Below are 72,089 nucleotides of genomic sequence, written 5' to 3' on the forward strand. Positions count from 1 at the left end.
TCGTATGCTCTGTCAAGGTAGACAGAAACATTTTCTTTGTTGAATGCAAGAAGCACACTGTTAATCATAGCCCAGCTATAATCTGTCTCAACCTGCGCTATTGTTTTTTTTGTTTTGTTTGATATTTGTCTTTTAAATTCCAAAAGCCAGTGTGATATGGCAGGAACTGAATGGCTGTTTGACACAAGTTCTGTGACAGGTTAGGGTTAGGGTTAGCATAATACAGAACTTTCTTGTTTTGATCTGGTATTTTCTGGACAACACTACCTGTAGCATCAAGGTAGAGAGTGACAGGTGATGGTTTTTTTAGGTGCTCAGTCAGAATGTTAAGTCCAACCTCTGTGTACAAATGTAGAGCAAATGGATCAATTTGTAGGTGCTGAAGGTAACCTTCAAATGATGCATGACTGCTGCTCTCTCGGATTACTTTTTGAGTGAGCATTAGTTCGAGCAATACATCATTGTGAAGCCTTGAAGTCTGCCTCACTTCAGAGGATATTTTCTTTAAAACATCCTTCATCACACTTCGAGTTATGTTGCCAGCTGTTATTTCGTCAATCGGTGTATTTTTCAGCATGGCGTAATGAAAATTGCTGACGCCTTTAGTGATAGCTTTGGCTATTTTCCCTCTTCGCAGGTATTTTGCGGGGGAAGTGCATTTAGCTTTTGCACTGAAATAGTGGCATTTCGTTTTGTGACTATGACGTTTTTTAACATGCTGATATTTAAATGCAAGTGTGCAACATGGGTTCTCTTTCAAAAACTCATGGTACAAGACGTCAGTCCATGGAGATCTGAGTTTATTCATGTTAGGTTTTGGTTTTATTTTGTCCCTTTTTTAAAAAAATAAAGATAAAAATCTTGAACTTTTTTCGTCCTGGTTTGCAATGCCTGTTGGTAATCTGTTCATCCTTTGCACCTTCATCCTCTGTACTGTCACCTTTTTCTGCTGTTGTGTCTCCACTGAATCTCTCCTCTTCATCCTTCTTACCATCTGTCTTTCCCTGGCTTTTCTGTGCCTGTTTTTGTGTCTCATCTACAATGAAAAAACATTTTTTTTCTTATAATAAAACATTACATCTCAGCATAAAAAGCCTTTACATCTACAAAGAGTTTCACATTAAGTAGTTTTCTACTGGAATTGACCTTTTAAAGTGCAAGAAGTTTGGCATTAAGTTATATTTTATCCGTATAACTGTCCGTGGTGCTGAACACCTTGACAAGAGTAAACAATTGAGACACAGCATATGTCCATAGTAGGCTATATAGGCCATGAGTGAAAAAAAAAAAGACTGTATGGATGTGTTTTACACAATACTATATTGATCATCAATATAGTATTGTGTAAAACACATCCACTGGGTAGCCTGTGACAGGCTACCCAGTGACCATCTTTATCTACTTTTTCCACACATAACCTTACCAGGACATCTATTAAAGCATATTGCAGTTCCAGCCGAACGATTCGTCCCATGGCTAAAGAGGATTTTATCCCCCCATTGTTGTGTCCAGAATATAACATTGGATGAGTCAGAATGAGTTTCCTGAAGAAAAGTGCAGTGTGCTTGTTGCCCTTTGCAAAATAAAAGAACAGCTTTTCGTTTAACAGAGTCTTTGAGTCCCCATAAAATACTGCATGTGAAACATTCCTTAATGATATATGGGATAACTGTAATCACCACACATGAGGATGAACAAATCATTTAAACAGCTACAAGAACAAACAAACAAACAAATAAATGAAGGAGTGAAAGAATAAATAAATAAGTAAATGCTTAAGACAGAGAGAAAGGGGGGCAGGTGCCACGGAATGCATTTCATTCTAGCAGAGGCACGTCCAAACTATTCCCAAAAAGGGCCGTGTGGCTGCAGGTTTTTTCCTCGGACCGATCAAGAGCACGCAGTCTGACCAATCAGCTGTCTGAAGACTGGGATCAGCTGATGAAATGAGTAAAGTCTGTTGTGCTGCTGCTCGGCTCGAAAGAAAACCTTCGGCCACTCGGCCCTTTGTGGAATAGAAAAAAAAAAAAAAGAAAAAAAAGAAACTTTACTTCTGCTAACAATAGTTGTTGGGTTCCATTGATTGCATTGATTGCATTTCCATTTGATTTGAGGTCAAAATCACTGCTTTTTAATGGTTTGTAAGTGTAGGACTAATGGTCGTTGTTACTTCCTAAGGTGGGTACAATTACTAGTTTTGTCCACTAGATGGAGACAAGTGACTACGGACACAACAGTTTATCTGTGTTGAAGTCTCGGACCCACTGCTGAAGAACTCCTTTAACACCTCGAGCTTTGACCTTTGTCCCTGTCTGTCTGTCTGTCTGTCTGTCTGTCTGTCTGTCCATGTCAGTGTGATCCATTAGTCCTGTGCTTTTTTCATTGCAGCATATTTGAGTAGAGCAGCCTATGAAACACTAATGCTGGACAGAGCAGAGTAGGTGTTGGATACATTCTATATGTAACCGGCAGGTTAGGTCTGCCCCACCACCGCTGTATTCTAACAGTAACGTCCCCGCTTCTTCCGGTCGCGCACCTGCAGCGAGGCTCCTAATCAGCACCATTAGCGGCACATAAATGCGTGTAGCGGCGCGCGAGCCGATCTCTCTCTCTCTCTCTCTCTCTCTCTCTCTCTCTCTCTCTCTCTCTCTCTCTCTCTCTCTCTCTCTCTCTCTCTCCTGCTGCTCCTTCCGTGTGGTGCTGTTACGCTTCGAAAAAGACAACGATGACGCTGTTCGTGTTTCTGTTCAACTTGAGCGTTGATCTGGGGCCCGTTGCACAAAACTAGGATAAGGGATTACGCCGGGATATGTTGGTTATCCTGCCTCAACTTATCCGTGATCCGGTTGCACAAAAGCAGGATAGTGGAAAGTGGGATATGTTATGGGATAAGTTACCATGGAGATTTATTCTGTGGAGCTCGCCTGCTCCAGACCAGGCTAAATTCCATCTAATCTCATCCCTTATCTCAGTCAGCAGTCATCACAAACGTAAACCAAAAGTTATTCCACTGCGCACTACACATTGTTATCACATTCAACTAGATCCACTGTCATTATTTTAACATTAACACAAAACATAAGAATCTGTTAGAAAGCCCACACAGTTATTATGTTGTGAACTTGTTTATTGAATTAAGTTTCCATTCATTATTAGTTGTTTTTCGGTAAATTTTCTTGTGTATTACGTTCTTGAACGCAACATTGTTGTTCCGATGCCATTGAATGCATCACCTGTGTGCGAATGCCGTGCTGAAAGTTTTCTCTCGTTAATACGATGGTGTTTCTTTATTGTCATTACCGTTATTCACCTCTACCCAGTTATTGCTGTGAGTAAATGCCAGAAGACCACAGCCAAATAAATCATCAATAAGCAGGACATCAGTATTCGTGCTCTCTAATAGGAACACCACACTCCTTCACCTTGCCACTCTAAACCAGCAAAATTCCTGGAGACGCCCTCTCTCCTTTTTAGAATCATTAATTTCAATTTTACTCTACAAGATAGAAATCACAGAATCAAAGCATATTATACAACACAAGAATAAATACACATTCAAAGGTCTGTATATAATACACCCCACATGTCTGCACACTGAAATAAATGCAGGACAAATCCGTACACAACAAATGAACAGAGAAATGAATGGATGCAGTATCCACCCTGCAAGCTTGTATACACACAGTATACAGCACAAACATAAGAGGCCAAATCAATCTAAATTAAAAAAAACAAAACAAAACAAAACAAAACAAATTCCTCTGCCAATGCTGGACATATTGAACTGAAATTTAAAGCATGCATGCAACTAAAATAATTTAACACATGTTGGTCCCTGACCAGCCGACCACTGTCGTCATCAGTGAAGATGGCAGGATTGTCCCAGTCCATGTGTGATGGCACTCTGGGGGCCCTCTCCTTCCTCAGGCAGGCCACATTGTGGAGGACAGCACAGGCCACAGTGATGTCACATGCCCTCAAAGGGCTGACCCGTAAGTCATGAAGACAATGAAAGCATGCCTTCAGGAGGCCAAAGGTCATTTCAATCCTGGCCCTCGTCCTGGCATGGACATGATTGTTGGCCTGCTGTGCTTCCTGGGGGTCTGTGGACGGTGTCAGGAGAAAAGGCTGGCAGGCATACCCCCTGTCCCCCAGCAAGACACCAGAGAATTCACCTGTCAATACAAAATCTCATCATCACAACCTCATGAATAGAGTGACATTCTTGACACAGCTATGATGTAAAAAGTGGTTATTGTGCATTCTTAAGTATTAGTCAGGACACTTACCATTCTGCAAGATGTTCTTGTATTTAATCTTGACTTGTTGCCATGTCCCAGTCATGTTCATACACACACACACACACACACACACACACACACACACACACACACACACTCAAATGCTAAAACAACATACATGAGATAAGATCAACTTTATTTATTCCAAAGGGAAATTATCAAGGAGTTATACAGTCTGATGGAGTTACATTTACACAATTTCACTCACATCTGCAGCCAATTTCTTGTGTGTATGTATTTATATTGTTATATTTTGTACTTGTTTTTAGTAGATGTGTCACACACCAACCTCACCACAACAAATTCCTTGTATGTGTAAAATCGTACTTGGCAATAAAGCTTTTTCTGATTCTGATTCTTCTTCTGATTTCAATTTCACTTACAATTTCAACTGATTCATAATCATGTTAATTAACTATTTGGATTGTAATTGTGATGGTTTCAGCGGAGCAGTAAGTGTGTATTTGTGTGCTGCTTACACATTCAGGCGGTCTGCAATACTTTGCCACGCTTCCTCTCGTTGTTTTATAACTGTGGTGGTGTTGCCTTTCTTTTTAATTTGGTCCTTCACCTCCTCGTAAGCCTCCATGAGGATTTCTGCCACCGACGGGGAAAAGTTTGCCGCTCTAGTTGCCATGGTGAATCGGTGAATCTGTGATCGACGACGGGGTCTATTTGAGGAAGCCGCGTGCACATACTTATCCAGGATAGGTTTCAGCTGGCTTGATGGATCCGTGTCTGCTCATCCTGGCTTGGTCTTTGTGCAACCGATGAAGCCTGGACGCTCATGTTTTGGATTGGTTGAACTCAGCTCAGTCACTTATGGATGGATGGATGTCTTAATCCTACTTTTGTGCAACGGGCCCCTGCTGGCAGAAGCTGAGATTTGTTGTTGTCATCTGGATTATGGGATGGAAAAGCACGAGCAGCTGAGATTTTCCTCAGATGTGATGAAGTTCTTTTCAAAATGTCAGATTGACAAACTGATCAGAGGCTCATGTTGAAGTCGTCGATTGTACGACCAGATGTGAAACACAGGAGCAGCAGGAACAAAGCAGCGACACTCATCCAGTGAAACTTAAAGCCATGAGTGTGTTTGTCGTGGTGCATGCTGGGAAGCGTCCCTGACAATGTCCACTCACAAAAACTCCAGTTTATCGTCTCATATGTACTTCTGCATTTTTTTGTTTCCAGACTGCAGTAAAAATCAGTGATTTTAGTCTCTTCAGAACTAAAAAATGTTCATTGAATTATTGGATTGTTTGACTTTTTCAGTTTTGTTTGATAAAACCAGAGAATAACTTGATTTGATCTCAGTAACTAACACTCAGTTAAAGTGATCTCAGGTTTTAAAGCTCACTAAAGACACTTCGTGCAGCCCAGATGAACACGTCCTCAGCTGGCAGCGATCTGAGGTCAACATGTATTTTATCTTTATTTGCTCAATAAAACATGAACTTGATGATAACTGATGTCAGTGTCAGTCAGATGTGATTAAAGTTTAACTCTCTCAGGCCTCTCTGGCTGTTTGGACTTTACTTTCATTCTCTCTGGACGTTGTGGAACAGATTGTTTTCTCCGTCTCAGCCTCCAGCTGAAGGTAAAGAATCAACTCTGAAATGTTTTGCTCGTTAGCACAAGCTGTCGTTAGCTTAGCTTCAGCACAAACGGCATCGATCTGCAGCTCCGTCCATCGTTTCTCCAAACTCTGAGTTTAACTGTGAACTCTGGACGAAGGAGCTGAAAGCAGCTCCGTTAAAATCATCGGCCATGTTGTGTGGATGTTTGTGAGTGTAAACGCTGGAATAAGAGCAGAAGCAGAGCGAGTTGATCCTCAATAGTTGATGTGGAGACAGCAGGAAGGAGCATTCAGAGGGCTGTGAGGAGCTGAAACCTTTTATTTCTCAATTCAATCTGTAACTGTGTCACTAAATGAGCTGTCAGAGCTCTGAACTCTCCTCCAACAGCAACGAGTGTCGCTTCTTTTTCTCACTTTGTGCTTCAATGTGATCAAGAATCAAATCAAAGATTCCTCTTTTAATATGACCTGAGAGGGCTTGATTGAGACAGGCTTTTATTTTGAAAGGATCTCTCAGTGGTGGAAAGAAACTAATTTACTCAAGTACTGCAGTTAAGTACAGTCTAGAAGTATTTGTATTTTGTTTGATTATTTCTACTCCATAAATATTTGACTTTTACTTCATTTTGTGACTTTTCAAATTAAGACTTTAAATCAAAACAAATGATCAGTTCGTTTAACTTCCTAAATGTCGTTAAAACAGTTAAAAGTTGCTCCACATCGACCGACTCCAACATTAAAGTACTCGTTACCCATCAGTGATACAATAATCCAGTAATCTAACTGTTCAAGGAGCCATTCTGATGGACTTTGTTCTCACAGGTGAAATCTAATATTTGTTGCTGCCACATTAGTTTGTGTGAAGTGAAGCTTCATTTTTGATCTCAGTTTAATCATCGCGCTGCCTCTGTGGACTTTGGCTCCTTATCAAGGTTCAGCGTTCAGCTTTATTATCTTTATAACAGGATTGACCAATGAAATGCAGTTACAGCTCCTCCAAGATTTGACATGAGAATAAAACACTGAAACAGAGCAAAGTTTCGAACAATATCACAAAAGAAATAAAAAGGAAAACTAAATTAGATTTACAGGAAGATACAGTACATATATATACATACACATGTACACAGATAATCATGTACTGTGTGCAGTATGAGTGTAATATACAAGCTATACTGCAAAACCTGAGACAGTGGGAATGAGGGCAGTGCAAAGGTGATGGTGGTTTTGTGCAAAAGAAGAACAACAGAGCAGAAAAATTCAATGTAAAATCCACAAATGCAGTAAAATGAATGTGAAACCTGTCGAACGTGTCGAGCTGAGGTTCATCACAATCATCTGGAGACGCTTTGTCACAGTGGGTCCACTTTTACGTCAAGACCACTTTGTTAATATCGAGGATCGTTCAGGCGTAAAGAAACTTTCAGTCATGTTGAATTTACTGAATATTCCACAAACTGAAGCTTCCTGTCAGATTCAGTCAGTGTGTGTCAGTGGATGTCAACGGTCGTCCAGGCATCAAGTGTGTGTTCACTTCACTGCAGCTTCACGGCGCCATCTAGTGGACTGATAGAAGTACAGCAGCTCGGCCTCACACTGCTGTCTGACTGCATTCAGCTGACAGTGATATGAAAGACGAGATAACAGCCAATCAGAGGAGGAGCAGCTGATAATTGGACAGAGAAACCATGAAAGGATGATTTCAGCTGATGTGCACATGAATGATTTGTGTTTCCTCTCCAGATCAAAGTGTGTGTGAGCTGACGTGAGTTCAGCAGCATGAATCGGTGTGAGGACAGAGAGGAGGGAGTCCGTCCCTCTAAAACCAGTCTGTGTGAGGACGATGACGGCCAGACCGAAGCTCAGAGGTGAGACCAGGATCTCTGACTGTCCAGGACTCGTCTCCATGTCAGAGCACTCGAATCTCTCCACCATCATTATTCACACTCAAAGCTCTGTGTGTGTTGTGTTGAAGGCCAGAGCAGCAGGACCCACCAGACTCTGCTGGACCTGGACCTGGACCTGGACCTGGACCCAGCTGTGTGTCCTTCAGGAGTGATCAGTCAGTGGATCGCCTCATTGACTTTAAACAGCAACATGTCTCTGACAGACAGTAAGTTGTTCTCAGTGTTAAACTCGTGTTGAACAATTTGACCTGAAATGTCCACATGTCCTCCTCATGTTGTCCACTGCTGATGTTTGTCCTCATTAAATCCAGTCTGACCAGTTGTCCTTCTAATGTTCAAGTTGTCCTAGAATGATGATGAAGGTTAGAGCTAGATTAGTGTTAAAGGACATTTGTCCAGTCTGTCCCTAAACAGCACTGACATGTCCACATGTGGACACTGAAAGCTGAGGATAATATGAGGCTTCAGCACAAATCCAGTGGGGACCTTCCAAAGTCTCTTTACCATCAAACTTCCTCTTTGAATGTTGGACTAAAATGCTTCACTGACCATCGTCTCTAAATAACAGTCAGGATATTTGTGCTGAGTCTCGTGATGCAAACGTTAGAAAACAGACCAACAGAGTCGGTGCTGATGGACTCCACAGTTTAGTTTGCTGTCTGTCAATCACAGTAAAATCTGCTCAGAAATCAGTCCGTTGAGTCCTGCTTTGGTCCAAGATTTGATGGACAAATGAAGCGATGATCCACAGACTGAAATCATTCAGCTTCATGTTTGATTGAACTTTGGTGTGTTGATCCTTTTCTTGTTGATAGCTGCTAGTTTCTCCAGCAGCTTCTGAGTCTGAAGAAGAAAAAGTCCATTTCCATCCCTGGTGGTCTTCCTCTGTGTCTGACAGGATCTATGGGAGACCAGCTTCTGCTGGACCTGGAACGGGACCTGAACCCAGCTGTGTGTCCTTGAAGAGTGAACGGTCGATTGATCGCCTCCTTGACTTTAAAGGAGATCGACCGTCTGCTGCAAAGAGGTAAACTGTTAATAAAATTAAAATCTTACAGATTCTTGTTTGAACTGTTATTTATCCAGAGAAGTTTTTTAAACCTGTTTGTTTATTTTCATCATCGTTCTTCTTCTCATTCGTTTGTATTCTCACATGTGGAAGCTGCCCAGTATAACCAGTCTTCAACTCTTGACTCCAGTTGAACATTTCCTCCACACACACCTTCTGACTGATGACTGCATGAGTATAAAACAGTGACTTGATTGAGGCTAACAGATGCTAACGAAGGCTAACCCTGATTCCACTGAGTTCCTCCATCAAATCAACATGTTGTGGTTTTCAGTCATGTGACAACACAAACACAAACATGTCAGTGATAACAGCTGGACTGAGATCAGCTGCTGTGAAACACAGAATGAAGCAACACAGAGAGTCTGAGGAAACACACAGTCTGTTTGTGATTGATGCTGCTGATGGATTCACAAAGTCAAGAACGACACTGACGGCGGCATCATGGCGCCTCACATCAGGCTGGAGTTGTGCCTCTGTGAAGACGTCTGATGCAGAGAAGGGTGTTATGGGTAACTAAAGGCTGCAGGAGCTCAGAGAGGAGACAAAGCTCAAATATGTGTTGTGTGTCAAACAAGTGGACAAGAACAAATACATGTTGTCCCAGAATAAAAGAAAGAGCCAGAACAACTTCTATGAGCAACAGCTGCACCTGTTTCCTTCATGTAGTCCAGAGAAGAACGTTCCAGCTTTCATTTGAAACACAGCTGGATGTGAAATCACCCTCAGCTTTGCTTTGATCCAGTATTCTCTGCTTCTCTCTTTGCTTTTCTCATGTTTCACTCACTTTATTGTGACTCACTGCCAATTTGTGCTGGACAGGTAGCATCCAGTTAGCTTGTGTGAGCTGTGTGATGCTGTCCACAGTATTATAGGGGTCAATGAGAACTGGAGGGACTCAACCAGACAAGCTGGTCATCCAACACAGTAAAGTGAAAGCTGCACAGAAATGCAGACTGGACTGTTGATTCACGGTGGGATCAGCAGTACGAGCAACACTTTAATGTCAGTGGAAACCATCTGATTCAATGTTGGAATCAACGCTTCAGCTCAAAGGACCTTCAGCTGGTGTTTGTCTCTGTGTGGACGGACATGATGTGAGCTAATTCTTCATAATTTCTCCACAGAGTCCACCAGGAGAGCTCAGAGGGTCCCAGTGGTCAGTCTGCCCAGCAGCATCAAACTCACCTGGACTCCATATTTATGGTCTGTACATGTACAACAGCTGCTTTCACATCTGTTCTGTTCACAATAATCTCCACGCTGCACTTTTTAGACCAGTGGACCGTCAGTATGCCGCCCATTGATTGCAGGAAGACTCCGGTTCCTTTCACTGATGTTTATTATTTTAACACCGTAGAACTAAATGTTCAAATATACACAATAAAGACAACGTCAGTCAAATAACGTGAATTAGCATCGTAGCTCATATCCACAAAACATATCAAACACTGACCACTTTAGCCTGCTCCTCAATCAACGGCAGAGTCATTCTCAGTGGCAGTCTTCACAGTCGAAATATGTTCTTTAACAGGAACTTCTTAAAAACTTTATGCATAGTTTGAAAACTTGGAGTGCTGAACAAAAGGCAGAGAGACAGACTTGCGGACATCACCGCTAGAGGTGCTCCTCGGTCTCTGGCTATAGCGAAGCTTTTTTCGCTAACAGACGCTACTTCCTGTTTTTCTAATTTCAAAATAAAAGCATGTATTTCAAAAGCATTTCAAAATAAACTCAAAAACGACTGCATTTACAGTCAGTCTGTCCAACGTGGATCTGATGTTTGCTTCCATGTGTAGGGGAATTACCTCTAAATTAATATTACATTCGTTAATATTTGCCGGGCACCAACCTTCGTCAGCTAAGAAGGATTTTGTATATTATATCTGGTAATGCTGATGTAGTGAAAACGAATGAACCAACAGTAGATCAGTCTGATAATCTAAGGCGTAAACTCTCAGTACAGGGATTGCTTATATCCAGCTCAAAAGAACACCATCTGACAACGACTTGTATGCAAAAGATTATTTATTAAACACAATAATGAAATGAATATGAATCATGGATAATGCAATAGATTATATGGATGAGGTAGATTAACACAAACACTGCACAGAGGAACTTATGGCAAGAGAATGGTAAAATGAGTTTGGCGATAGTGAGAAGTAGGTTTTTAAGGGAAATGGGGACGCGAATATAAAGTTAATTTGTTGAATGAACAATTTAGAGAATTTAAACAAATTGACAATATCTCAACCTCACGGACCAACTCTTATTCAAAACCGCTTAAGTATGCCTACTTTGTCAGCGACGCTCCTGTAGAGGTCTGCTCCGAACTAACACGAAGAGGCTCCGCGTCGTAGTCAGTCACTCTGGCCCGTACAGCAGTCTGCAGGACGAATCAAGCGAACCACTGATGAGAGCTGGTGCTGGACAGGGATGTCAGTGTCAGCAGCAGGCTACAGGTCTTCGGGGCGGTCAGTTAGTTGTTGGCCGTTTGGCAAGGCTTTTGATTACTAATAATAAGATTGAGAAACTCTTCGATGGCCGGTCGAAAATGTCTTCAAAATTATTATTACGTGACTAGACTTTAACAACAAAAATAGGAATTATGCGGCTTGGCGTGGCGAGCAAAAATGAAAGTTTCACGAAGATTAGAAAAGTGCGTTTTCTGCAGAATTAAATCAGGCCACTCTGTGTCGTTGTGAGCAGCAGCAAAAAGACTGAGAAAACGACGGAGCGGAAAAATGCTTGAAAACTAAAGACAAAGAACTTAACACAAACCAAGACAAAACTAAAACGAGACTAGAAGAAAGACAAAACTCAACTTAACTGGCGTGCGTTGCGCGCGGCTAACTTTTTCATCGCTCCAGGGCGTGTCTAATGGATAGGACGTCACGCATGTGGGATGGTTCGCAGACGCGCAACGTGATTTCATTTCACAGAGCGAGAATTAATTAATGATTCATACGAGGGCTCATCTGCTTCTCACTATGGTCAATCGAATATATTTTAAATGATCAATTTTCAATGGCACTACAACAACAACATGCGCGTTCACTACATGCGTTAGACAATTCTTGTGAATAACGACAACATTAAACAATGGACATGGTAACATTTTCTAATACTAATCCTAATAAACATGATGACTAAGGGTATAACTACTTTAATATGATGAAGGAATAAAGAAGGGCAGACTATATTTGCCGAAATGATTATCGCTATTATGGTTACTTATTAATAAATGTATCCGCTAAGCACATCCAACCTAACCGCTATGAACCTCTAGATGGCGGTATGGTTACATGGTAGAAACTCAGAGAAAACCTTTGAAATATTTAAATTCACAGTTTCGTCATCCTGTAAGTTAGAAAAACCAGGAAAGCATTGTTATTGTACAGATCACGACCTTAGCAATGTAATAACATCTATAGTTAAATCAAACATTGAGATTTGGTTAATTTGGTAGGTTAAGCAAAAAGGCACACAGACATACAGAACAGTTTGCCTCAGGAATGTTCAATTTACAACCCATCAGCATTATCTGGTTTGTAGATTCCTTTGAGACATGGCATTCGTCCATCCAGGCAGTTTTGTTGTCCTTCACTCCCTTAATGGGCTATCAAGAAAGAGTTAGCACCTCCATGAGAACGTCTTGACCAGATGTAAATTAGAAGTAAAAGTGTTATCAGTGACTCTTGTTGCCCTGAGAGGGTGTGAGAAGATGTCTCTAAACCAGACATCCTGTCTCTGCCTGGGTTCACACCTTCCTGTGAACCTTCCAGATGGTCAATAACTCTTAAAAGTCTGATTGTTTTATCACTCCACTTCTCCTGAGGAATGCAAAGAGGTGAGGAGAGGGTCAGCTACAGACCAGTTCTACTACACATGATTTCACTTTGTGTCATACATATCATCTTCTGTTTCAGCTGCTGGAGGAGAACATTGTCTCTTTTGTGAGGAACGAGCTGAAGAAGATCAAGACGGTTCTGAGTCCAGATGACTCAGAATGCTTAGAGAGTCAGGGCGAGGATGAGGATGACGATGCAGAGCAGAGGAGGAGCAGCAGAGAGGCTTTTCTGAAGATCACACAGCACTTCCTGAGGAGAATGAAGGAGGAGGAGCTGGCTGAGCGTCTGCAGAGCAGTAAGAGGATTTTCTCTAAAGGTTGAACTGCTGGATCAGTGGAATATTCACTGATGTCTCAACAGATGGACCAAAATATGTTCAGACAAGGACATTAAAATGTCATCTGAACTTTATCAATCACTTATTGATTTATTTGTTGTGTCTTCATTCAGAACATCTTTCTGCAGTTTCTCGGCGTCAACTTAAATGTAACCTGAAGGAGACGTTCCAGTGTGTGTTTGAGGGGATCGCTAAAGCAGGACACCGGACCCTCCTGAATCAGATCTACACAGAGCTCTTCATCACAGAGGGAGGGACTGGACAGGTCAATGATGAACATGAGGTCAGACAGATTGAAACAGCATCCAGGAAACCACATGGACCAGAAACCACAATCAGATGTGAAGACATCTTTAAACCACCTGGACGAGATGAACCAATCAGAACAGTGATGACAAAGGGAGTGGCTGGCATTGGGAAGACGGTCTTGACACAGAAGTTCACTCTGGACTGGGCTGAAGACAAAGCCCACCAGGACATACAGTTCATGTTTCCATTCACTTTCAGAGAGCTGAATGTGCTGAGAGAGAAAAAGTTCAGCTTGGTGGAACTTGTTCATCACTTCTTTCCTGAAACCAAAGAAGCAGGAATCTGCAGGTTTGAAGAGTTCAGGGTTTTGTTCATCCTTGACGGTCTGGATGAGTGTCGACTTCCTCTGGACTTCCACAACAATGAGATCCTGACTGATGTCACAAAGTCCACCTCAGTGGATGTGCTGCTGACAAACCTCATCAGGAGGAACCTGCTTCCCTCTGCTCGCCTCTGGATAACCACACGACCTGCAGCAGCCAATCAGATCCCTCTTGAGTGTGTTGACATGGTGACAGAGGTCAGAGGGTTCACTGATGAACAGAAGGAGGAGTACTTCAGGAAGAGGTTCAGAGACAAGGAGCAGGCCAGCAGAATCATCTTCCATGTCAAGACATCACAAAGCCTCCACATCATGTGCCACATCCCGGTCTTCTGCTGGATCACTGCTACAGTTCTGGAGGATGTGATGAAGACCAGAGAGGCAGGAGAGCTGCCCAAGACCCTGACTCAGATGTACATCCACTTCCTGGTGGTTCAGTCCAAAGTGAAGAACATGAAGTATGATGGAGGAGCTGAGTCAGATCCTCAGTGGACTCCAAGGAGCAGAAAGATGATTGAGTCTCTGGGAAAACTGGCTTTTGAGCAGCTGCAGAAAGGAAACCTGATCTTCTATGAATCAGACCTGACAGAGTGTGGCATCGATATCAGAGCAGCCTCAGTGTACTCAGGAGTGTTCACACAGATCTTCAAAGAGGAGAGAGGACTGTACCAGGACAAGGTGTTTTGCTTCATCCATCTGAGCGTTCAAGAGTTTCTGGCTGCTCTTCATGTCCATCTGACCTTCATCAAGTCTGGAGTCAATCTGCTGTCAGAAGAACAAAGAACCTACCACCATGAACGTGCAGTGTCTAAACTTGTTGTCCAGTTGACAAAAGTCTTCAAAGACAGAGAACCTGAACTAACACATCTCCACCAGAGTGCTGTGGACAAGGCCTTACAGAGTCCAAATGGACACCTGGACTTGTTCCTCCGATTCCTCCTGGGTCTTTCCCTGCAGACCAATCAGACTCTCCTTCAAGGCCTGCTGACACAGACAGGAAGTGGCTCAAAAAACAATCAGGAAACAGTCGAGTACATCAACAAGAAGATTGAAGAGACACCTTCTGCAGAGAAAAGCATCAATCTGTTCCACTGTCTGAATGAACTGAATGATCGTTCTCTGGTGGATCAGATCCAACAGTCCTTGAGTTCAGGAAGTCTCTCCACAGACGAACTGTCTCCTGCTCAGTGGTCAGCTCTGGTCTTCATCTTACTGTCATCAGAAAAAGATCTGGATGTGTTTGACCTGAAGAAATTCTCTGCTTCAGAGGAGGCTCTTCTGAGGCTGCTGCCAGTGGTCAAAGCCTCCAACAAAGCTCTGTAAGTACTGAGATAGTGAAGTTTATTCATCAATAAATACTCTGATATCTAACTTACTGTTTGCTTCCTTCCTGTGTCTCTTCAGACTGAGTGGCTGTAACCTGTCAGAGAGAAGCTGTGAAGTTCTGTCCTCAGTCCTCAGATCCCAGTCCTCCAGTCTGAGAGAGCTGGACCTGAGTTACAACAACCTGCAGGATTCAGGAGTGAAGCTGCTGTCTGCTGGACTGGAGAGTCCACAATGTGCACTGGAAACTCTCAGGTCAGATCAACTTACTGTTTGTGTTGACAGATTTAAGTTAGTTCTGTACATTTAGAGATTCATTTAATTTAAAGTCTCTCTCATGTCAGGATTTGAATCTTTTCGTCTACTTTGTTTATTTTCAGTTCTCTGACAGATTGATGATTTTGAGTTTGTGAAATGATGATCAGAAATAATTTCCCAGTCTGCAGTTGTAGATCATCTTTTCTGTGCATGTCAGAAAAATGTGTGCACGTGTCTGAATGTGAGAATTAAGAAAGAAAACCTCTCAAATTCAAGTTTGTGGATGTGTCATAAAGTTTTGTAGCTGTAGAAATATTTTGTGTATCTGTAATTAAAATGTGTGCAGGAATATTTTCTACAGTGAGGTTTCACAAAGTGCAGCATGGGTCATTAAACCTGATGAATTGACTATTGATCAGAGTGCTGAGTCATGGGAAACATGAATTCTGAAAGACTATGAGTCAGCAGTTTGAGTCCAGCACAGAGGCTGTCTCATGTGAAGCTCAGTGGGATGAAGGACAAAACAAATTGGACCAAGCCAGGCTTCCTCTGTGTGAGCTGCCTCAACTAAACATGAACTCCAGGCAGAGATAACGGCATCACGACGGTGGTTATCAGCTTCCTTTGTTAACTCAGGTTTCCTTCATCAGGCTCTGTGCACGTTCCCATAAAAAGAGATGTTTGCTTCATCATTTCACTCTTTGCCACCACAAAAAGGACCAATCATGTCCCCCCTCCTTTAGTCCAGAGGAACAGGTTGTTATAATGGAGAGCTTTGGAGAATGTACAAAATAAAAGAGGAAAATCAAGACCGTTGCTGCACATAAGACGAGAGAGGAATGCTGGCAGAAAACTGCTGATCCTTTAAATCATTCACTTCATATATTTGTTTCAGCACTCAGTCACTCTCAGAGCCTCCAGTTTATTTCTAACTACACATTCAAGAGTCTGAAACTTTAAACTTCATCCAGCAGGTTTAAGCATGAGACTCAGGAACTGGATTCAGGTCTGACAATGTCCCCTCATGGTGGACACATGACTGTGTTCTTACAGACGTGAAGACAATGAATCAACATCTACAACATGTTTATGATGGAACAGCAAAGATTTGAACACACGCTGAGAAGAGACTCATTTTAAAATAAATGTTCTTTTTCTTCTTGTTCTTCAGACTGAGTGGCTGTAACCTCTCAAAGAAAAGCTGTGGAGTTCTGTCCTCAGTCCTCAGATCCCAGTCCTCCAGTCTGAGAGAGCTGGACCTGAGTGACAGCAACCTGCGGGATTCAGGAGTGAAGCTGCTGTCTGCTGGAATGGAGAGTCCACACTGTGCACTGGAAACTCTCAGGTCAGATCAAGTTACTGTTTGTTGTGAAAACGTTGACATCTTTCTTTAACCTCAGAAGTCCACACGTTTGACGCGTTTTTTTCACTCAATGTTCCTTTCATTAATGAAGTCTGGCTGAGATGGAAATCCTTATCTCTGTGTTGTTGTCATGTGATTTTGATTAGTGGACATCGCTTTATTTCTGATTCAGTCATGATTAATTACCACAAAGGTGTCGCTGAGGACCTTCAGGAAGTGAAGTGTCGAGTGTGAAGTCGTTGATCTCAAACACAGAAACTGTTGAGAATTATTATGTGTTGTAAATCCTCCCACGTGATGCTGCTCAGCCTATCAGATCTCTGCATTTTGAGAGTAATGATTTGACGGACACAGCAGGACCCTCAGATGATCTTCCATGTGTGTTGTTCTGTGTGTTTGCAGGCTGTCAGGCTGTCTGATCACAGAGGAAGGCTGTGCTTCTCTGGCCTCAGCTCTGAGATCCAACCCCTTCCATCTGAGAGAGCTGGACCTGAGCTACAATCATCCAGGAGACTCAGGAGTGAAGCTGCTGTCTGCTGGACTGGAGGATCCTCACTGCAGACTGGACACTCTCAGGTATGAAGAGGCTGCTGCAGCCACAGTCAGTCAGTGTGAAAGAGGAGGAAGAGCTGGAAACATGTTGTCTGTCTTTTTGGTTGATGGTGGATGTGAGTGAGACATGAACAATCACACATGTAGGAAACCTTTGTCCTTTGATCACAACAACATAAACACTGGTTGAACATGAAAAGGACATATTTGTGTTGGAGGTCTCAAGGAGAACATCTCCAGGAACAAACATGATAATGACCTGTTGGTCATAATTGATGCAGTTTGGACAGATCTCTGCATGGTAAAAGAACTGTCTGTCAGTTTGACAAGTGTCCTTTTTGTCCTCAAAAGACATAAAACAAGCTTCCAATAAGTCCAAAGCAGTTCTATTTAGTTCAAACTGCTGGAACCTGACAACCACAGGACAGAGCAGGACTTTTGAGATGCTTCATTCAAGTGTTTTTCTCAAAATGTTGGATTGTTCCTTCATCAGTGGAGAACAATTGGACTGAACATGGTCTTCACAACAAACATGGCTTGTAAATATTTCCATGTGCAGACATCAAGTGGCTCTTCTTGCTCTGGTGAACTTCAGGAAGTTTGACAAGAAAAGATTTCCACACAACAGAGTCATGGTGACTTGTCTCAAATATTGAATTTATTGACAGCAGGGCTGGACTCGGACAAAAAATCGGCCCGGGCATTTCGAGTCTGGACTGGCTAACCAGGTATTGATGGGAAAAAAATTAAGCCAACTTTCTTAACTGGTATCTTTACTCTAAACAAAGTGGTAAAAATAGTTGTCGTATATTACTGTATATATACAGTACTGACTTCAAGGAACACAAAAGGCTGCTATGTAGAACTATGAACAATGCATGATGAAATCCATATCAATAAAAATTACCCAAGACCTCAGCAGCAACAACACTCAGAGAACAGATCAGAGTATTTCCTCAAACATGGCAACAGCAAAACACAGTCCTCAACAGTATTCAAAAAATGAGTGGCAACATCCTTCAGTTCAAATTCGGCGGTAGCCACGGGTCTCTCCTCCTCCTGCCTCCCCCTCTTCTCATCCAGCTGACGACCACGTCCGCCGTCATCACCTGCTGGGGCCGAAGTAGAAGCTCCTGCTTCAGCTCCTCCAGGTCCAGCAAACATCTGTGTTAATTTAACATATTTGGCTGCCTCGGCTTGAAGGGCTTGCCTTTTTTTATCACGTAATTTCTCCGCGCCTCCTTTCCGCTTTCCTTTGCTCTCCATGTTCATTCGCCTCGCTCTTTCTCACTGTATGATCATGGATTGACAGCTGCGGCATGAGAGGGGGGGCGGGCATCAACCCAAGGCTGTAGGCTAATTGGTCCAGCCAAGAATCAATCATGACTGTGGACCCATTACCAGTTTTGTTTACCACAAGACGATGGCCTATGTCGGGATGTTGGCCCGTCGGCCCACCGGGCAAATGCCCGGTATACCCGATGGCCAGTCCACCCCTGATTGACAGTATTCACACTTCTAATGAACACATGAAGCATGGTCACATATGGGACACGACGAGGAGAACCGTGTCCAATAATCAATGATTAAAGCTCTATTGGTTTGTTCAGTGAAGACAAAGTCAGACTGATTATTGATCATCACAGGTGGGAGAGCGAGAGAGCGATCAATGAGTGAAGCAGCTTAGAATAGAAGTCAGCAACAGATTGAAATGAGGAAATGAGCTGATGAAGGCAGATTTAATGATGAGAGAGAATCAGTGTCGCTGTCAGTGTCTGAGCAGAGCTGAAGAGGTTTAGGGGCAGCAGGGAGAAGCAGGCCGGATCAACATGTTGTGTTTGTGTGTATGAGAGTGATGTAACGTCCATGTTTGCATGCTGAAAGAGGACGTGCTGCTCTGACCCCCCTCCTCCTTTCAGGGTGGAGCCTGCTGGAGTCCGATGGTTGAGACCAGGTCTGAGGAAGTGTAAGTGTGTCTTTAATTTGACTGATGAAAACAAAGCAGAGCACATTCAGCCATCTTCAAACTGTGACATCACTCATTCACATCTCTGATGTCATCATCAAACTGTCCATCAATCAACAGATGATGGATCAATAACTGCAGCTGTTTTCTTCTTCTTCTCTCCATCAGATTCCTGTGAACTCAAACTGGACACAAACACAGTGAACAGAGAGATCAAACTGTCTGACAACAACAGGACAATGACGTATGTGGAGGAGGATCAGTCATATCCTGATCATCCAGACAGGTTTGACTGGTGGCCTCAGCTGCTGTGTGGAACTGGTCTGACTGGTCGCTGTTACTGGGAGGTCGAGTGGACAGGAGAGGTTGATATATCAGTGAGTTACAGAAGAATCAGAAGGAAAGGAAACAGTGAAGAGTGTGTGTTTGGAGAGAATGATCAGTCCTGGAGACTTTACTGCTCTGATGGTCGTTTCTCTGTCTGTCACAATAACAGAATAACATTCATCCCCTCCTCCTCCTCCTCCTCTGTCTCTCACAGAGTAGGAGTGTATGTGGACTGTCCTGCTGGCACTCTGTCCTTCTACAGAGTCTTCTCTGACTCACTGATCCACCTCCACACCTTCAACACCACATTCACTGAACCTCTTTATCCTGGCTTTGGGTTCTGGTCCAGGTCTGGTTCCTCAGTGTCTCTGTGTCCTCTGTAGGAGGGAGAGTCTCCTCCTGTTAGAGAAACACTGCTGAACAGATCAGTTGAGTCTGTGCAGGATCTCAGTCACATCAGTCTTTCAGGTTATTGGAATAAATTGATCAATGAACTTTGTTGGAAATGATTGAAAAGATTCCTCATTTACTTTGTGAACTTCTTCCACTTCCAGTCCTTTAAAGATGGAAGCTGTGATCATTAAACTGTGGAAACGCTGTTGACTTGAACCTTCAGCTGTGCGTTGATTTCAATTCTGGATCTTGTTCCAATCAAAGCTGAATGTTGCTGTGAGTGTTTGTTGTGTCTCTCAGATCAGGACTAGAGGTCCACCGATACAGTTTTTTCAGGGAAATCAAGGAGACCGATAACTGTTAAAATATCAGATATCACCTTGATTGTTTCACTTCATGTTGTGTTTTCATGGTTCATTTTACTCAACAACATTGAGCTGAACCAAGAATCAAGTGAGCACAAACTAATTCCTGATGGCTGATAACACTTGAACTGTTTGTTGACGTATTAAGACATGAGGAAGGAGACAGCAACCTTCAAAATCCAAGACAAGTGACCACAGCGAGAGCAGCACAGGTTTCCCTCAACACCAGAGACAACCTGAGGGACGTGGACCTCGTTAGCAGACGTCCACTTCATTCAAACAACTTTATTACCACCAACAAGTCTTCAGTTTGACCAGCAGAGGTTTTGGTGTCTGATAACATGTCGTGATACTGTTTGTGACTCAAACTTTGATTTGGAAAACAAGAAAAACAAGTTTGGAAATTATTGTTAAACAAATCTGTCAAAGACTTTTAGAAAAATCTTCAAACTTCAACAGTACATGAGAAACAACTGAAAAAAAGGAAAGGTTTTTTTTTTTTAATACTTTATTGTGTCAGTACAGTATACGACATTCCTATATTTGCTGAACATCACTGCTGTTCTAAAATATTTGATACATTTGTCCAGTTATATTTTTCAAATTATGCTTTTGATTGGCCTTTATCATATGTCTCAGAATGGGATGGAGATCTCCAAGAGATGTAATTTGGACTTTTTCCTTCAAATAGTTTCTCACTTGCAAATATCTGTAAAAGTGATTCTTGTTTAAACCATATCTATTTACTGTATTTTCAAAAGAATCCATTGCTTCTTCCTTGTACATTTGATAGAATCTTGTGAGGCCCTTACTCTCCCATTTTTTAAAAACATCATCAATACTATTTGGAATAAAATCTGGATCCCAGGCTATCTCTCTTAAACAAGTGATTTCCTGTTCCTTAACTTTGGTTAATTTACATATTCTTCTCCAGATTTTAAATGTGTTATGTACAGAATAACTTTGTGTTTTAATCTGTGCTTTTTTCCAAACTGACAAAATCAAAGTACTGAGTGATTCAGCCAAATTAAACTCAGTGAGTTTCCATTTGGGTCTCATCTCATTATTCATCCATATTAAATTTGGTTTCACCTCTGCTGAGTAATAGTAGTGTAATGGGAATTCTTATTATTCATCTTCTCTGTACTTAATCGTAAGTATTCAAAGTCTTAAAGACAAATGAACAACCATATCATATGATTAGGTGCGTCCGTGTGTCATAATCTGCTGACCATGTTATTATGCACTGATTAAGTGAACCTTGTGTCCTGATTGTACAACACATTATGACGTGTAGTCATCCTGTCTACAAAGATAATATATTGTATATAATCTATCAACTTCTTCTGCTCCGGGCTCTTTCTTGTCATCTCACACTCGAGACAACAAGAAGGGAGTCCGTCTGCAGGCGTCAGAATAAACTCACAGAAAGACAACGAAAATTGGCAGAACAGTAGTTTTCTCTCCGTGGCTTTCGGTAGGGCGTCCTTAGCCTGTTTGTGGATTTCAAAAAGCACAGAGGACAGGTTTGCACAATAACGTAACATTTCATCTTCGCACTGGCTGGTATGAGGGAGTTGCCTCTTAACCGGTCCAATCCCTGTATTCACTGGCCGTGCAAAGAGGATTTCAAATGGGCTGAGGCCGTTTCTGCCTCTGACCCTAGCTCTCATGTGCATCAAAACAATCGGTAGTGCTTTTGTCCAAGTTAAACCAGTTTCATCACAGCATTTAGCTAACTTGCCTTTCAATGTACCATTCTCTCTTTCAACAGCCCCCCCGCTTGCCGGGTGATAGGCACAATGTTGCCTCATGTCAATACCAAAATACTCACCCACGCTCTTCAGGGCTGTGCTCACGAAAGGTGTACCATTGTCAGACGAGATCTTACCTGGAATTCCCCATCTGGGAATTATTTCTCTGATTAAAGCTTTTGCTACTGCTGCTGAATCCTGTTTAGAAGTGGGAAAAGCTTCCACCCACTTGGACAACATGTCAACAAAAACCAAACAGTATTTCTTTCCCTCGCTAGGTGTTAGCTCAATGAAGTCCATTTGTAAGTGATCAAAAGGTTTTTGTGGTGGTGGATGAGCACTCTGTTGTATCTGGATGCCTCTGCCTGCATTGTTAGTAGCACAGATCACACAACTTTGACAAAATTTTTGGGAGAAGTTAGAGAAACCCTTTGTGAACCAATATCTCTGTATTTCACTCATCATACCCCCTTTTGACACATGATCTCTTCCATGTGTCTGTAGCAGCATAGAAATATTGTCTATTTATCTATGCACTGCTGCACGTAATGAGCCGGGCGACGGCCAATCAGGGAAACGAGCGGCGTATAAAAGCGACAGCTCGTTCCCCGGGTCCGTCCTCTCTGCACTTCACCTGACGCGTCATTTCCGGGTCAGAGCTGTCGGTCTTCAACAGGTATGGCTGCTCACTGCTCCTTTTTGCTGGCTGGTAGGCTATTCCGATTGCTCACCATGCTCACGGTAATGGTGTGCTCCGTAGATTGCTGTGCGCCGCTTCGTGCCCCCCTGAGTTTACTCCTGTGCGTGGCCTTTGTGTGGTAAGTATCCTCTCTCTCTGCGCTGGCGTTATGGTGCTTGCTATAACGTGGCTAATGCCAGTATGGTCGCAGGTTGAGAGCTCTGGTGACTGTCTGCAGCCCTCTCGCTTCCCTTGTGTGTGTGTGCGCGTATGTCCATCTTCAACAGGTGAGCATTTAATCTTATCCGTAGCCGCATCATCATCAGTTCCTTGGCTTAGCAATGCTAACGCTGTTTTGAACAGGTTAAACGGCGATCAGGCCGCAATAATCAGCTGACTGGGGCCACTGCTGTTTTGTCTCCACAAGAAGTTTCCTCCGCGTTGTTCTGGCGGAGCGAGTGGTCTTGCCACGGCGGCTCGGCCCGCGAGTCTAATAAAACTTTTTAACCGGGGTTGCGTCCTTCTTAACCGGATGCGTGTGTGTTTCCTACTCTCCCTACCCCTGTGTTATTTACATTAGATTTATTTGGTTGTATTTTGTTTATTTTGATTTTGTATTCTTTCTTTCATCCCATTTATTTAGTTATTTGACTTAGTTTGATTTCAATTGTCTCCTCTGTTTCTTATGTTTGCTGGGTTAATTTGAGGGGTTTGTCCCTTGGTATCGTTTGTTATAAGTTCTAATTTAAATGATTTATTTTTGTATATTTTTGGTTAAGAGTTTAACTTTGTTTGAACTTTGGTTTGATTCTGAATGATTTTGTTGGTTTCTCTTCTGTTGTTGTCCCAGTCCCGTTAATTTGTTTTCCCCCTTTTCAGCTGCTGGAGGCCGGTGGTGGTGACGGTGCCGGTGGAAGGTGGTGGTGTCCTCCGGTTTGTGTGCTGTGCTCCCCTGGGATTTGGTCACTTCACTGTCCATCACGTGTGTGTGTGTGGGTGTTTTAAGTTGGTACTACTTTTTCATATTTGTTTGGCTCACTCCCCCCTTCACTAGCACTCGCCCACCCCGATGCCTCAGCTCCTGATCAGGTCCCCCTTTTTCCTCCCTGTGTGAATGGTTTGCTTTTAAAAATACAATTTAATAAACTTGTCCTTTTTAAACTTTGGAACCACGTCTCTGCCCATCAGTAGAAACGGACCTGTGTGTCGATTTCCCTGGGTGAAATTCCCGGGGTGGCGTTGTCGTGCAACCGTTAGTGTGTACAAGCATACATATAGTACTCCGATTAATCACTTCCTCCTACTCCTCCCTCGCCACATGTCAACTTAGCATAATGAGGAAACAAATATTTAGGCAAACATGGTTTATCATTTGGCCCGTACCACACTTTGTTAGAAAAAGATTAGCCTGCTTTTTTCCAAGCCAGCCTCTCTTCATGGCCGGCTCTGGCCTGCAGGTCCTGCAAATCAGCTGTGGGTGTCAATGGTGAGTCAACAATGGCAAGACATTGCATGTTGTTTTTAGTGTTATCTAGCTGTGCTGCTGCCTTAGCTGCAGCATCCGCTCTGGCGTTCCCCTGTGAAACAAAATCATCATTGTTTGTGTGCGCTTGGCATTTGCAGATAGCGACCTGTTTTGGAAGGAGGACAGCATCGAGAAGTGCAGCAGCCATGGTGTGATAGGCAATCGGTTTGCCCGTGGAAGTTAAAAAATCCCTGTTGGCCCAAAGACGGCCAAAATCATGTACCACTCCCCATGCATATCTGCTGTCAGTATATATGTTAACTGTTTTATCAGAAGCAAGTTTGCATGCTTCTGTCAGTGCAACCAATTCTGCGGCTTGTGCAGAATAATTTGAGGGGAGTGGCTGCGCAACAATTGTGTCATGTAGTGTTGTAATAGCAAAGCCTGCTTGGTTTTTACCGATTGTTGAGTTTCTCGAGGCTGAACCGTCCACAAACAGTTCTAGGTCTGCATTCTGTAAAGGTGTGTCCTCTGGGAGAACAGGTTTCATTCATGACTGCCACGCAGTCGTGTGGTTGTCCATCATCTGGTGTAGGGAGAAAAGTTGCAGGGTTAAGAACATTGCATCTTTTAACAGTGATGTTAGGCATGTCAAGCAGAATTGTGTTATATCTGAGCCACCTTGCTGTTGACAGTTGAGAAGTTTTCTGTTCAAGCAAAATCATTGAAACAGCATGTGGTACCAGTAGAGTGAGATCAGCATAGCCTACAATGTCACGTGATGCTATCACAGCTTTTTCAGCAGCTGCCACAACTCTAAGGCATGTAAGAAGGACCATCGCTCAGTGGTCCCAAATCCTCTTTTCAGATGAAAGTACATTTTGTATTTCATTTGGAAATCGAGGTCCCAGAGTCTGGAGGAAGAGTGGAGAGGCACAGAATCCAAGTGGCCTGAAGTCCAGTGTGAAATAAATCAACATACTTTTCACAAGTTGGACTTTTTTTGTTATAAATCCTTTTTTTGGATTGATCTCATGAAATATTCTAATATGTTGGGATGCTGGATTTTTGATTTTCATGAGTTGTAAGCCATAATTATCCAAATTAAAACAAGACAGGCTATAAATATTTCAGTCTATGTGTAATAAATCTAAAATATGTGAGGTTTTCACTGAATTAAATGACAGGAAAACATGAACTTTTCCATGATATTTAAATTTTTGAGATCCAGGTTCTGTGCAGTGACATTGCGAGTGTTCTGAAAATTAATGGAGGTCTGAGTGCCCCTTTTAGTGTTCAGAGGGGGTTCAGACAGGGCTGCTCTTTGTCCGGCGTGCTCTACTCATTAGCCATCGAGCCTCTGCTTCAGACGCTGAGACGTGATCTGAGTGGTGTTCGTTTAGCTGACTGTGACGTCTCTTTAAACTGTTAGCATTCGCAGACGATGTCATCATCCTGGTCAACACGCAGAGAGACATCGATACGTGAATACAGTCAATCTGTTCACTTCCGTATCATCAGCCAAAGCAAACTGGGGGAAGAGTGAGACGGTCATGGTGGGGGACAGGCTGGGAGATCGGCTCAGGCTACCTGGAGGATTAGTCTGGGAGAAAGGGGGGCTAAAGTATCTGGGAGTGTTTCTGGGAAGCAACATGTTTTTACAGAAAAACTGGGACGATGTTTTAGAAAAGGTCAAAGGTCGGCTCATGAAGTGGAAGTGGATTTTACCCAAAATGTCTTAAAGAGGCCATGTTCTGGTAATTAACAATCTGGTTTCTTCTGCTCTGTGGCATCAGTTGGCCTGTGTTGATCCTCCAGCTTCTCTTTTATCACAAATTCAGAGAATTTTAGTAGATTTCTTTTGGGACAGGTTGCACTGGGTCCCTCAGAGTGTCCTGTTCCTTCCTAAGGAGGAAGGTGGACAGGGTTTAGTCCATCTGGCCAGCAGGGGAGCTGCTTTTCGACTCCAGTACATCCAGAGACTGCTCACTGGGCCTATGGACCTGGTGTGGAGAGCAGCATCCTGTTGCATCCTGAAGCAGTGTGGTGGTCTGGGACTGGGCCTGCCTCTGTTTCTGATGGACTCCAGCAAGCTGAACACCTCACCTCTGCCAGCCTTCTACAGAAGTGTTTTTACAGCGTGGTCTCTACCGAGAAAGCAGAGGCAGGAGCAGGCCGACTCTCTGTGCTGGCTCCTGCAAGAACTTGTGCTGCATTGAGGACGATTGAACAGTCCCAGCAGGGGTGGACCAACTCTGCACAGAGCACTTCACACTGCAGGAGATTCCACTCTGAGCCAGGTGGTGGAGGTGACCTGACCTGGGTTGGACGACTGCACTGGCGTCAGACTGTTCACTGGTTTTAAAAACTGTTCTGGTCCTCTACTCGACCCTGTTGACCCTGCAGGTGTTGCTCTGGAGGACGCCTCAGGGCAGTCACGATACAAACTGCCGGTAAAGTCCTTGAACCAGAGCAGACGGGCGCAGTGACGCCCCGTGGAGGACGTACTGCAGTTTAAACCCTGACTTTAAACCTGCATAAAGGTCTTTATACAAACCTCCTTTAACAAGGAAACAGGCAGACTTGCAGTGGAGGATCCTTCATGGCGTCGTGGCAGTGAACTCCTTCATGTCTGTGGTCAACGCTGCCGTAGAGGACACATGTCCCCTCTGCAGCCACAGAGAGATGGTGTTTTCACTGCTTCTCAGAGTGCACTCATCTTAGGGCTCTGTTTGTGCTGCTGGAGGCCGTTTTTAGCAGATGTGGAGAAGTTTTTATGCAGCAGGCTTTTATCTTTGGTTTTAAGTACACTCGCCAAAGAAAGAACAAATGTCAGTTACTGAACTTTGTCTGAGGACAAGCTAAGATGGCGGTGTGTGTGAGCTGGAGGAGGAAGGTGGAGGAAGCCTTGAATGTAGATGTGGTTCCTGTGTTTGTGAGAATGGTGAAGTCCAGACTGCTGAGTTCAGCTTTTACAGAGCTGCTCAGGACCTGGACAGTGTCCAGGCAGTGTGGGGTTATGGGGGGACAGAGGGACAAATCATCTTTGATCATGTGACTGTAACACCTCTGGGAAGAAGCATGATGGTGTGAATGTCACGAATAAAGACTTTATACAGAGAACAAAAAGATCTCTGTCTCTCTCTTAATGAACTTAAACAGCGGCTGCCGCGCGTGGTGTCTCCGGTTTGGAGAAACTCTCTCCACCTTTTGGTGTGTCGGTGGAGGACTGCGGCCTGGCTGTGGGTGAAGTTGTGGGTTGTGGAAGCGTTAAATCAGCTTGAACAGCGCTGTGGTGATTTTCCTGGACAGCACTGAAAAAGCCAGTCAGCTGGTAGAGAGCGGGGTGGTGATTCAGGGGACGTTAACGCCGGTCTTTTCCCTTGTTAGTCCGGTAAAGAAGGTCATTGTGTCTAACGTGCCCCCTTTTCTAAAAAACGAGCTGTTAGAAAACGAGCTAGCTCGACAAGGTCAGATCGTGTCCCCCATGAAGCTGATTCCTCTCGGCTGTAAGTCTCCGCTGCTCAAACACGTCGTGTCGTTCAGGAGACAGGTATCCATGGTCCGAAATGGAAACAAGGATGAGCTAAATATAGCTCTCCGTTTAACTTCGACTACACTGTTCATGTTACCACTGACACTGTCAAATGTTTTGGATGCGGAGCAGAGGGTCACCTGATCCGTTCATGCCCCGACAGAGCGGGAGAAAAGCAGCCAGCAGAGCCGCCTGTCAGAGCTGACAGCCGGCCTGCGGCTCAGGGCGAAGCGCGGAGCGAAGCACCGAGCGAAGCGCAGCGCGAAACACAGCGCGAGGCGCAAAGCGAACTGCAACGCAAAGCGCGGAGCGAAGAGAAGGGCGCACAGAGCAGCACAGACTACACACCCACAGACACACACACAACTGCAGACAGTGAGGAGCAGGTGAACGGTCAGACAGAGGAAGAGGTCACCTCTCAGACTGAACAGGCAGAGCCCAGAGTTCAGACTCTGGTGAAGGAGCTGGCTGGACAGACTGCCACCAGGGTGGCTGAGTCAGCGTTGGATGAGGTAGAGGACGGTGTGATGGTGGAGGACAGGGTGATGGTAGAGGACAGGGTGATGGAGGCGGACAGGGTGATGGAGGAGGATTTTTTAAAAGTAGCAACAAAAAGGAAAACTCCAGAAACCAAAGCCACCAGTGAAAAGGTACCAAAAGTGTCAAAGAAAGACCCACAGTGCTCCTCCTGTCAGTCAGAGGAACACACACGGACACACACAGCTCACACACGGACACACAGGACACACAACGCACACACAGCTCACAGGTGAACACAGAGGACAGTGAATCTGACACAGAGAACATGCAGGCAGAAACACACACCGGTTATTCTTTCTCAAGAATTCGAGCCTTTCTGAGGAACACGAAGGGGCTGAGAGCTGTGAAGGTGGAGGAACACTTTCCAGACCTTCAGTTATTCCATGAATCCATCAGGTTCTTCTTGAGGAAGTCAGGAGGGCTCGGGCAGCCTTCCTTCACTGACCCAGAGACTTACCGGCTGAAAAAACTGTTGGTTAAAGTGCGAACACAGATAGAGAAAGATGACTAAGATGAAGATGTTCTCCCTCTTCTTCTATTTGTTGTCCTTTGTCTTGTTGTTGTTAACATGCAGCCTAATCATGTGTGAGATGAAGATTGGCTCTTTAAACATTAACGGTGCGAGAGATGACACAAAGAGAGCTGCTCTCTTCTCTCTTCTTCAGTCTAAAGGACTAAATGTGGTTCTCCTTCAGGAGACCCACAGCACTCCTGATAAGGAGGCGGACTGGAGGAGGGAGTGGAGGGGGGAGCTCATCCTCAGCCACAAGACTAGTAACAGTGGAGGTGTTGGGATCCTCTTTTCTAGAGACTTTCTACCTGTTTCCTGCTCTGTGGAAGAGATCGTTCCCGGCCGGATGCTAAAAGTCTGTGCTGTCTTCGAGAGTGTGAGGATGGTTTTTATAAATGTCTACGCTCCAACCGTTGGCTTAGACAGACTGTTTTTTTTTTTAGATGTTTTAAAGACTGTTCTTACCAACTGCAGCAGTGAGGAGTACCTGTTCCTGGGAGGTGATTTTAACTGCATGGAGAACCCTCAGCTAGACAGGAACCATCGAGAACCTCACGCTGCTTCCAGACGGGCTAAAACATGCAGGGCAGGGGTCCCAGAGGACTTAAGAAACACTGCTCATGCACCTTCCTATCAAAAGTTATTCACAAATGAAATCTTGATCCAGGGGGTCATTGGTGTGCAAAGTGCTATCACTGTGATACATGGGCTGGCCCGTGCCTGCCCTCCTGTGGCCACTGAGGGGATCTGTCGCTTCGTGCTGCAGCATATGTGATCAGATGGCGCACGTGATGCACCGAAGGCCCACCGAAGATCTCAAAACGTGTGAGTCAGTGTATGTCCAATTAAGAAGAGAGATTAAATCTGCGGACCCAATTTACTGTATATAAAGAGAAATTCAACCTCACTTGCGTTGCATTGCAACCTGAACCCTGTCTCCTGTGAAATAGAACAACATCTTCAACAGATATTGAGGTGGCACTACAAGTACTGGATGCGGTGGTGTGTTCCAACTGCCTGCCCTCAGACTCTCTCACTGTCTTCATCATCACACTGAACCGTCAGCGTCATGGAGTTTTGTGAATCCTGCTGGAAGTTGATGAGGAAGGTGTTGGGGACTCACCTCGGCCACAGTGCCGTTTACACTATGTGCCGCATAATGGAAGAGAGGGTGTACATGGAGGATGCACCATTGCTGAGAGGAGCTGTGTTCTTTGTTGGAATGGCACTATAGAGCGCCTGCTGCAGCCGATCCAGACAACAGGCAGTGCGGCCTAGACAGGAGACGTGTGGAAATCGGGGAGAGCGTGCGTTGGCCTGATGGTTTTTGGCCAAGGTCACGCCCACACATCGTCTTTGACCTCACTCAGGATTTGGCTGTGAAAATGCGCTACGCCTGATAGTTCAGCTGGAGCGAGAGGAACGAGAAAAGAAGATGATTCCCCGAGACGGAACTGACAAACCAATCTGTGTAGATTTCTGATCGTTGTATCGTCTGTAGACATTTAAGCCCTCTGGACTCTGCCTTGACGTGGCGTGGAGGCTTGCATGTCTCAGTGGTCATAGGCACTCTCCAGATTGGCTCTGCCCAGCAGAGTTTACTCTTGTTTGGTCAGGCAGGAGTGTAGCACCCAATAATGTAATAATTTACTGAAAATGTAATAACGCCTGAAAATGTAATAAAATTTGCACTTAACTCGATCGAAAATGTAATAAAACCCAATAATGTAATAACTTGACCAATAATGTAATAAAATATTCTGACTGATATCGTAATAACATTTTTACCGATAATGTAAAACCTTATTACATTATTGGAGATTTATTACATTTTCAGGTGGGTCTTTTTTTTTTTAAAAAAAAGATAATTTAAAACTTGACAGATAATGTAATATAGAGGTCTATATTTTGCGTTTTGAGAATCCAAGACTGTTATGTAGCCTACGCTGGATGTGAATCAACAGAATGACTGAATTGCAGACCTATACCATACAGCTATATGCACATGCAGATACTCAGGGACATCCTGGTCCTGCTGAGTGTGTGATGGATTTACCTCCTTTGGTGACCAGAAATCCAGCTCAGATATATCTGAGCTGGAATTCTGGTATAGTTTTTGAGCAGCACTGGAGACCCCAGGTAACTCTTCCCTAAACGTACCTCTTCACTTCACAGTTTTCCAACATATCATTACCTCATGAAAACAAGTCAGTGACACTTCATTTGTAAAGATATAACATAAGCATTCATAACACCCACATACACCTCCTTGTCATCTATGACAGCTGTTAAAAAAAAAAAAAAAAAAAGCAGACCCGCTGATCACTAATAGGCCTATATGTTTGATGTAGGAAGATGGACTTAAAAATCAATATCTGAGTTTCGGAGTGGTGGTGCGTCGGAGTGGGGGGGGGGGGGGGGGGTCGGAATAGACGGGCGTCCCCGTGGCGGTTCAACTTGAGCACTGGAGCCTCGTCTCCCTATTTGTCTCAGCGGAGCCAAATAAATGATTAAATAAACAAAGAAATCATTTTGTTCTTTCTTTTCCAAACTTAAAAATGCCCCAAAAAACCTGTGGGAAACAATAGGCTAACTAACCTAAACAATTAGCCCTATAAAGTTCGAAAATTAATAATGATTGAAAAAATAAATGAATTAATAAAACTTGTGGTCCGTGCACCTGTGAAGCACCTGTGAACAGACCACAGTGACAAAAAGGTTGGGAACCCCTGTCTTAAGCTCTTTATAGAAGTAGCCAAGCCTTGGCTAAAGTATCAAGAAGTTAGCATCAAGAACTAGACTAATATGCAGTCACATGGTCAATAAAATTGATAATTTTTCAATTTTATTTCAATTGAAAATTGAAAAAATGTCTAAAGCCTACCATTACCCAACTATTATCAAACGTTATCACAGAAATCTGAAGGAATTGATGCTGAGACATTGCATACTCACTTACCAAGTGGTCACATAAAGGGAGAAATGTCTCTCTTGGCTAGCCGCCACCTGAAAGAGACCCTGATCGTGTTCTCCCTTGCAGGCCCTCTAGTGGTCAGGATGCCGGTGTCCAAGATGAATTAATACATCAAAAGCATCATTTATACAATATAGTGACTGTATAACGGCAAATTGTGTATATATATATATATATAAACCCCAAAAGTTAAAAAATAACCAAGTCAGTTGTCATTATGTTTTGTCATTTTTATGCTGACATTTTCATTAAACCTGTACTTACAGAGGTAAATCTCACGGTATGTCAGCTGACCACTATCACTTGACATAGGTTAGAGGAAGATGGTAAATGGTCCGTATTTATATAGAGCTTTACTATACCTGAAACGATACCCAAAGCGCTTTACATTATACATCGCATTCACCCAGTCACACACTGATGGCGGAAGAGCTGCCATGCAAGACGCTAACCACGACCCATCAGGAGCGGTTAGGGGTTCGATGTCTTGCTCAGGGACACCTCAACGTGAGCTCCGCAGGCCGGGATCTAACCAGCAACCCTCCGGTTACAAGACGGCCACTCTACCCACTGAGCCATGCCGCCCCGTCATTCAGAGTGATATAATAACCATTTATGAGTGGATGTATTTATGTCAAATGTTAAATAATGTGTTGGTTTTATGAATACTTATGCATACCCTCGTCAAATGAAGTCTTACTTAAATTTGTTTTGTTGGTTTGTGGTTGTTTACACAAGGTAGTGATTGGTTGGAAAACTGTGGAGAGCGAAGTATGTTTAGGGAAGCAATAGTTATTCTCTTGTTTCAAAGTCAGTGTTTTTAACAGTCTTAGATTCTCAAAACACAAAATATAGACCTCTATATTACATTATCTGTCAAGCTTTACATTATCATTTTTTTTAAAAAAAAGACCCACCTGAAAATGTAATAAATCTCCAATAATGTAATAAGGTTTTACGTTATCGGTAAAAATGTTATTACAATATCAGTCAGAATATTTTATTACATTATTGGTCAAGTTATTATATTATTGGGTTTTATTACATTTTCGATCGAGTTAAGTGCAAATTTTATTACATTTTCAGTAAATTATTACATTATTGGGTGCTACAAGGAGATATACTGGCTCTTTTTCACGGAGCTGGTATGAGAAGACGTCTTGGCTAACTGGATGCAGTGAGGCAGCTGCTTTATTTTGCTTCCCTTGCCTGCTTTTCCAAACCAAGGGAACTGATCAAGCCTGATCAAGCACTTTTGGCTAAAAAGCCGAATGGTTTCAGTTATTTTCTTTATACAAAGTGACAACTTTTTGTTGCTTTGATAGTCTTAAATATGGGGATTTGCTGTGTTTTCATTGTCATTTAAGGTTGCTAATATAAATGTTAGCTAACAGAAGCACTTTGGGCTTTAAGCCTGATGGTTTGTTTGTTGTTGTCAGTGTTTGTTGGTTTCATCCGCATGTATTTGCTGTTTTTTTTTTCTTTTTTCCATCTGAGTATGTAAATATAAATATTGTTAGCCTAATAGCATAATTGCCTAAGTCATATTTTAAGGTTTTCGGGAAAGAAGAAAAAACACATTTTTCAGCAAACGTGTAAAACTTTTTTTATTAATACTGTTATAGTTAGTTCGACCAGATGTGTGAACACATGTGCAAAACAAAAAAAAGGCACAACAACGATTGCATAATAAATAAAAGTGACTTAGGCAAATCTTGCAGATAATATGCCATGACTTAGGCATTTTTTCTCTTACATACATACAAAAATAAGTCGTTTTACTTGACTAAATTCAGCACAGGCAACAACCAATCTGGCCCAACTATATTATCTCAAAACAAATATCAAATGATATCAAACAAAACAAACTGTATAGGTCACAGTGACATTACCTGACTGCTGAGACCGATAGAAAACTGAGAAAAATGTACAACAGTTTAATTTTTCTCATTGGAGATCATTTCTTTGTGCACCAATAATAAAAAAAACCTAGTAAATGCAATATCATGTACCAAAGTTGTTTTACTTTCCTAAACATAACCAAGTTTTTTAACTTGCCTAACCATAACCAGGTGGTTTTGCTTATCTAACCTCAACTAAGTTGTTTTACTTGTCTCACCTCAACCAAAGTCCCACTCAGGTGCTGTGTGAGCTCATTTTCACACTGTCTGTTCATGAGGGAGGTTGTCATAGTACTGGTGGGCCACTCTTGGTAGTACTGGCTTCATTGCCTGCAAGTCATTGAATTTCCTGAGAGTAATTGGTAATTGGGCAGGAAAGAGCCGGACCCACTGGAACGGTTCTTTGGGGATGCTGACTCGCTGAGGCAGGTCTTCCCAGTCAGACTCAAACCCTAACTTGTACCGAATTCTACCATCTGCCAAGTACTGGAGAGCCCGAAGGTCACTGACTGTGGGGTCACCAACCTTTCTACCTGGCCGGATGTTGGTGACATAGGCCCCAGATAACTTCATGAAATCGTTGTGGTATACCTGGGTGACCTTGTATGGGGATGGATGCAAACGTGCAGTCTCAAAGATGACAATGTAGTCACGTGGAGTGTGAATTTCTTTCATGTTACGCCGTTCAATGAGGCTGTGCATGGAGTCACACTCCATTTGTGTGTGCCCTGCAACCAGAAATTTTTGTTCTATGGTTACGCCATGCTTTATGGCCAGATCTAGGTACGCGTTTGTAATGGTACAACATCTATTTTGATACCCGCAGCCATCACTCCAGACTATGACTTTTTCTAGGTTTTGGTTGGCCCCTAGGACTGACTCAAAGTGTTTGAACTGCAGATGGGCAAAAACCTCACTGCTGAGGGAGCCCTCATGCTCCTCCCAGGCATAACAATACCCATCTTTGTTACCCAGGTTGAAGCAAGTAAAGTTGTGCATCTGTAATTTAGTTTTATAATACATTGTGCTCGCTTTTGTCTTGGGGCACAGCAGAACGCCCCGAAGGTCCATTGTCCACACTGAGAGTTTATCACTGGATTCCTGTTTATCCTTAGCTTTTTCAGCTTGAGCTTGAGCCTTTAATTTCAAGTGAGTAGTAAGGGCATCCTGATCTATATTTCCTACCTTGGCACTGACACATACATCACACTGGTTTTTTCGTGGTACAAACACAGAGAATTTCTGCTCACTGAATACATTTCGGAAATACGTCTCACTCACGACCCGCGCTCCACTTTCACCAGCAGCTTTCTGGTATTCCTTGTACAGATCACTTGGAACTGTTCACACAATTCATAATTCCTATGATCAACTGAAAGTACATTTACTGTATAGAAAGCTGAAGAAATATGAATTAGCTTACCTGATGAATCAAAGAGAAGAGCTAATGCTTCACTTGTAGACAGCTGAGCCCTGTTTTCCCTCAGGGCCGCCATCTTTGTATGTAGCGTCAAAAATGCCTAAGTCAAAGAGATGACTTAGGCAGATAGTGATTTTGGAATGTAACAAGCTTTCTGATAGGCTGAGGACATAGGCGATAAGGCAGGATGAAGCAGCAGTGTCAGGAGAGTAGAGTTAGGCAGATATCTCAATTTGGCCAAAAAATGACTTAGGCAATTATGCTATGAGGCTAACGATATGTTGTTCCAAACAATTAGCTGGACAGAAGAAGCACTTGGTACTCTTGGAAGCTGTGAAAATCAATTGTTTCTCTTTTTACTTTTGAAGTAAAAAATATATTTATACATTCTTGGTTTGTTTAATGATGGAAAAGGAGATTTTAAGGGTTTGTGTGGACCAATTATATCTTATCTGGAGCAAAACATATCAAACACTGGGGAGATAAATTCAAATTCACTAACTGGTAACATTCACCTGCATTTAACTGTCTATTTGTAAACATAATATACATTAATTCTTGTAGTCCGGTGTTGCCAACTCTGCTTTTTGGTTTTGGTAAATTAAGTGCGCCCCCCCAAGACAAAAATTCACCAGCCGCCACTGGTTGTAGCCCACCTTTTTTGTTTATTTTCTGCTAAAGCTCACTTTTAGTGCAAAGTTTTCGCCCAATTGTTTTTTGTTTTTGTTTTTTTGCTAGTGTTATTTTGTGTTAAATTTGTGAGCTAAAGTCCTCTTTCAGTGCAGGGTTGTAGCCCTCTTTTTTGTTTCTTTTTCGCTAAAGTGTTATTAGTGATTTTCGAATACTTTATTTAAAACAGAGTTCAACATTACACGTCCTACTGCACAGAGCATCACTCCTTAAATTAAAGATGGTAAATGCAGTTTTCAGTCAACATATGTGAATTGTGTTTTTAACCTCGTCAACAAGGGCAGTATCTTATACAATGAACAAAAAACAACAAACTATGAATTCTGTGTTCATTTTAAATGGAGTTTAACTTATATTTTACCGCTGTGGCTCTTACAACATTGGCATAATGGTGCTGAGTGAACCATGTACGCAGCTTACTGTATAGTGGTCTCTTTACATTTAACAAGTAAAAATAAAATAGTTGTAATTGTAGCTCATGATTAAACAAATTTTTAGTGTTAGGAGTTTGTATACAGATGTTGGGTCTTTTGCCAGACTTATACTGAGATATTGAACTGGCAGACCAACATTGTCTTTGCAAGTTATCTCATTGCACTTCACATTAAAGAAGTTGCAATGATCTAATCATTTTATGTATTTTTGCAAAAGACAGATCGGTAACACTTTCTATGAAGCCCACATCTATAGTGCATTATGAGCGCATTCACAGTGAATTATAATGCTCATCATAATAAATCATAATGCATTATGACTACACTCATAATGCTTTATGCTGCACTATATCAACAGTTATGAATAACTATAAATCTAGCTTATAATGACTTTTAAATCCAAGGGTCTTATGAGTGACAGGTTATAATCTACACCATAGGTTCTACAACAGGATGAAATCAATCAGTTGAAAGCTGGGGAGAATATAAGTGAAAAAAAAAAGTGTCAAAAAATGAAGAGTTAACAAAGACCCAACCAGAACCACTGCTCATCTGAACACTAAAATGTGCAGTACAGTCATTGGAAAACTGCAAATGTGTTGTACAAACTTGGATTATAACAATTAAATTCAGTGAAGTTTGAGTCAGAAAACTCCAATAATTTCCAGGTGTTGGAGAGTTCTACTGCATATTTGTGAAATTGGATAAAAACTTTAGTGTCTCCAGAAGGAGCTGTGTTAAGTCTGATAAATGTCCTCAGGTGATGTCACTTGAGTCAGCATTGGTTGAAGACAGTGAGTTTCAAAGTGAAAAGGTTCAGGTGGGGTCACTCTGTTGTCAGCTCAGTGTGATTCACAGGACGTTATTTCCTTGTTAAAAGAGTATTAAAAGACCAGGAAAGTCACAGAAACAAGCCTTATGTGATACCTCAGCTATCAATATCAGACTGATGATGTGAAGTGCTTGTCGGCTTGTGGCCCCCACCACCCCGGGACTCCCCCCGCGGCTCCCAGAACCTGCTGGTTGCCTTTAGCGTGTGCAGGTGAGCACATGCCACGTTGGGAGAAGAGCAAAGTCTGAACTCAAGTGCTCCAGAAACACAGGCTTGCTTGGACCATTTCCATTTCATCCACCTCCAAAAAGAGAAAAGAATAAGTTGAAAGAAAAAATGTTGTTGTTTACTGTCGTGTTTTAAATAATCATTTTTGCTACAAAGGACAACGCCTTGAAGTCTTGTTAACATAAGCCTGACATAGAAAGGGTTACAAAAAAGTGAAGAACACAAAGGCACTGTCTTTTCTTCAACTCATTTATTTGAGAAACAAAAGGTTTAAACATTGAAAAGCTACTGCAGGAAAAGGGCAGACATAAAATACTGCATGTGAAACATTCCTAAATGATATATGGGATAACTGTAATCACCAGACATGAGGATGAACAAATCATTTAAACAGCTACAAGAAAAAACAAACAAATAAAGGGGGGCAGGTGCCACAGAATGCATTTCATTCTAGCAGAGGCACGTCCAAACTATTCCCAAAAAGGGCCGTGTGGCTGCAGGTTTTTTCCTCCGACCGATCAAGAGCACGCAGTCTGACCAATCAGCTGTCTGAAGACTGGGATCAGCTGATGAAATGAGTCAAGTCTGTTGTGCTGCTGCTCGGCTCGAAAGAAAACCTTCGGGCACTCGGCCCTTTGTGGAATAGAACAAAAAAAAACAAAAAAAACACTTTATTTCTGCTAACAATAGTCGTTCCATTGATTCCATTGATTGCATTTCCATTGGATTTGAGATCAAAATCACTGCTTTTTAATGGTTTGTAAGTGAAGGACTGATGGTCGTTGTTACTTGCTAAGGTGGGTGCAATGGCTTGTTTTGTCCACTAGATGGAGACAAGTGACTACGGACACAACAGTTTATCTGTGTTGAAGTCTAGGACCCACTGCTAAAGAACAATGAGATACTCCTTTAACACCTAGAGCTTTGACCTTTGTCCCTGTCTGTCTGTCTGTCTGTCTGTCTGTCTGTCTGTCTGTCTGTCCATGTCAGTGTGATCCATTAGTCCTGTGCTTTTTGTCATTGCAGCATATTTGAATAGAGCAGCCTATGAAACACTAATGCTGGACAGAGCAGAGTAGGTGTTGGATACATTCTATATGTAACCGGCAGGTTAGGTCTGCCCCACCACCGCTGTATTCGAACAGTATCGTCCCCGCTTCTTCCGGTCACGCACCTGCAGCGAGGCTCCTAATCAGCACCATCATAGCCGGGGAGCCAGAGTCTCAAAAGCTCAATAAAATGGGTTGAACCTGACATGGTCTGCCATACTTTTTATTTGTGTTTTTTCTGTTAACTCGGACCCTCAGAAACAATAATTGGAGGGTCTGCTCTGCCGGAAGTATCACGAAAAAAAAATTGTGGTCATTTTAGTGTATGCACCCTTTATTTTTTATCGGAAAAATCCTCCTCAAATCCTCAGTGGGTTGGGTAGGCTATCAATAAACGCATTCCAGATACACAGAACACATGTGCTGACAACATCCACTGAAAAAATAACTCTTAAAACACATTTCTACATGATTTTGCATCAATTTCATGCAAAAATGTGTCACGATTCGGCTCTGGTGTCTCTGTTTTGTCCTGAACTAACGGTTTTTCTTTCCTCTCTCTCTGTCAGCAGGCGGAGCTCGAGAGAGAGACGGGTCTGATCGCTCCAGGTGCGAGTTTATTAGACACACCTGCGCCTCATCGGCTCATCAACCGGCTTCTTAAGCCAGCTCCAGTTTGACTCCTGTGCCAGACTATTGTCTATGCTCTAGCCATACGAGTTCTGCACCTGTTGCTGTCTCTTGTCTGTCTCTCGAGCCTCCAGTGATTGTGATTTTTGCTGTCAGCCTCTAGTGAGTTTCCTCATAAACACTTTTAGTTACCATCTCCTGAGTGAGTTTTTCGCCCTTGTGGTGTTTTTGCGTTTTTTCCTAAGTTGGTACCTTTTCCCGCTGTGGTGTTTTTGAGTTTTCTTTTTTGGACTTGCCTGTTTACGTGATTTTGTGTTTTTCCAATAAACTCCCTTGTAACGACTCTGCATCTGGGTCCAGACTCTTCCTGTTCACACGTGACAAAATGTAGGCGTTTTTTCACTTTTTTCCAATATTTTCATCTTTACTTAACTGGCAATCAACTATTCCCCCAAGTTATGATATCAGTCAATATGCCACTCTTTTCACCAAACATTATACTCATTCTACAGAAAAAATAACAAACCTCCTGTAACAAGGAAACAGGCAGACTTGCAGTGCAGGATCCTCCATGGAATCGTGGCAGTGAACTTCATCTCTGTGGTCAACGCTGCCGTAGAGGACACGTCCCCTCGGTGTTTCACTGCTTCTCAGAGTGCACTCGTCTTACGGCTCTGTTTGTGCTGCTGGAGGCCGTTTTTAGCGGATGTGGAGAAAGTTTTTGGGCAGCAGGTTTTTATCTTTGGTTTCAAGTACACTCGCCAACAAAAGAACAAATGTCACTTACTGAACGTTGTCTTCGGACAGGCTAAGATGGCGGTACGTGTGAGTATATGACGAGGAAGGTGGAGGAAGCCTTGAATGTTGATGTGGTTCCTGTGTTTGTGAGAATGGTGAAGTCCAGACTGCTGAGTTCAGCTTTTACAGAGCTGCTCAGGACCTGGACAGTTTCCAGGTGGTGTGGGGTTATGGGGGGACAGAGGGACAAATCATCACGAATAAAGACTTTATCCAGAGAACAAAAAGATTAATAAACTTAATAAATCTCTCTCTCTCTCTCTCTCTCTCTCTCTCTCTCTCTCTCTCTCTCTCTCTCTGCTCCTTCCTGTCTGAACTTTACTTTCACTTCCTGCCTTCGGTGTGTCGCAGTTTGTTTTCTCCTCTGAAGCTCCAGCTGAAGGTAAAGTAACTCGTTTCAGGTGTTTTTTAGTCCAGCTGTTGTTAGCTTAGCTTCAGCACAAACGGCATCGATCTGCAGCTCCGTCCATCGTTTCTCCAAACTCTGAGTTTAATTGTGAACTCTGGACGAAGGAGCTGAAAGCAGCTCCGTTAAAAACATCGGCCATGTTGTGTGGATGTTTGTGAGTGTAAACGCTGGAATAAGAGCAGAAGCAGAGCGAGTTGATCCTCAATAGTTGATGTGGAGACAGCAGGAAGGAGCATTCAGAGGCTGTGAGGAGCTGAAACCTTTTATTTCTCAATTCAGTCTGTAACTGTGTCACTAAATGAGCTGTCAGAGCTCTGAACTCTCCTCCAACAGCAACGAGTGTCGCTGCTTTTTCTCACTTTGTGCTTCAATGTGATCAAGAATCAAATCAAAGATTCCTCTTTTAATATGACCTGAGAGGGCTTGATTGAGACAGGCTTTTATTTTGAAACGATCTCTCAGTGGTGGAAAGTAACTAGTTTACTCAAGTACTGCAGTTAAGTACAGTCTAGATGTGCTTGTATTTTGTTTGATTATTTCTGCTATTTTAAATTTCTCCTGTGTAAATATTTGACTTTCTCCTTCACTTATCGATGATCGAGGATCATTCAGGTGTAAAGAAACTTTCAGTCATGTTGAATTTACTGAATATTCCACAAACTGAAGCTTCCTGTCAGATTCAGTCAGTGTGTGTCAGTGGATGTCAACGGTTGTCCAGCCATCAAGTGTGTGTTCACTTCACTGCAGCTTCATGGCGCCATCTAGTGGACTGATAGAAGTACAGCGGCTCGGCCTCACACTGCTGTCTGACTGCATTCAGCTGACACTGATATGAAAGACGAGATAACAGCCAATCAGAGGAGCAGCAGCTGATATTTGGACAGGTGAAACCATGAAAGGATGATTTCAGCTGATGTGCACATGAATGATTTGTGTTTCCTCTCCAGATCAAAGTGTGTGTGAGCTGATGTGAGTTCAGCAGCATGAATCGGTGTGAGGACAGAGAGGAGGGAGTCCGTCCCTCTAAAACCAGTCTGTGTGGGGACGATGATGGCCAGACCGAAGCTCAGAGGTGAGACCAGGATCTCTGACTGTCCAGGACTCGTCTCCATGTCAGAGAACTAGAATCTCTCCACCATCATTATTCACACTCAAAGCTCTGTGTGTGTTGTGTTGAAGGCCAGAACAGCAGGACCCACCAGACTCTGCTGGACTTGGACTCAAACCTGGACCTGGACCTGGACCTGGACCTGGACCCAGCTGTGTGTCCTTCAGGAGTGACCGGTCAAAGGGTCGCCTCATTGACTTTAAACAGCAACATGTCTCTGACAGACAGTAAGTTGTTCTCAGTATTAAACTCGTGATGGACAATTTGACCTGAAATGTCCATATGTCCTCCTCATGTTGTCCACTGCTGATGTTTGTCCCCATTAAATCCAGTCTGACCAGTTGTCCTTCTAATGTTCATGTTGTCCTAGAATGATGATGAAGGTTAGAGCTAGATTAGTATTAAAGGACATTTGTCCAGTCTGTCCCTAAACAGCACTGACATGTCCACATGTGGACACTGAAAGCTGAGGATAATATGAGGCTTCAGCACAAATCCAGTGGGGACCTTCCGAAGTCTCTTGACCATCAAACTTCCTCTTTGAATGTTGGACTAAAATGCTTCAGTGACCATCGTCTCTAAATAACAGTCAGGATATTTGTGCTGAGTCTCGTGATGCAAACGTTAGAAAACAGACCAACAGAGTCGGTGCTGATGGACTCCACAGTTTAGTTTGTTGTCTGTCAATCACAGTAAAATCTGCTCAGAAATCAGTCCGTTGAGTCCTGCTTTGGTCCAAGATTTGATGGACAAATGAAGCGATGATCTACAAACTGAAATCATTCAGCTTCATGTTTGATTGAACTTTGGTGTGTTGATCCTTTTCTTGTTGATAGCTGCTAGTTTCTCCAGCAGCTTCTGAGTCTGAAGAAGAAAAAGTGAATTTCCATCTCTGGTGGTCTTCCTCTGTGTCTGACAGGATCTATGGTAGACCAGCCTCTGCTGGACCTGGACCTGGACCTGGACCCAGCTGTGTGTCCTTGAAGAATGAACGGTCGATGGGTCGCCTCTTTGATTTTAAAGTAGTCCAGAGAAGAACGTTCCAGCTTTCATTTGAAACACAGCTGGATGTGAAATCACCCTCAGCTTTGCTTTGATCCAGTATTCTCTGCTTCTCTCTTTGCTTTTCTCATGTTTCACTCACTTTATTGTGACTCACTGCCAATTTGTGCTGGACAGGTAGCATCCAGTTAGCTTGTGTGAGCTGTGTGATGCTGAGTAAAGTGAAAGCTGCACAGAAATGCAGACTGGACTGTTGATTCACGGTGGGATCAGCAGTACGAGCAACACTTTAATGTCAGTGGAAACCATCTGATCAGCTCAAAGGACCTTCAGCTGGTGTTTGTCTCTGTGTGGACGGACATGATGTGAGCTAATTCTTCATGATTTCTCCACAGAGTCCACCAGGAGAGCTCAGAGGTTCCCAGTGGTCAGTCTGCCCAGCAGCATCAAACTCACCTGGACTCCATATTTATGGTCTGTACATGTACAACAGCTACTTTCACATCTGTTCTGTTGACAATAATCTCCACGCTGCACTTTTTAGACCAGTGGACCGTCAGTCTGTCCAACATGGATCAGAGACTCAACTGCTCTGTATGCTGCCGTCAGACTGTTGACTGGTTTTAAAAACTGTTCTGGTCCTTTACTCGAGCCTGTCGACCCTGCAGGTGTTGTTCTGGAGGATGCCTCAGGGAAGTCATTATACAAACTGATGGTAAAGACCTTGGACCAGAGCAAACTGAACAGGCACAGTGACACCCCATGGAGGACATACTGGGGTTTAAATCCTGACTTTAAACCTGCATTTAAGTCTTTATACAAGCCTCCTTTAACAAGGAAACAGGCAGACTTGCAGTGGAGGATCCTCCATGGCATCGTGGCAGTGAACTCCTTCATCTCTGTGGTTAATGCTGCAGTAGAGGACAAATGTCCCTTTTGCAGCCACAGAGAGACGGTGTTTCACCGCTTCTCAGAGTGCACTCGTCTCAGGACTCTGTTTGTGCTGCTGGAGGCCTTTTTTAGTAGATGTGAAGAAGTCTTTACACAGCAGGTTTTTATCTTTGGTTTTAAGTACACTCGCCAAAGAAAGAACAAATGTCAGTTACTGAACTTTGTCTGAGGACAGGCTAAGATGGCGGTGTGTGTGAGCCGGAGGAGTACGGTGGAGGAAGCCTTGAATGTAGATGTGGTTCCTGTGTTTGTGAGAATGGTGAAGTCCAGACTGCTGAGTTCAGCTTTTACAGAGCTGCTCAGGACCTGGACAGTTTCCAGGTCGCGTGGGGTTATGGGGGGACAGACGGACAAATCATCTTTGATCATGTGACTGTAACACCTCTGGGAAGAAGCATATAGGTGTTAATGTCACGAATAAAGACTCACTCACTTTTTAGACCAGTGGACTGTCAGTCTGTCCAACATGGATCTGATGTTTGCTTCCATGATTTCACTTTGTGTCATTCATATCATCTTCTGTTCCAGCTGCTGGAGGAGAACATTGTCTCTTTTGTGAAGAACGAGCTGAAGAAGATCAAGACGGTTCTGAGTCCAGATGACCCAGAATGCTTAGAGAGTCAGGGGGAGGATGAGGATGACGATGCAGAGCAGAGGAGGAGCAGCAGAGAGGCATTTCTGAAGATCACACAGCACTTCCTGATTAGAATGAAGGAGGAGGAGCTGGCTGAGTGTCTGCAGAGCAGTAAGAGGATTTCTCTAAAGGTTTAACTGCTGGATCAGTGGAACATTCACTGATGTCTCAACAGATGGACCAAAATATGTTTAGACAAGGACATTAAAATCTCATCTGAACTTTATCAATCACTTATTGATTTATTTGTTGTGTCTTCATTCAGAACTATTTGCTCCAGTTTGTCAGCGTCAACTTAAATCTAACCTGAAGGAGACGTTCCAGTGTGTATTTGAGGGGATCGCTAAAGCAGGAAAGCGGACCCTCCTGAATCAGATCTACACAGAGCTCTTCATCACAGAGGGAGGGACTGGACAGGTCAATGATGAACATGAGGTCAGACAGATTGAAACAGCATCCAGGAAACCACACGGACCAGAAACCACAATCAGACAAGAAGACATCTTTAAACCACCTGGACAAGATGAACCAATCAGAACAGTGATGACAAAGGGAGTGGCTGGCATTGGGAAGACGGTCTTAACACAGAAGTTCACTCTGGACTGGGCTGAAGACAAAGCCCACCAGGACATACAGTTCATGTTTCCATTCACTTTCAGAGAGCTGAATGTGCTGAGAGAGAAAAAGTTCAGCTTGGTGGAACTTGTTCATCACTTCTTTCCTGAAACCAAAGAAGCAGGAATCTGCAGGTTTGAAGAGTTCAGGGTTTTGTTCATCTTTGACGGTCTGGATGAGTGTCGACTTCCTCTGGACTTCCACAACAATGAGATCCTGACTGATGCTACAAAGTCCACCTCAGTGGATGTGCTGCTGACAAACCTCATCAGGAGCAACCTGATTCCCTCTGCTCACCTCTGGATAACCACACGACCTGCAGCAGCCAATCAGATCCCTCCTGAGTGTGTTGACATGGTGACAGAGGTCAGAGGGTTCACTGATGAACAGAAGGAGGAGTACTTCAGGAAGAGGTTCAGAGACGAGGAGCAGGCAAACAGAATCATCGACCACATCAAAACATCACGAAGCCTCCACATCATGTGCCACATCCCGGTCTTCTGCTGGATCATTGCTACAGTTCTGGAGGATGTGATGAAGACCAGAGAGGAAGGAGATCTGCCCAAGACCCTGACTGAGATGTACATCCACTTCCTGGTGGTTCAGTCCAAAGTGAAGAACATGAAGTATGATGGAGGAGCTGAGTCAGATTCTCAGTGGACTCCAGAGAGCAGGAAGATGATTGAGTCTCTGGGAAAACTGGCTTTTGAGCAGCTGCAGAAAGGAAACCTGATCTTCTATGAATCAGACCTGACAGAGTGTGGCATCGATATCTGAGCAGCCTCAGTGTACTCAGGAGTGTTCACACAGATCTTCAAAGAGGAGAGAGGACTGTACCAGGACAAGGTGTTCTGCTTCGTCCATCTGAGTGTTCAGGAGTTTCTGGCTGCTCTTCATGTCCATCTGACCTTCATCAAATCTGGAGTCAATCTGCTGTCGGAAGAACAAGCAACCTCCTGGTGGTCGAAAGTCTTTAGAGACAGAGAACATGAACTAACACAGCTATACCAGAGTGCTGTGGACACGGCCTTACAGAGTCCAAATGGACACCTGGACTTGTTCCTCCGATTCCTCCTGGGTCTGTCACTGCAGACCAATCAGACTCTCCTACGAGGCCTGCTGACACAGACAGGAAGTGGCCCAGAAACCAATCAGGTAACAGTCGAGTACATCAAGAAGAAAATTGGAGAGACACCTTCTGTAGAGCAAAGCATCAATCTGTTCCACTGTCTGAATGAACTGAATGATCGTTCTCTGGTGGATCAGATCCAACAGTCCTTGAGTTCAGGAAGACTTTCCACTGATAAACTGTCTCCTGCTCAGTGGTCAGCTCTGGTCTTCATCTTACTGTCATCAGAAAAACATCTGGATGTGTTTGACCTGAAGAAATTCTCTGCTTCAGAGGAGGCTCTTCTGAGGCTGCTGCCAGTGGTCAAAGCCTCCAACAAAGTTCTGTAAGTACAGAGATAGTAAAGTTTCTTCATCAATAAATACTCTGATATCTAACTTACTGTTTGCTTCCTTCCTGTGTCTCTTCAGACTGAGGGGCCGTAACCTCTCAGAGAGAAGCTGTGAAGTTCTGTCCTCAGTCCTCAGATCTCAGTCCTCCAGTCTCAGAGAGCTGGACCTGAGTAACAACAACCTGCAGGATTCAGGAGTGAAGCTGCTGTCTGCTGGACTGGAGAGTCCACACTGTGCACTGGAAACTCTCAGGTCAGATCAAGTTCCTGTTTGTATTGACAAGCATAGAGGCTGTATCATGTGTAGCTCTGGAGGATGAACTACGATGTAAGTTTGACAAAACAGCTTTCTTTGTTCACTGAGGTTTCCTTCATCAGCCTCTGTGCAGATTCCAAAAGAAGAGATGTTTGCTTCATCAACACTGTCCCTGCAAATAAGACAAGAGAGACATGCTGACAGAAAGCTACGAGCCGATGATAAATACCAATAAACTCATCAGTTGTTCTATTAGTTGCAGTACCAGCAGTGTAAAATGAAACTGACAGTAAATCAGGGCCAAACATAAAACTAGGTCTCTAGATTCTGTACCTTCATCATTCTTTTAGTGTGTTGAAGATTTGCTGTGTCAGATTTAAAATGTTAATGTGACCTGAAGCAAACAGAGACAAAATGATTGATTACCAGCTAAATGCAAGAAGGTTCCTGTGGCTGAAAACAGCATGAAGCATCAGGTTTGTTCTGCTGTGGTCACACGGCTTTGAACGTCTGGCTCAGCAGGTCTGCAGACAGAACGTATTCCCTCAGCTGAGAGTCTGGATCCTCATAGAGAAAACCATCAGAGGAAGAATTAAAGTTCAGTCTGAAACTGTGAACAGAACCTCGTCTGGAGCAGGTCAGGTGTGCAGTCAGTCACCACACAGATCTAACCAGGTTAAGAGAGAGACGCCTTCATAACACTGAAAACTGTTCTCAGCTCAACAGACCTGCTGACCATTGGTCTCTGTTTGGAGTTCAGCCCTCTGGTTGTGTTTTTCTCTTGTTTGCTTTGTAAAACAAACAGCCGGCGTGCTCATACGGTGGATTGTGAGCTGTAGTTTTCCCGGGAAACACACCGACCTCTTTGGCTGTCACAGTCTCTGTCACTCTCCGGCCTGAGTGGGTAATCCTGACCACAACCAATCCTCAGATCAGGCAGTGATCATCCCTCCCACCTGGCCTGGTGCTGCTCCACCCTTTGCTGACGGAGTGTCTCTGGGCTGGACAGAGTCACAGACTGGAGTCCACGGCACCACCTGCCTCCGGCTGCCCCTCCACACACACCGAGCCTGGAAAAATCACTGATGCAGCAGGGCAGGGTTTGTTTTGACCAGAGAGAGAGGACTCATCAGGGAAGATGGCGACTGCAGGGTCCATCCAATGGCTGGACAGACTGCTGTTGGCAGGTGCTGGTCCAGTCTCAGAGCTGGGTCTGGGTCCAGCTCGCCAGAGAATGAAGCAAAGTGGTGCTTGATGTGTGTGGCCATCAGGAGGGATTGTGACAGCCTCAACCACAGACACAACCAGAGCTCCACAGAACACAGCCTCTATGGCTGACTCAAACTGTTCCTCTGAATATATCACACAACTCTGAGCTTTCAGTCAGTGGAACAGCAGCACAGCTGTGTTCTTACAGACATGAGGACAATGAATGGACGCCTGCGTGGACTGAGAGACGCTCAGTGAATTATTTCCTACCAGCTCAGTGAACTTGTAGCTGAAACTTCAGTGTCACTCACAAAGATAGGAAATTTGTGTTTCAGTCTCTCAGACTCTGAAACTTCACTGCTGAAAATATCTGAAGTATATTCAGATTATGTGTTTGCACAAAACCTTTTCAAACATGGAAAAATATTTCTACAGCTAAACTTTGATTTGTGAGATTTTTTAAATCCAACTCATACATTCAGACTGGTGCATACTATTTTTTTACATGCACACAAAAGACGATGTTCGACTGAAGGCTGTGAAATTATTTCTGATCATCATTTCACAAAAACTCAAAATATCAACGAGCCTCATTTTCTCCCAGATTCATTTTTTATGTCATGTGACGTTGGTTTCTGGATGTCTGTTTATTCGTGATTCACTGATGATTTATTGTCACATCTACAACATGTTTATGATGGAACAGCAAAGATTTGCACACATGCTGAGAAGAGACTCAACATTTTAAAATAATTGTTCTTCTTCTTCTTCTTCTTCTTCTTCTTCTTCAGACTGAGTGGCTGTAACCTCTCAGAGAGAAGCTGTGAAGTTCTGTCCTCAGTCCTCAGATTCCAGTCCTCCAGTCTGAGAGAGCTGGACCTGAGTAACAACAACCTGCAGGATTCAGGAGTGAAGCTGCTGTCTGCTGGACTGGAGAGTCCACACTGCACTGGAAGCTCTCAGGTCAGATCAAATTACTGTTTGTGTTGACAGATTTAAGTTAGTTCTGTACATTTAGAGATGCATTTAGTTTAAGGTCTCTCTCATGTCAGGATTTGAATCTTTCAGTCTGTTTTGTTTGTCTTCAGATCTCTGACAGATTGATGGTTTTGAGTTTGTGAAATGATGATCAGAAAAATTTCCCAGCCTGCAGTTGTAGATCATCTTTTCTGTGCATTTCAGAAAAATGTGTGCACGTTTGAATGTGTGAACTAAAAACAAAAATCCCTAAAATTCAAGTTTGCAGATGTGTCATAAAGTTTTGTCGCTGTAGAAATATTTTGCGTATCTGTAATTAAAATGTGTGCAGGAATATTTTCTACTGTGAGGTTTCACAAAGTGCAGCATGGGTCATTAAATCTGATGAATTGACTATTGATCAGAGTGCTGAGTCATGGGAAGCATGAATTCTGAAGGACTATGAGTCAGCAGTTTGAGTCCAGCACAGAGGCTGTCTCATGTGAAGCTCAGTGGGATGAAGGACAAAACAAATTGGACCAAGCCAGGCTTCCTCTGTGTGAGCTGCCTCAACTAAACATGAACTCCAGGCAGAGATAACGGCATCACGACGGTGGTTATCAGCTTCCTTCGTTAACTCAGGTTTCCTTCATCAGGCTCTGTGCACGTTCCCATAAAAAGAGACGTTTGCTCCATCATCTGACTCTTTGTCACCACAAAAAGGACCAATCATGTCCCCCCTCCTTCAGTCCAGAGGAACAGGCTGTTATAATGGAGAGCTTTGGAGAATGTAAAAAATAAAAGAGGAAAATCAAGACTGTTGCTGCACATAAGACGAGAGAGGAATGCTGGCAGAAAACTGCTGATCCTTTAAATCTTTCACTTCATATATTTGTTTCAGCACTCAGTCACTCTCAGAGCCTCCTGTTTATTTCTAACTGCACATTCGAGAGTCTGAAACTTTAAACTTCATCCAGCAGGTTTAAATATGAGACTCAGGAACTGGATTCAGATCTGACACTGTCCCCTCATGAAGGACACATGACTGTGTTCTTACAGACATGAAGACAATGAATCAACATCTACAACATGTTTATGATGGAACAGCAAAGATTTGAACACATGCAGAGAAGAGACTCAACATTTTAAAATAAATGTTCTTTTTCTTCTTCTTCTTCAGACTGAGTGGCTGTAACCTCTCAGAGAGAAGCTGTGAAGTTCTGTCCTCAGTCCTCAGATCCCAGTCCTCCAGTCTGAGAGAGCTGGACCTGAGTAACAACAACCTGGAGGTTTCAGGAGTGAAGCTGCTGTCTGCTGGACTGGAGAGTCCACACTGTCCACTGGAAACTCTCAGGTCAGATCAAGCTACTTTTTGTTGTAAAAGCGTTGATGTCTTTCTTTCACCTCAGAAGTCCATGTTTGACATATACATATATTGATTTGCAGCTTTTTTCTCTCAATGTTCCTTTCATTCATGAAGTCTGGCAAAGATGGAAATCCTCATTTCTGTGTTGTTGTCACGTGATTTTGATTAGTGGACGTCACTTTATTCCTGATTCAGTCATAATTAATTACCACAAAGGTGTCGCTGAGGACCTTCAGGAAGTGAAGTGTCGAGTGTGAAGTCATTGACCTCATACACAGAAACTGTTGAGAATTATTATGTGTTGTAAATCCTCCCACATGATGCTGCTCAGCCTATCAGATCTCTGCATTTTGAGAGCAATGATTTGACAGACACAGCAGGACCCTCAGATGATCTTCCATGTGTGTTGTTCTGTGTGTTTGCAGGCTGTCAGGCTGTCTGATCACAGAGGAAGGCTGTGCTTCTCTGGCCTCAGCTCTGAGATCCAACCCCTCCCACCTGAGAGAGCTGGACCTGAGCTACAATCATTCAGGAGACTCAGGAGTGAAGCTGCTGTCTGCTGGACTGGAGGATCCTCACTGCAGACTGGACACTCTCAGGTATGAAGAGGCTGCTGCAGCCACAGTCAGTCAGTGTGAAAGAGGAGGAAGAGCTGAAAACATGTTGTCTGTCTTTTTGGTTGATGGTGGATGTGAGTGAGACATGAACAATCACACATGTAGGAAACCTTTGTTCTTTGATCAGAACATAAACACTGGCTGAACATGAAAAGGACATATTTGTGTTGGAGGTCTTAAGGAGAACATCTCCAGGAACAAACATGATAATGACCTGTTGGTCATAATTGATGCAGTTTGGACAGATCTCTGCATGGAAAAAGAACTGTCTGTCAGTTTGACAAATGTCCTTTTTGTCCTCAAAAGACATAAAAACAAGCTTCCAATAAGTCCAGAGCAGTTCCATTTAGTTCAAACTGCTGGAACCTGACAACCACAGGACAGAGCAGGACTTTTGAGATGCTTCATTCAAGTGTTTTTCTCAAAATGTTGGACTGTTCCTTCATCAGTGGAGAACAATTGGACTGAACATGGTCTTCACAGCAAACATGGCTTGTAAATATTTCCATGTGCAGACATCAAGTGGCTCTTCTTGTCCTGGTGAACTTCAGGAAGTTTGACATGAAAAGATTTCCACACAACAGAGTCATGATGACTTGTCTCAGATATTGAATTTATTGACAGTATTCACACTTCTAATGAACACATGAAGCATGGTCACATATGGGACACGACGAGGAGAACCGTGTCCAATAATCAATGATTAAAGCTCTGTTGGTTTGTTCAGTGAAGACAAAGTCAGACTGATTATTGATCATCACAGGTGGGAGAGCGAGAGAGCGATCAATGAGTGAAGCAGCTTAGAATAGAAGTCAGCAACAGATTGAAATGAGGAAATGAGCTGATGAAGGCAGATTTAATGATGAGAGAGAATCAGTGTCGCTGTCAGTGTCTGAGCAGAGCTGAAGAGGTTTAGGGGCAGCAGGGAGAAGCAGGCCGGATCAACATGTTGTGTTTGTGTGTATGAGAGTGATGTAACGTCCATGTTTGCATGCTGAAAGAGGACGTGCTGCTCTGACCCCCCTCCTCCTTTCAGGGTGGAGCCTGCTGGAGTCCGATGGTTGAGACCAGGTCTGAGGAAGTGTAAGTGTGTCTTTAATTTGACTGATGAAAACAAAGCAGAGCACATTCAGCCATCTTCAAACTGTGACATCACTCATTCACATCTCTGATGTCATCATCAAACTGTCCATCAATCAACAGATGATGGATCAATAACTGCAGCTGTTTTCTTCTTCTTCCCTCCATCAGATTCCTGTGAACTCAAACTGGACACAAACACAGTGAACAGAAACATCAAACTGTCTGACAACAACAGGACGATGACGTATGTGAAGGAGGATCAGTCATATCCTGATCATCCAGACAGGTTTGACTGCTGGCCTCAGCTGCTGTGTGGAACTGGTCTGACTGGTCGCTGTTACTGGGAGGTTGAGTGGAGAGGAGAGGTTTATGTATCAGTGAGTTACAGAAGAATCAGAAGGAAAGGAAACAGTAGAGAGTGTTTGTTTGGAGGGAATGATCAGTCCTGGAGACTCTTCTGCTCTGATGGTCGTTACTCTGTCTGTCACAATAACAGAACAATGTCCACCACCTCCTCCTCCTCCTCCTCTGTCTCTCACAGAGTAGGAGTGTATGTGGACTGTCCTGCTGGCACTCTGTCCTTCTACAGAGTCTCCTCTGACTCACTGATCCACCTCCACACCTTCAACACCACATTCACTGAACCTCTTTATCCTGGCTTTGGGTTCGGTTTCAGGTCCTGGTCTGGTTCCTCAGTGTCTCTGTGTCCTCTGTAGGAGGGAGAGTCTCCTCCTGTTAGAGAAACACTGCTGAACAGATCAGTTGAGTCTGTGCAGGATCTCAGTCACATCAGTCTTTCAGGTTATTGGAATAAACTGATCAATGAACTTTGTTGAAAATGATTGAAAAGATTCCTCATTTACTTTGTGAACTTCTTCCACTTCCAGTCCTTTAAAGATGGAAGCTGTGATCATTAAACTGTGGAAACACTGTTGACTTGAACCTTCAGCTGTGTGTTGATTTCAATTCTGGATCTTGTTCCAATCAAAGCTGAATGTTACTGTGAGTGTTTGTTGTGTCTCTCAGATCAGGACTAGAGGTCCACCGATACGGTTTTTTCAGGGAAATCAAGGAGACCGATAACCGTTAAAATATCAGATATCATCTTGATTGTTTCACTTCATGTTGTGTTTTCATGGTTCATTTTACTCAACAACATCGAGCTGAACCAAGAATCAAGTGAGCACAAACTAATTCCTGATGGCTGAGAACACTTGAACTGTTTGTTGACTTATTAAGACATGAGGAAGGTGACAGCAACCTTCAAAATCCAAGACAAGTGACCACAGCGAGAGCAGCACAGGGTTCCCTCAACACCAGAGACAACCTGAGGGACGTGGACCTCGTTAGCAGACGTCCACTTCATTCAAACAACTTTATTACCATCAACAAGTCTTCAGTTTGACCAGCAGAGGTTTTGGTGGCTGATAACATGTCGTGATACTGTTTGTGACTCAAACTTTGATTTGGGGTCAAGTTTCATCTTCGAAAGCAGAAAAGTTTGGAAATCATTGTTAAACAAATCTGTCAAAGACTTTTAGAAAAGTCTTCAAACTTCAACGGTATATGAGAAACAACTGAAAAAAAGGAAACTTTTTTTATTTTTATACTTAATTGTGTCAGTACAGTATACGACATTCCTACAATACACATCCTGTTATTTAAATAACTTGACACAATATTTAGTTTTTTGTTATCTTTCACCCGTGTGGCACAGTCAAACATAACCTTTCAGAACTTAAAATACATATACACAAATACCCCAAAAGTAAGCAAAAAAAATTTTTTAAAAATAACATTACCCAGCAAAAAATACGCACGCAATTACAACAAATACAACAGTAATATAAATGCGCACATAAACGGTAAGTAGTTTTTTCCTTTTTTTTTTTAAGGCTTCATCTCTACTGTATGCAGAGGATATATCTAGTTGCTTTAATTTAAAACGAGCCCATCTTCTTTCCAACAACTTTTCTTTCTTATTAATTCTATAAGTTACCCTCTCCATCCTATAAATATTCTCTACAGTCTCTAGCCATTTATTTACTTTGGGGGCTTCCAACTTTTTCCAGATTCTTGTTATTTGTTTGAGTGGTACCATAAATTACACAAACCGACATAACGCAAATAAAAAGACATTCTCAGATAGATAGATAGATAGATAGATAGATAGATAGATAGATATAGATTGCATCTCCACTCAATCAGAGCACGCCACTTAGTTACCAGTGGCTAGTTTAGTTACCGCTTGCGGCTCACTTTTGCATGGCAGGTCAGTCTGGATGACGTGGCATACTCTCAGTGGCGGAACAGCTACATGTTGTCACATGGAGCTTTCATTCATAATTCTATAGAAAATTATGTGATATAAATATTTTATGGAGAAATCTCTCAGTCCCATTGTGGTTTACAGCAGATATTTGTAGTTAAAGTAACTGAGAAGGTAAAACCTTTCGTTTCAGATTTTTTTTTTCTTCCAAAATATCTTGGCCAGTGCCCCTGAAAGGAAAAGTGAAAAAAAAAAAATAATTGCGAGTTATCTCATACGTACAAGATAAATAGCTGATAAATCGATACTAACTCATACGTACGAGATAAACTTAAACATTGGCCGTTTTATTTTTTTTTTTCCACCTTGCCTTTCAGGGCTTCCGTAATTTACTGTATTTTCAAAAGAATCCATTGCTTCTTCCTTGTACATTTGATAGAATCTTGTGAGGCCTTTACTCTCCCATTTTTTAAAAACATCATCAATACTATTTGGAATAAAATCTGGATCCCAGGCTATCTCTCTTAAACAAGTGATTTCCTGTTCCTTAACTTTGGTTATTTTACATATTCTTCTCCAGATTTTAAATGTGTTATATACAGAATAACTCTGTGTTTTCATCTGTGCTTTTTTCAAAACTGAGAAAATCAAAGTACTGAGTGATTCAGCCAAATTAAACTCAATGAGTTTCCATTTGGGTCACTTAGTTCATCCATATCAAAATTGGTTTCACCTGTGCTGAGTAATAGTAGTTAATTACATTTGGTAATGCAAGTCCCCCTCTTTCTTTTTTTTCTTTCTTTTTTTTTTTTGTTGCAAAATTTTAAGTTTCACTTTTGGCTTCTTTTCGTCCCATAAAAATTTTCTAAGCAGCCCATCCCAAACATTCAAACTTGTGGGTGGTATGTATGTAGGCAGATTCTGAAATAGAAACAAAAAGCATGACAAAACATTCATTTTAATGATATTTATCTTTTCAAATAATGTGAGAGGTAAGATTTTCCACCTATTCAGATCTTGCTTTACTAAATTCTCCAGATTCTTGAAATTACAATGATATATTAGGTCTAAATTATTGGGTATGATAATGCCTAGATATCTCACTTTATTCTGGTCCCATTTAAAGTCAAACTGTTTTTTAAAGTTTCTCTCCAAATGGGTACCAATTTCCATAGCTTCAGTTTTATTTAAATTTAACTTATAACCAGACAGTATTCCATAGTTTCCAACTTCATCTAATAACGCAGGCAATGAATTATGTATATCTGTGAGGTACACCATAATATCATCCGCGTACATTGCTAATTTCTGTTCATCTTCCTTAATTTTGAGACCCTTTGCCTTTTCACTTGCCCGAATCCTCTCCGCTAATGGTTCTATGTATAAAGCAAATAGTTGTGGGGATAATGGGTCTCCCTGTCTTGTTCCTCTTTTTAAATTAAAAGTCTTAGAAAGGATCCCATTCACTCTGACTCTTGCTTTTGGTTCTTTATATATATTCTTCATCAAATCAATAAAAGTTTGGTGGAAGCCAAACGTCTGGCACACTCCAAATAAAAAGGGCCATGACACCCGATCAAAGGTCTTTTCAGCGTCTAGCGTCAATGTTAGCATTTGTTGTTTTGTTTTTATTGTATAGTCAATTACATTTAGAGTACGCCAAACATTGTCACTTAAAAGACGGTCTTTGACAAATCCTGTTTGGTCTAAATTAATAATTTTAGGTAGTATGTATGAAAGTCTGTTTGTTATAATTGATGTGAAAAGCTTTTGATCTACATTTAGGAGGGACACGGGTCTATAAGATGAACAGTGTTTTAAATCTTTTCCTTCTTTAGGTATTACAGTAATAATTGCTGAATTGCATGAGACTGGCCAGTTTCCTGTTTGTAGGATTTCATTAAAAACTCTGCATAGAATGGGAGAAAATAAGTACCTGAATTCCTTCTAGAATTCACAAGTGAAAGCGTCACTCCCAGGACTTTTTCCAGTGTTGCTTTTCTGAATTACCATTAGAATTTCTGTTTCTCCTGTTGACTGTCCTAAACCATCATTCAGTTTATCCGTCACTGTTGGGACGTTTAAGAGTTCCAAGTACTTTTTCATTTCCTGCTTGTCTACTTCTGCTTCTTCTGGGGTATAGAGGTTTTGATAGTAATCCCTAAAACATGAAGCTATTTCCAACTTGCCCCTCTTACTTATGGAGTTTTTATCTATAATGGTGGTTACTGCAGTTTTTTCTCTCCGTTTCTTTAATTTAGTTGCTAATATCTTCAGTGCTTTTGGACTGTTATCATAGTATGTTTGTCGACAGAGCATGAGTTTCTTTTCAATTTCTTGTATTTCTATTGTTTCCAAAGCCTTTTTTTTTTGTTGCTACAATTAATTGTGTTTGTATATCTTTATTCATCCATTTTTCATGCTCTTCTTGTAATTTATTTTCCAACGCCCTCTTTTCTTTTTCTAGGCCCTCTCTTATTTTGCAGTATATGCTCTGCCATAACCATATTAGGTCTTCTTCAACCCTTCTGTGTTAGTTGTATGAACACAACTCCCCTATATAATTCATGTCTGAGATGCTGTATGTGTGTGTTGGTTCTATTGGCTGAAACCACCCAGACATAGCATGCTGTCTGAGATGCTGTACTTGCTTTAATAAACCTTTTTACATATGAACAAGACAGTATCGGCGGAGAACTTCTTCATCATCTTCACTTCATTGCTGCATCATTTATACACAACATCTCTTCTATAACACACATTCTACATCTCGCGGTAGTAATGTCAGGGAGTGAGAACTAACGCCATCAGCTGCTGACAAGCTAACGTTAGCTATTATCCATGAGTGCCAGCAAACAAACACATACTCACCTCAAGTGCCGCTGACGGCCGCCGACTCCGATATATCCATCTCCACACCGGCTTTCTTTAGGGCCCGCGACGGCCGGACTCGTCGATATAAAAATTAACAATAAATCAGAAACAGGTGTAAAATGTACAAACAAGAGGTGTATCTCATGAAGACAGTTGAGTAACATGATGCAACACTAGTAGGGCTACAGTTATTTTATTGTAACACATGGCGCTTGTTTCTGTTGGCATAAGGGACATTTCCAGGTTTTGTCCATGGACAGACATGAGCCATGGAACCACCAGTCACAGTTATCACATTGGATCTGTTTAGGTAAAAACAAATTCTCTGTTTTATTATTAATTTTCTATTTACTATTATTTGAGACTTAAACATTATTATGGTTTTTTATGGCTATATAACAATTCAATCTGTCTTTAATTGTTTCCAATCACTCACCCACTGTACAATGGCAGTTCCCTGTCCTGGTGGCTTGAAGGTGGCACAGCGATTCTGATCATCAAAGCAGGTAGTGCGCGTGCCTCACAGCAAGAAGGTTGCTGGTTCGAACCCTGGGTCGGGCAGGGCCTTTCTGTGTGAAGTTTGCATGTTCTTCCCGTGCATGTGTGGGTTCTCTCTGGGCACTCCGGCTTCCTCCCACAGACCAAAAACATGCTCATTAGGTTAATTGGTCTGTAAATTGTCCGTAGGTGTGAGTGTGAGTGTGTGAGTTGTCTGTCTGTGTGTATGTGTATGTAGCCCTGCGATTGGCTGGCGACCGGTTCAGGGTGTACCCCGCCTCTCGCCCATTGCTAGCTGGGATAGGCTCCAGCCCCCCGCAACCCCGAAATGGGATGCGCGGGTAAAAGAAGATGAATGAATGACAGAGCTAAAAGTGAAACATATAACATCCAGTCCTTACCATCCAGAGTCCCAAGGTGCACTTGAGAGTTAGGTTTTAGTCCGTGTGATTTAGTTTTTGGCCATACCGTGCGCGGTCCTCTTCGGCTCCTCAAAGAAAAGTGGCTGTCAGAATCGCCAAAAGTGGAGCATAGTGTGCTGGACTATGTCAGTTCTTTCCGTGAGCGTCTCCACCAGGTGTGTCAGCTAGCCAGAGAAAATTTGGCACAGAGCCAAACAAAAATGAAGCGTCGTTATGACAAAAAGTCGGTGTTCCGCGTTTTCCATCCAGGTGAAAAAGTGTTGGTGCTGCTTCCTTTGCCTGGATCCAGTTTACAATGCCAGTTCTCAGGGCCATACATGGTGGAGAGGAAAATCAATGACACCGATTATGTCGTTCAAACCCCAGATCGGAAAAGAAAGTCCCGTGTGTTACGTGTCCAGAGAAAGTGTTCCCCAGCTGCCGCCTCCTGCTGCGCCCGTGATGTCCGTGTCCGCTGCTCCTTCCCAGTATCACCTCTCTGATGACGGGTTGTCAGAAAAAAGTGGTTTGATGCCAGCTGCTCGTTTGAGAAATTCAGAGGTACTGAGTAATTTGGAAGTGTTTTTGCCCCATTTGTCTGAGTCGGCTCGCGCAGATATCATTGCTTTGATCGAAGATAACTTGTTGCTTTTCTCTGACCATCCCAGCCAAACCTCTGTTCTGTTTCATGACATTGACGTGGAGGGCCACAAACCCATTAAGCAGCATGCATATCGTGCTAATCCGACTAAACGGGCTATGATGCAGCAAGAGGTGAGTTATCTGATTGAACACGGATTAGCTGTTCCCAGTACGAGCGCGTGGAGCTCTCCGTGTGTTCTGGTTCCCAAATCCGACAATACTCCTCGCTTCTGTAATGACTACAGAAAAGTAAATTCTGTGACAAAACCTGACTCTTTTCCGCTCCCTAGGATGGAGGACTGCATAGATCGGGTGGGTTCGGCTAAATTTGTGACCAAGTTAGACCTGCTAAAAGGCTATTGGCAAGTTCCTTTAACACCACGGGCCTCAGAAATATCTGCTTTTGTCACCCCCGATTCTTTCCTCCAGTACACCGTGATGCCGTTCGGGTTGCGCAATGCTCCCGCTACGTTCCAGCGGCTCATGCATATCGTTTTGTCTGGCGTGGAAAATTGTGAAGCCTATTTAGATGATGTGGTTGCTTATTCCTCCACCTGGTCCGACCATATCCACACACTGACCTGAATTTTTGACCGTCTCCGCAGAGCTTTGCTCACACTTAACCTCACAGAGTGTGAATTTGGCAAGGCTACGGTAACCTACTTGGGCAAACAGGTGGGTCAAGGACAGGTGCGTCCCGTAGCCGAGAAAATACAGGCGGTTATTGATTTCCCGGTCCCACAGTCCAAGAAAGCTTTGCGCCGTTTCCTTGGGATGTGCAGGTATTACCGAGGTTTCTGTAGAAACTTCTCCGCGGTGGTGGCTCCTCTCACTAGTCTCGTCAGTCCTGTGAAAAATTTTGTGTGGTCTCCCGCTTGCCAGGCCGCTTTTGAATCTGCCAAGGCATTACTGTGTAGTGCGCCCGTCCTCGCTGCGCCCAATTTCACGCGGCCCTTTAAGCTGGAAGTAGATGCCAGTGCGTGTGGCGCAGGTGCCGTTCTTATGCAGGAGGATGATCAGGCTATTGATCATCCTGTCAGTTATTTCTCTAAAAAGTTTAACAAGCACCAGTTAAACTATAGCACCATTGAGAAGGAGGCCCTCGCTCTTCTGCTCACTTTGCAATAATTTGAAGTATATGTCGGTTCCAGTTCACAGCCTGTCAAAGTTTTCACTGACCACAGTCCGTTAGTGTTTCTTGCCCACATGCGCAACTCCAACCAGCGGCTCATGCGTTGGTGCCTTCTCCTGCAGGATTTTAACCTGCAAATTGTTCACAAGAAAGGCTCCGAAAATGTGATAGCGGATGCCTTGTCTAGATCTCCCTAAACCAACTGAATATTAAACATTATGGGGAGATGTTTAATTCTTGGGTGTGGAGGTGTTACGACTGCAGTCGTATATTTTGTTAGTTTCTGTGTGCTCTCTGTGTCCCTGTCTGTATCTATAAAGTTTTCTGTATGCAGATTGCAGTGTGACAGTGCGGAGAGGTGATTGGTCACTGGTTGTCAATCCTGGCTGGCGGATTGGCTGTTTCCGGAAGTACCGGCTATAAAAGGGTCCAAGATGGCGGTCGGCGGCTGGACAGCAGTAGGCATTCTACATCTCCCTCTTCTCCCAACCAGCCACACATTGCTTTGCTCAAGTAAAGTTTGTGATGTTCTTTAGTAGGGGTGGACTGCCAGTTTTGTTAAACCCAACTTTTATCTTCTGTTTTGCTTAGTTAGGGAGGTAAGTCCTGTGTCTTTTGTTTCCTTTGCTTTTGTTAGGTAAGATATACCCTCCCCAGTTAGGATCGTTTTGTTTGTTGTTTTGGCCTTTGTCCACCCTGAAGTCAATTATTGTCTTGGACCTTTTGTCCATTAAATTTCTTTTGTCAATAAATTTCGTGATTTAGTGATAAACTGGTGCTCTGGATCTGTGGCTACTTGGGACCTGGGGAAGGTGGGGGCTCTTCGGGTTGTGTCTGTGCACCCCTAGGCCGGGCATAACACTAACATTGACACTAGACGCTGAAAAGACCTTTGATTGGGTGTCATGGCCCTTTTTATTTGGAGTGTGTCAGACGTTTGGCTTCCACCAAACCTTTATTGATTTGATGAAGAATATGTATAAAGAAGCAAAAGCAAGAGTCAGAGTGAATGGGATCCTTTCTAAGACTTTTAATGTAAAAAGAGGAACAAGACAGGGAGACCCATTATCCCCACAACTATTTGCTTTATACATAGAATCATTAGCGGAGAGGATTCGGGCAAGTGAGAAGACAAAGGGTCTAAAAATTAAGGAAGATGAACAGAAATTAGCAATGTACGCAGATGATATTATGGTGTACCTCACAGATATACATAATTCATTGCCTGCGTTACTAGATGAAGTTGGAAACTATGGAATACTGTCTGGTTATAAGTTAAATTTAAATAAAAGTGAAGCTATGGAAATTGGTACCCATCTGGAGAGAAACTTTAAAAAACAGTTTGACTTTAAATGGGACCAGAATAAAGTGAGATATCTAGGCGTTATCATACCCAATAATTTAGACCTAATATATCATTGTAATTTCGAGAATCTGGAAAATTTAGGAAAGCAAGATCTGAATAGGTGGAAAATCTTACCTCTCACATTATCTGAAAAGATAAATATCATTAAAATGAATGTTTTGTCATGCTTTTTGTTTCTATTTCAGAATCTGCCTACATACATACCACCCACAAGTTTTAATGTTTGGGATGGGCTGCTTAGAAAATTTTTATGGGATGAAAATAAGCCAAACGTGAAACTTAAAATTTTGCAACCAAAAAAAAAAAAAAGAAAAAAGAAAAGAAAGAGGGGGACTTGCATTACCAAATGTAATTAACTACTATTACTCAGCACAGATGAAACCAATTTTAATATGGATGAATAATGAGATGAGACCCAAATGGAAACTCATTGAGTTTAATTTGGCTGAATCACTCAGTACTTTGATTTTCTCAGTTTCGAAAAAAGCACACATTAAAACACAAAGTTATTCTGTACATAACACATTTAAAATCTGGAGAAGAATATGTAAAATAACCAAAGTTAAGGAACAGGAAATCACTTGTTTAAGAGAGATAGCCTGGGATCCAGATTTTATTCCAAATAGTATTGATGATGTTTTTAAAAAATGGGAGAGTAAGGGCCTCACAAGATTCTATCAAATGTACAAGGAAGAAGCAATGGATTCTTTTGAAAATACAGTAAATAGATATGGTTTAAACAAGAATCACTTTTACAGATATTTGCAAGTGAGCAACTATTTGAAGGAAAAAGTCCAAATTGCATCTCTTGGAGATCTCCATCCCATTCTGAGACATATGATAAAGGCCAATCAAAAGCATAATTTGAAAAATATAACTGGACAAATGTATCAAATATTTCAGGATTACAGAACCGAAGACATAAATAACATTAAGGATTAATGGCAGATAGAACTGAAAACATCTATATCAGATGACGAGTGGAATCAGAGTCTTAAAGATCATTTCTCAAACATAAAATCGCCTTCTGCCAAGAATATGCTTGGAAGATAAATATACGGTATTTTAGAACACCAGTGATGTTCAGCAAATATACACAGAATAATTCTAGCTGCTGGAGGGAATGCGGGGAAGACAAAGCGGACCACACTCACATATTCTTTACATGTAAAAAAAATGGAAATTTATTGGTCATAAGTCATACACATAATAGAACAGATGTTTTGGAAATTGGGCCAATTTAATAAACACACTTTATGGTTGGGAATAGGTTTTAATCGCCTTTGAAAGGATGAAGAATATTTAGGTTAATTTTAGGTTATTTTAGGTCATGTTTGACTGTGCCACACGGGTGAAAGATAACATAAAACTGAATATTGTGTCAAGTTATTTAAATAACAGGATGTGTATTGTAGGAATGTCGTATACTGTACTGACACGATAAAGTATAAAAAAAATGTTTTCCTTTTTTTCAGTTGTTTCTCATGTACCGTTGAAGTTTGAAGACTTTTCTAAAAGTCTTTGACAGATTTGTTTAACAACGATTTCCAAACTTGTTTTTCTGCTTTCGAAGATGAAACTTGACTCCAAATCAAAGTTTGAGTCACAAACAGTATCACGACATGTTATCAGCCACCAAAACCTCTGCTGGTCAAACTGAAGACTTGTTGGTGGTAATAAAGTTGTTTGAATGAAGTGGACGTCTGCTAACGAGGTCCACGTCCCTCAGGTTGTCTCTGGTGTTGAGGGAAACCTGTGCTGCTCTTGCTGTGATCACTTGTCTTGGATTTTGAAGGTTGCTGTCTCCTTCCTCATGTCTTAATACGTCAACAAACAGTTCAAGTGTTATCAGCCATCAGGAATTAGTTTGTGCTCACTTGATTCAGCTCAATGTTGTTGAGTAAAATGAACCATGAAAACACAACATGAAGTGAAACAATCAAGGTGATATCTGATATTTTAACAGTTATCCGTCTCCTTGATTTCTAATAATCTGTATCAGCCCTGAAAAAACCGTATCGGTGGACCTCTAGTCCTGATCTGAGAGACACAACAAACACTCACAGCAACATTCAGCTTTGATTGGAACAAGATCCAGAATTGAAATCAACGCACAGCTGAAGGTTCAAGTCAACAGTGTTTCCACAGTCTAATGATCACAGCTTCCATCTTTAAAGGACTGGAAGTGGAAGAAGTTCACAAAGTAAATGAGGAATCTTTTCAATCATTTTCAACAAAGTTCATTGATCAATTTATTCCAATAACCTGAAAGACTGATGTGACTGAGATCCTGCACAGACTCAACTGATCTGTTCAGCAGTGTTTGTCTAACAGGAGGAGACTCTCCCTCCTACAGAGAACACAGAGACACTGAGGAACCAAACCAGGACCTGAACCAGAACCAGAACCCAAAGCCAGGATAAAGAGGTTCAGTGAATGTGGTGTTGAAGGTGTGGAGGTGGATCAGTGAGTCAGAGGAGACTCTGTAGAAGGACAGAGTGCCAGCAGGACAGTCCACATACACTCCTACTCTGTGAGAGACAGAGGAGGAGGAGGAGGAGGACATTGTTCTGTTATTGTGACAGAAAAAGTAACGACCATCAGAGAAGTACAGATTCCAGGACTGATCATTCCATCCAAACACACACTCTGAACTGTTTCCTTTCCTTCTGATTCTTCTGTAACTCACTGATACAGAAACTCTTCCTCTCCACTCGACCTCCCAGTAACAGCGACCAGTCAGACCAGTTCCACACAGCAGCTGAGGCCAGCAGTCAAACCTGTCTGGATGATCAGGATATGACTGATCCTCCTTCACATACGTCATCGTCCTGTTGTTGTCAGACAGTGTGATGTTTCTGTTCACTGTGTTTGTGTCCAGTTTGAGTTCACAGGAATCTGATGGAGAGAAGAAGAAGAAAACAGCTGCAGTTATTGATCCATCATCTGTTGATTGATGGACAGTTTGATGATGACATCACAGATATGAATGAGTGATGTCACAGTTTGAAGATGGCTGAATGTGCTCTGCTTTGTTTTCATCAGTCAAATTAAAGACACACTTACACTTCCTCAGACCTGGTCTCAACCATCGGACTCCAGCAGGCTCCACCCTGAAAGGAGGAGGGGGGTCAGAGCAGCACGTCCTCTTTCAGCATGCAAACATGGACGTTACATCACTCTCACACACACAAACACAATATGTTGATCTGGCCTGCTTCTCCCTGCTGCCCCTAAACCTCTTCAGCTCTGCTCAGACACTGACAGCGACACTGATTCTCTCTCATCATTAAATCTGCCTTCATCAGCTCATTTCCTCATTTCAATCTGTTGCTGACTTCTATTCTAAGCTGCTTCACTCATTGATCGCTCTCTCGCTCTCCCACATGTGATGATGACAATAATAATAATAATAATAATAATAATAATAATAATAATAATAATAATAATAATAATAATCAGTCTGACTTTGTCTTCACTGCACAAACCAACAGAGCTTTAATCATTGATTATTGGACACGGTTCTCCTCATCATGTCCCATATGTGACCATGCTTCATGTGTTCATTAGAAGTGTGAATACTGTCAATAAATTCAATATCTGAGACAAGTCATCATGACTCTGTTGTGTGGAAATCTTTTCATGTCAAACTTCCTGAAGTTCACCAGAACAAGAAGAGCCACTTGATGTCTACACATGGAAATATTTACAAGCCATGTTTGCTGTGAAGACCATGTTCAGTCCAATTGTTCTCCACTGATGAAGGAACAGTCCAACATTTTGAGAAAAACACTTGAATGAAGCATCTCAAAAGTCCTGCTCTGTCCTGTGGTTGTCAGGTTCCAGCAGTTTGAACTAAATAGAACTGCTTTGGACTTATTGGAAGCTTGTTTTTATGTCTTTTGAGGACAAAAAGGACATTTGTCAAACTGACAGACAGTTCTTTTTCCATGCAGAGATCTGTCCAAACTGCATCAATTATGACCAACAGGTCATTATCATGTTTGTTCCTGGAGATGTTCTCCTTGAGACCTCCAACACAAATATGTCCTTTTCATGTTCAACCAGTGTTTATGTTGTGATCAAAGGACAAAGGTTTCCTACATGTGTGATTGTTCATGTCTCACTCACATCCACCATCAACCAAAAAGACAGACAACATGTCTCCAGCTCTTCCTCCTCTTTCACACTGACTGACTGTGGCTGCAGCAGCCTCTTCATACCTGAGAGTGTCCAGTCTGCAGTGAAGATCCTCCAGTCCAGCAGACAGCAGCTTCACTCCTGAGTCTCCTGGATGATTGTAGCTCAGGTCCAGCTCTCTCAGATGGGAGAGGTTGGATCTCAGAGCTGAGGCCAGAGAAGCACAGCCTTCCTCTGTGATCAGACAGCCTGACAGCCTGCAAACACACAGAACAACACACATGGAAGATCATCTGAGGGTCCTGCTGTGTCCGTCAAATCATTGTTCTCAAAATGCAGAGATCTGATAGGCTGAGCAGCATCACTTGGGAGGATTTACAACACATAATAATTGTCAACAGTTTCTGTGTTTGAGATCAACGACTTCACACTCGACACTTCACTTCCTGAGGTCCTCAGCGACACCTTTGTGGTAATTAATCATGACTGAATCAGGAATAAAGCGACGTCCACTCATCAAAGTCACATGACAACAAAACAAAAATGAGGATTTCCATCTCAGCCAGACTTCATTAATGAAAGGAACATTGAGAGAAAAAAATCTGCAAATCAATATATGTATGTGTCAAACATGTGGACTTCTGAGGTTAAAGAAAGACGTCAACGTTTTCACAACAAACAGTAACTTGATCTGACCTGAGAGTTTCCAGTGCACAGTGTGGACTCTCCAGTCCAGCAGACAGCAGCTTCACTCCTGAATCCTGCAGGTTGTTGTTACTCAGGTCCAGCTCTCTCAGACTGGAGGACTGGGATCTGAGGACTGAGGACAGAACTTCACAGCTTCTCTCTGAGAGGTTACAGCCACTCAGTCTGAAGAGACACAGAAAGGAAGCAAACAGTAAGTTAGATATCAGAGTATTTATTGATGAATAAACTTCACTATCTCAGTACTTACAGAGCTTTCTTGGAGGCTTTGACCACTGGCAGCAGCCTCAGAAGAGCCGCCTCTGAAGCAGAGAATTTCTTCAGGTCAAACACGTCCAGATGTTTTTCTGATGACAGTAAGATGAAGACCAGAGCTGACCACTGAGCAGGAGACAGTTCATCTGTGGAGAGACTTCCTGAACTCAAGGACTGTTGGATCTGATCCACCAGAGAACGATCATTCAGTTCATTCAGACAGTGGAACAGATTGATGCTTTTCTGTGGAGAAGGTGTCTCTTGAATCTTCTTCTTGATGTACTTGACTGTTACCTGATTGGTTTTTGAGCCACTTCCTGTCTGTGTCAGCAGGCCTCGTAGGAGAGTCTGATTGGTCTGCATGGAAAGACCCAGGAGGAATCGGAGGAACAAGTCCAGGTGTCCATTTGGACTCTGTAAGGCCTTGTCCACTGCACTCTGGTGGAGATGTGTTAGTTCATGTTCTCTGTCTCTGAAGACTTGTGTCAAGTGGATAACAAGTTTAGACCCTGCACGTTCATGGTGGTAGGTTGTTTGTTCATCTGACAGCAGATTGACTCCAGAGCTGCTGAATTTCAGGTGGACATGCAGAGCAGCCAGAAACTCCTGAACACTCAAATGGACGAAGCAGAACACCTTGTCCTGGTACAGTCCTCTCTCCTCTTTGAAGATCTGTGTGAACACTCCTGAGTACACTGAGGCTGTTCTGATATCGATGCCACACTCTGTCAGGTCTGATTCGTAGAAGATCAGGTTTCCTTTCTGCAGCTGCTCAAAAGCCAGTTTTCCCAGAGACTCAATCATCTTTCTGCTCCTTGGAGTCCACTGAGGATCTGACTCAGCTCCTCCATCATACTTCATGTTCTTCACTTTGGACTGAACCACCAGGAAGTGGATGTACATCTGAGTCAGGGTCTTGGGCAGCTCTCCTGCCTCTCTGGTCTTCATCACATCCTCCAGAACTGTAGCAGTGATCCAGCAGAAGACCGGGATGTGGCACATGATGTGGAGGCTTCGTGATGTCTTGATGTGGGAGATGATTCTGCTGGCCTGCTCCTTGTCTCTGAACCTCTTCCTGAAGTACTCCTCCTTCTGGTCATCAGTAAACCCTCTGACCTCTGTCACCATGTCAACACACTCAGGAGGGATCTGATTGGCTGCTGCAGGTCGTGTGGTTATCCAGAGGCGAGCAGAGGGAAGCAGGTTCCTCCTGATGAGGTTTGTCAGCAGCACATCCACTGAGGTGGACTTTGTAACATCAGTCAGGATCTCATTGTTGTGGAAGTCCAGAGGAAGTCGACACTCATCCAGACCGTCAAGGATGAACAAAACCCTGAACTCTTCAAACCTGCAGATTCCTGCTTCTTTGGTTTCAGGAAAGAAGTGATGAACAAGTTCCACCAAGCTGAACTTTTTCTCTCTCAGCACATTCAGCTCTCTGAAAGTGAATGGAAACATGAACTGTATGTCCTGGTGGGCTTTGTCTTCAGCCCAGTCCAGAGTGAACTTCTGTGTTAAGACCGTCTTCCCAATGCCAGCCACTCCCTTTGTCATCACTGTTCTGATTGGTTCATCTCGTCCAGGTGGTTTAAAGATGTCTTCTTGTCTGATTGTGGTTTCTGGTCCGTGTGGTTTCCTGGATGCTGTTTCAATCTGTCTGACCTCATGTTCATCATTGACCTGTCCAGTCCCTCCCTCTGTGATGAAGAGTTCTGTGTAGATCTGATTCAGGAGGGTCCGGTGTCCTGCTTTAGCGATCCCCTCAAACACACACTGGAACTTCTCCTTCAGGTTAGATTTAAGTTGACGCCGACAATCTGGAGCAAAAAGTTCTGCTCCACACACAACAAATAAATCAATAAGTGATTGATAAAGTTCAGATGAGAATTTAATGTCCTTGTCTGAACATATTTTGGTTCATCTGTTGAGACATCAGTGAATTTTCCACTGATCCAGCAGTTAAACCTTTAGAGAAATCCTCTTACTGCTCTGCAGACGCTCAGCCAGCTCCTCCTCCTTCATTCTCCTCAGGAAGTGCAGCGTGATCTTCAGAAATGCCTCTCTGCTGCTCCTCCTCTGCTCTGCATCGTCATCCTCATCCTCCCCCTGACTCTCTAAGCATTCTGGGTCATCTGAACTCAGAATGGTCTTGATCTTCTTCAGCTCGTTCCTCACAAAAGAGACAATGTTCTCCTCCAGCAGCTGGAACAGAAGATTATATGAATGGCACAAAGTGAAATCATGGAAGCAAACATCAGATCCATGTTGGACAGACTGACGGTCCACTGGTCTAAAAAGTGCAGCATGGAGATTATTGTGAACAGAACAGATGTGAAAGCAGCTGTTGGACATGTACAGACCATAAATATGGAGTCCAGGTGAGTTTGATGCTGCTGGGCAGACTGACCACTGGGAACCTCTGAGCTCTCCTGGTGGACTCTGTGGAGGAATCATGAAGAATTAGCTCACATCACGTCCATCCACACAGAGACAAACACCAGCTGAAGGTCCTTTGAGCTGAAGTGTTGATTCCAACATTGAATCAGATGGTTTCCACTGACATTAAAGTGTTGCTCGTACTGCTGATCCCACCGTGAATCAACAGTCCAGTCTGCATTTCTGTGCAGCTTTCACTTTACTGTGTTGGTTCACCAGCTTGTCTGGTTGAGTCCCTCCAGTTCTCATTGACCCCTATAATACTGTGGACAGCATCACACAGCTCACACAAGCTAACTGGATGCTACCTGTCCAGCACAAATTGGCAATGAGTCACAATAAAGTGAGTGAAACATGAGAAAAGCAAAGAGAGAAGCAGAGAATACTGGATCAAAGCAAAGCTGAGGGTGATTTCACATCCAGCTGTGTTTCAAATGAAAGCTGGAACGTTCTTCTCTGGACTACATGAAGGAAACAGGTGCAGTTGTTGCTCATAGAAGTTGTTCTGGCTCTTTCTTTTATTCTTGGACAACATGTATTTGTTCTTGTTCACTTGTTTGACACAGAATACATATTTGAGCTTTGTCTCCTCTCTGAGCTCCTGCAGCCTTTAGTTACCCATAACACCCTTCTCTGCATCAGACGTCTTCTCAGAGGCACAACTCCAGCCTGATGTGAGGCGCCATGATGCTGCCATCAATGTCGTTCTTGACTTTGTGAATCCATCAGCAGCATCAATCACAAACAGACTGTGTGTTTCCTCAGACTCTCTGTGTTGCTTCATTCTGAGTTTCACAGCAGCTGATCTCAGTCCAGCTGTTATCACTGACATGTTTGTGTTTGTGTTGTCACATGACTGAAAACCACAACATGTTGATTTGATGGAGGAACTCAGTGGAATCAGGGTTAGCCTTCGTTAGCATCTGTTAGCCTCAATCAAGTCACTGTTTTATACTCATGCAGTCATCAGTCAGAAGGTGTGTGTGGAGGAAATGTTCAACTGGAGTCAAGAGTTGAAGACTGGTTATACTGGGCAGCTTCCACATGTGAGGATATAATTGAATGAGAAGAAGAACGATGCTGAAAATAAACAAACAGGTTTTAAAAAACTTCTCTGGATAAATAACAGTTCAAACAAGAATCTGTGATATTTTAATGTTATTAACAGTTTACCTCGTTGCAGCAGACGGTCGATCTCCTTTAAAATCAATGACGCGACCCATCGACCGTTCACTCTTCAAGGATACACAGCTGGGTTCAGGTCCAGGTCCAGGTCCAGGTCCAGGTTCAGATTCAGATCCAGATCCAGGTCCAGGTCCAGGTCCAGGTCCAGCAGAGGCTGATCTCCCATCAATCCTGTCAGACACAGAGGAAGACCACCAGGGATGGAAATGGACTTTTTCTTCTTCAGACTCAGAAGCTGCTGGAGAAACTAGCAGCTATCAACAAGAAAATAGCGATGTGTCGGTCGTGAACGAAACGGCTCTTAGAGCCGGCTCTTTGAAGTGAATGATCGGAGCCGGCTCCTGCCTGGGAGCCGGAGTAGGAGCCGCTTTGGGGTTTTTTTTTGTTTTCTCTCGACTTTTTTTCCATTCAAGCTGCACGTGATTGGTCAACTACATGATGTGTGGTGGCTTCTGTGTGTACACACTGAGCAGGAGGGGGAGGAGCGGGGGTTACAGACACAGCGCGCGCGCGCACACACACACACACACACACACACACACACACAGAGCTGCGACAGACAAAACGCTGGAAAGGTGAGAAAATGAGTGACCGCAGGAAATGCAGTAAAATTTGATGTAAACTATGTTTTGCACATTAGTAATTAATTTTACATAAAATTTTACATTATTTTGGTAATAAATAAATTTAAGCAACAAAAAATATGAAGAGCCACTTGGGAGCCAAAAGAGCCGGCTCTTTCATTAGAGCCGAGCCGTGAGAACCGGCTCTCTTAAAAGAGCCGGAATTCCCATCACTACAAGAAAAGGATCAACACACCAAAGTTCAATCAAACATGAAGCTGAATGATTTCAGTCTGTGGATCATCGCTTCATTTGTCCATCAAATCTTGGACCAAAGCAGGACTCAACGGACTGATTTCTGAGCAGATTTTACTGTGATTGGCAGACAACAAACTAAACTGTGGAGTCCATCAGCACCGACTCTGTTGGTCTGTTTTCTAACGTTTGCATCACGAGACTCAGCACAAATATCCTGACTGTTATTTAGAGACGATGGTCAGTGAAGCATTTTAGTCCAACATTCAAAGAGGAAGTTTGATGGTCAAGAGACTTCGGAAGGTCCCCACTGGATTTGTGCTGAAGCCTCATATTATCCTCAGCTTTCAGTGTCCACATGTGGACGTGTCAGTGCTGTTTAGGGACAGACTGGACAAATGTCCTTCAACACTAATCTAGCTCTAACCTTCATCACCACTCTAGGACAACATGAACATTAGAAGGACAACTGGTCAGACTGGATTTAATGAAGACAAACATCAGCAGAGGACAACATGAGGAGGACATGTGGACATTTCAGGTCAAATTGTCCAACAAGAGTTTAATACTGAGAACAACTTACTGTCTGTCAGAGACATGTTGCTGTTTAAAATGAAAGAGGCGATCCATTGACTCGTCACTCCTGAAGGACACACAGCTGGGTCCAGGTCCAGCTCCAGGTCCAGGTCCAGGTACAGGTCCAGGTCCAGGTCCAGCAGAGTCTGGTGGGTCCTGCTGCTCTGGCCTTCAACACAACACACACAGAGCTTTGAGTGTGAATAATGATGGTGGAGAGATTCGAGTGCTCTGACATGGAGACGAGTCCTGGACAGTCAGAGATCCTGGTCTCACCTCTGAGCTTCGGTCTGGCCGTCATCGTCCCCACACAGACTGGTTTTAGAGGGACGGACTCCCTCCTCTCTGTCCTCACACCGATTCATGCTGCTGAACTCACATCAGCTCACACACACTTTGATCTGGAGAAGAAACACAAATCATTCATGTGCACATCAGCTGAAATCATCCTTTCATGGTTTCTCCTGTCCAAATATCAGCTGCTCCTCCTCTGATTGGCTGTTATCTCGTCTTTCATATCAGTGTCAGCTGAATGCAGTCAGACAGCAGTGTGAGGCCGAGCTGCTGTACTTCTATCAGTCCACTAGATGGCGCCATGAAGCTGCAGTGAAGTGAACACACACTTGATGCCTGGACGACCGTTGACATCCACTGACACACACTGACTGAATCTGACAGGAAGCTTCAGTTTGTGGAATATTCAGTAAATTCAACATGACTGAAAGTTTCTTTGCGCCTGAACGATCCTCGATCATCAATAAGTGAAGGAGAAAGTCAAATATTTACACAGGAGAAAAATAAAATAGCAGAACTATTCAAGTACAGTACAAGTACTTCCAGACTGTACTTAATAACAGTACTTGAGTAAACTAGTTACTTTCCACCACTGAGAGATCCTTTCAAAATAAAAGCGTGTCTCAATCAAGTCCTCTCAGGTCATATTAAAAGAGGAATCTTTGATTTGATTCTTGATCACATTGAAGCACAAAGTGAGAAACAGCAGCGACACTCGTTGCTGTTGGAGGAGAGTTCAGAGCTCTGACAGCTCATTTAGTGACACAGTTACAGATTGAATTGAGAAATAAAAGGTTTCAGCTCCTCACAGCCCTCTGAATGCTCCTTCCTGCTGTCTCCACATCAACTATTGAGGATCAACTCGCTCTGCTTCAGCTCTTATTCCAGCGTTTACGCTCACAAACATCCACACAACATGGCCGATGTTTTTAACGGAGCTGCTTTCAGCTCCTTCGTCCAGAGTTCACAATTGAATTCAGAGTTTGGAGAAACGATGGACGGAGCTGCAGATCGATGCCGTTTGTGCTGAAGCTAAGCTAACAACAGCTGGACTAAAAAACACCTGAAACGAGTTACTTTACCTTCAGCTGGAGCTTCAGAGGAGAAAACAAACTGCGACACACCAAAGGCAGGAAGTGAAAGTAAAGTTCAGACAGGAAGCAGCG

General features: G+C 43.0%; 2 protein-coding genes across 2 annotated transcripts; both read left to right on the forward strand.

Moving 5' to 3' along the window:
- The first annotated feature begins 4,888 nt into the window (after positions 1-4,888).
- LOC143315641 (protein NLRC3-like) lies at positions 4,889-20,073 on the forward strand. The gene is made up of 9 exons (XM_076722968.1): positions 4,889-4,947; positions 9,984-10,062; positions 12,789-13,005; positions 13,161-14,997; positions 15,083-15,256; positions 16,431-16,604; positions 17,025-17,198; positions 19,094-19,140; positions 19,309-20,073. Exons 1-9 carry the CDS (start codon positions 4,889-4,891, stop codon positions 19,848-19,850), a joined length of 3,303 nt encoding a protein of 1,100 aa, XP_076579083.1. The 3' UTR covers positions 19,851-20,073.
- A 20,984-nt stretch (positions 20,074-41,057) lies between these two features.
- On the forward strand, positions 41,058-52,266 carry LOC143315643 (protein NLRC3-like). The gene is given in 10 exon segments (XM_076722969.1): positions 41,058-41,146; positions 41,254-41,409; positions 42,102-42,204; positions 42,590-42,658; positions 43,664-43,880; positions 44,035-45,838; positions 49,447-49,620; positions 50,058-50,231; positions 51,286-51,332; positions 51,501-52,266. Coding segments are annotated over 10 exon segments (3,381 nt in total). The 3' UTR covers positions 52,049-52,266.
- The last annotated feature ends 19,823 nt before the right edge of the window (positions 52,267-72,089 follow it).

The sequence above is a fragment of the Chaetodon auriga genome, chromosome 23 (assembly GCF_051107435.1).
Source record: "Chaetodon auriga isolate fChaAug3 chromosome 23, fChaAug3.hap1, whole genome shotgun sequence".
Classification (NCBI taxonomy): domain Eukaryota; kingdom Metazoa; phylum Chordata; class Actinopteri; order Chaetodontiformes; family Chaetodontidae; genus Chaetodon; species Chaetodon auriga.

Bases quoted from the DNA above. Each gene is read 5' to 3' on its own strand.
- LOC143315641 (XM_076722968.1), top strand. From the start codon at position 4,889: ATGAGGATTTCTGCCACCGACGGGGAAAAGTTTGCCGCTCTAGTTGCC. The intron at 4,948-9,983 runs GTGAATCTGTGA...ATTTCTCCACAG, and splicing joins CTAGTTGCCATGGTGAATCG to AGTCCACCAGGAGAGCTCAG. The intron at 14,998-15,082 runs GTAAGTACTGAG...GTGTCTCTTCAG, and splicing joins AAAGCCTCCAACAAAGCTCT to ACTGAGTGGCTGTAACCTGT.